Source organism: Onychomys torridus, chromosome 4, assembly GCF_903995425.1.
Source record: "Onychomys torridus chromosome 4, mOncTor1.1, whole genome shotgun sequence".
Classification (NCBI taxonomy): Eukaryota; Metazoa; Chordata; class Mammalia; order Rodentia; family Cricetidae; genus Onychomys; species Onychomys torridus.
In genome coordinates, this window is record NC_050446.1 from 78728437 (window position 1) to 78800356 (window position 71920).

At 42.2% G+C, this 71920-nt stretch overlaps 2 protein-coding genes and 1 non-coding gene across 3 annotated transcripts; all 3 read left to right on the forward strand.

Annotated features, from left to right (window-relative positions):
• Nucleotides 1-4709: 4709 nt before the first annotated feature.
• Nucleotides 4710-40432, forward strand: Fbxo3 (F-box protein 3). The gene is given in 12 exon segments (XM_036184109.1): nt 4710-4838; nt 7293-7338; nt 7340-7383; nt 11352-11515; nt 21778-21892; nt 25024-25228; nt 26402-26447; nt 29574-29658; nt 30667-30789; nt 32894-33009; nt 34448-34638; nt 39330-40432. Coding segments are annotated over 12 exon segments (1437 nt in total). The 5' UTR covers nt 4710-4734; the 3' UTR covers nt 39528-40432.
• LOC118583309 lies at nt 19120-19258 on the forward strand. The gene has a single exon (XR_004944893.1).
• A 6427-nt stretch (nt 40433-46859) lies between the features above and the next one.
• On the forward strand, nt 46860-62718 carry Cd59 (CD59 molecule (CD59 blood group)). The gene is made up of 4 exons (XM_036186511.1): nt 46860-46972; nt 52666-52744; nt 60781-60882; nt 62044-62718. Exons 2-4 carry the CDS (start codon nt 52684-52686, stop codon nt 62289-62291), a joined length of 411 nt encoding a protein of 136 aa, XP_036042404.1. The 5' UTR covers nt 46860-46972; nt 52666-52683; the 3' UTR covers nt 62292-62718.
• Nucleotides 62719-71920: the final 9202 nt, after the last annotated feature.

A 71920-nucleotide genomic window follows, 5' to 3' on the forward strand; every position in this document is an offset into this window, starting at 1 on the left:
CCTAATCATCTCTACTTCCCCCATATTATGTTGGGTAGGAAAACAGAGCCTTGGCCTGGTAGGAGGGGCTGGTAATCACATGGCACCTTCCATGAGACATGACAGAAGCTGGCAGCATGAAAAAAAGAGAGAGGTTGAAAGTCCATATTAGGATCTCTGAGTCTATGTATCTGGGAGAAGAAGTAAGTCCTTCATCAGAGTACCCACTTGGACTTTGGGGGCAGGAGAAATAAATCATTTAAAAGTAAAAAAAAAAAAAAAAAAAAAAAAAAAAAAAACAAACCAAACCAAACCAAAACCAAAAGACACATATTCAAGGGTGCAGCTTACCCTTTTCTGCCTGATGCATTGTGTGATCCTGCTTTGGCATTTTCTCCAGTATAGATTTTTGGCATTCATTTTCATTTCTAAATTATATTGCATAGAGTATTATTTCTCTTAGTTTTTCATCAAACTTTTTCACCAGATAGGACACAGACAAAAGAAATTATTCCATCTAGATATAGGTTAGTGAGCCAGTGAGTTTATTGGCTTTGCTAAGGAGTATGAATGAAGGTTATTTTTAGACACATGGAAGAAGGCAGCTGCACCACCAGAAAAGCCCGCCCTAGCCTCGTAAAAGCTGTATCCCTTGGAGCTCCTGGGGCTGTTTGCAGACAGCTCGGCAGTTTGGACAGTCTCTTCTCTTTCCAGAGCTAGCCTATATAACTTGGGGAAGTGGGCCTATATATCTTGTAGATTTCAGGAATTTCCTGGGCTTTGCATGTCCTTGGTCCAGCTAGTTTCCTCTCTCCCTCCCATTGGAAATGTTTCAACTGGAGAAAAGAGCTATGAAACAGGCAGCCCTCTTACATTTTGTGCTCCAAATAAATGCCCCCTTCTCAGTCCTGGTTCTGATGGTAGGATAACTTTGTGCTTTTGGACCTGCATGTGATTATAGCTCAGACTAAGTCCAAGTATAGGAGGACAACAGGAGCAGATGTGGTGCACCTGAAACCCCTCACCAGCTATTGTGTTTAAAACAAGCAGCTCATCCCAGAGAGGACTAGACACAAGCCCAAATTAGGAATAATGCTGTTGTAAGCATTTGCCTATCTAAATGGGCATAGTTCCGTTGTAACTAGAAGTGATTGTTTTGACCTGGGCACAGTGTCCGAACCTATAATTTCAGCACTCAGGAGGCTGAAACAGAAAGATGAATATGAGCTTGAGGCTAGCCTGGGCTACTTAGGGAGCTCTTGTCTTAAAAAAAAAAAAAAAAAAGAAAGAAAGAAAAAAAAAAGAGGAAGAAGAGGAAATGACTGTTATGTCTTCAATCAATCTGAAACTTCATTTGTTGAATGATATATCAGTGCCCCAAGTTACAAGGTTGAATAAGATCTAGAGTTTTCAGTTCAAAAACTATTTTATTTTATATGTAGGTCTGTGTGCCTGAGTATATGTAAGCATGCCACGTGAATACTAGAAGCCCATGGAGCCAGGAGGAAGGCATTAACCTCTGGAACTAGAAGTACAGGTAGGTGTGAGTCATTAGGTGAGTGCTGGAAACCTAACCCGAGTCTTCTGCAAAAGCAGAACCACTGAGAAATCTCTCCAGATCCAGACTTTACAGTTCTTAGAGAATCTGATGTAACACAAATCGCTAGACAGTGTTATTAATAAAAAACCGGGAGGCAGATATTGGGGTGAACACTGAAAGATCAGAGAAACAGAACCAGCCACAGCTAACCTCACCTCACCAACTTCTCAGCCAATCCTGTTTCCTCAAACTGGAAGCCTCTGAGTCCTCATCCTAATGATCTCAGCTGAACTGCTGCTGAAAGCCTAAAAACTTAAAAAGGCTAAAAGTCTCTAGTTCCTGGTCCTCACACCTTATATACTTTTCTGCTTCCTGTAATCACTTCTTGGGATTAAAGGCACGTGTCTTTCCCAAGCAAGACATGAGATCTCAAGTGCTGGGATTAAAGGCATGTGTCACCATGCCTGGCTGTTTCCAGTGTGGCCTTGAAGTCACAGAGATCTGGATGGATCTCTGCCTCTGGAGTGCTAAGATTAAAGGCATGTGCTACCACTGCCCGACCTCTATGTTTAATATAGTGGCTGTTCTGTTCCCTGACCCCCACATAAATTTATTGGGGTGCACAATATATCAACCACAATCCAAGGCAATAAACATTCAGATAAAGTTTGTACATTAAGAAACGTGGGAGCTGGGCAGTGGTGGTGCACACCTGTAATCCCAGCACTAGGGAGGCAGAGGCAGGTGGATCTCTGTGAGTTCAAGGCCAGCCTGGTCTACAGAGCTAGTCCAGGATAGACTCCAAAGCTACAGAGAAACCCTGTCTCGAAAAACCAAAAAAAAAAAAAAAAAGATAAAGAAAAAGTAAAAGAAACATGGAAATACAGAGATACAGGCAGTGGATGTTTTGCTTTTCTGGGCAGAGTGGGGTTATAAAAACATTATTGATATGGTGAATTGAGAAAATGCACTTTTGTAGAGGCGTGAGGGAGATCATATCCACTTTTCCAAGCACTTAAGAGAAACTTTCTCCAGGTGATGTTGCTTAGGGAGTAAAGGTACTTGCTACCAAGCCTGATGACCCCAGGTAGAAAATGGAAGGAGAGAATGGATTCCTGCAAGTTGTCCTTTGACCTCCATGGTGTGCTCACATCCATACCTTCCCACACTCAAAATACATACATACATACATATGTAAATGTGATTTTAAAAAAGGAAACTTTCTTTTGGAATTTATAATCATCAAGGAAATGTAGTGACTGTTACAATAACAAGCTTGGGAAATTAACATTTATTAACAAGGGTTATTATCTTTAACCCATGACAAGTGGGGTGGTTTTTGGAGATGAGGACCAATTCACAGAACTTAGATACAGATAACTAATGTACCATCTCATGACTAGTGAAGTAAGTGACTGGTATGTGAAGTCCAGGTCTTTGGATTTCCCAAGCCTCTCTATTGAACAGCCCCTGTGAAACCAACGGAAAAGAAGAATTTACTCCTTGGTCCGTGATCCCATCCATCACTCTTCTCCCACACCCACCTTAATATCATTTCTACAAAGCTGAAGAATCACATCTTCCCGTCCTCCAGTGGTCTCATTCAGTTCAGCCCCTCATGCTTGTAGTCCCAAATCTGAGTTTATAAAAGAAAAATTAAAAAATTCAATTTCCGTACATTTTACCCTTAAGCTGAAAATTTGCCATGCCAACCAAGTGAAGTGAAAGTAGCTGATAGAAACTCATCAGAGGGGTGGGAGAGACCGTATCCTCCGTCCTCCTAATGTTAGAACTAAGTTTGAGGTCTCAAAGACAGAGCCCACCACTCCAACTGTGTGTCTGGACAAGACATATATTGATGAAGAGGGTGTGCTCAAGCCAGGCGGTGGTGGCTCAGGCCTTTAATCCCAACACTCGGGAGGCAGAGGCAGCCGGAGCTCCATGAGTTTGAGGCCAACCTGGGCTACAGAGTGCCTTCCAGGAATGGAGCAAAGCTACACAGAGAAACCCTGTCTCGAAGAGGAAAAGACACTTCAAGTCAGGCAGTGCTTCTGGCTTTTATTCTAATTCTGGTAGTGACTGTGTCTTTCCCATTGGTGGGGTCCAACCTCAGTCTTAATTGGCTAGTCTGAAAACAAAATGGCACACAGGAAACAAAGAGGAAGGGGAAGGGGGTCACAACGGCAGGCTGTCAAATTACTGGAAAGTGTTGTTTGCTGTTGTGTTTTTGTTTTCAAGTCAGGTTTTCTCCGTGTAGCCCTGGCTATCCTGGAAGTCACTCTGTAGACCAGGCTGGCTCAAACCTCCAGCTCAGAGATCTGCCTGCCTCTGCCTCCCTAGTGCTGGGATTAAAGGAGTGCATCACCACCACCTGACTCAAATTACTGGAAGGTTTTTCTGGTGGAGGGGATTAAAACATTTGTATAAGAGTCTTACGAGATGGGGGGGGGGTATAAAAATAATTAAATTCCTTGTCCTAAATACAAGTCTTATTACTTGATGGAAAAGATTCATATTTGATTATTTCTTACACTAAGTAGTTGGGAGAAACTATCTCTGCGATGCGGGTAGGTTTAGAAACCTAGTGGTAAAAGCTTTGGAAATTAACATTTGTTGGTTATCTAGACAAGGAATTTACCCAGAGATTATTTTCATTTTTAGGACCATTTTGCTTTGTGGGCAGGGGTAGAATTATAGTCTCCCGATGATTTCGAAGTTGGAGTGCCTTTCCCTGTGTCTCTCCCTGCTATTCCTTCCCTACTAAGTGGAAAAGACAGCAAGGCAGCGAGCGGGTGGGGGTGGAGCGGGGAAATCTTGAGACCCGCAACAAAGTTCATGGATTGGAAATGCAGCCGTGGCTTTGGGACGCAAAGGCCCGGGATGATTAGCGTGAGGTTTAGGAAGAGGCTTTGAGAATACGACATAGAAAATGGCAGGAAGAAGAGAGAGAGAGAGAGAGCGAAGACTCGGGAATAGCCTGGCGGGGTTCAGGGCTGAGCTTAGGAGACCGGCTGCGGAGGGAAGTGCGCATCAGCAGAGAAGCAGACAGGGCGCCAGACAGCAGCACTCCGCAGGGCCGGCCGCGGGGGTGGGCGGGGCATCCGGGGGCGGGGCCGGCTGACAGTTACATAACTAACCTGTGCCAGCGGCCGCCGAGCGGTTCGGGCGGCGGGGGCGGGGCCGGGGTGGGGCCAGGCTGCAGCGGGCCGGGCAAGATGGCTGCCGTGGAGGCCGAGCTCGGGCCGTTCACCCTGGAGTCGCTGCCCACCGACCCCCTTCTGCTCATCTTATCCTTCGTGGACTACAGGGACCTAATCAAGTAATGGGGCGGTGCTCGTGGCAGGGGTGGGGACGTGGAAGGAAGCGGCGGAGGAGGCAGGGAAGGAGGCCCCGGGTCGCCGACGGGACGCGGGCTTCCTCTGCAGCAGAGGGTGACTGCAGGGCAGCCGTTATCCTGCAGAGCCACCGCGGGGGCTGCGGGAGACGCGGAGGAGGGGGCTGGGCATTCAGGCCTTACTCCTGCCCGGGTACTTAGCGCCCTCTGCCCCCAGCCTTGGCCGGTTTGCCCAGGAGAGCGGTGGCTCCTCGGTGCGGCACGCCGCGGACCCTCGCTGGCCCTTTGGGGCCTGGTCTGGCGCCGTGGAAAGGCCGCTGTCCCGGCCCACGCGCATCTCTGTCGGGCCTGGGGTCCAGGATGACCAGAGCCCGCGTGGGCAGGTAGAACGCGCGCCTGGAGGCCTGCGACCTTCTGATTCCCCCTGACGCCCCGGTGGTCACCGGCAGCATGCACTTTCTCTTGTGTTTGCGACTTTTTTGGCTGTCAGTCTTCCTCCTTGCGGGGGGGTGGTTGGATTTTGTGTTTTGTCACCGACTTCCGGTGAGGCCTTACAGGTGACTGCAGCTACCCCAGGCCTTCCCAAATCACCAACATTTGCTCCAAAAAAAATAAACAACCGGCCTGCTAGTAGGGGTGGCCAAAGCCCAAAGCCCAATTCTTTCAGAGAACCGGACTGTTTAGGTTGCAGAAAGAAATGGCGCTGCTGTTGCCCCCCCCCCCCCTCCGTGATAGGATTGTTTACATCCTTGACAGCATGGCCAGGGGGTCTTGTGCTTCCGTGTATGTTTGTAGAGGAGACAAAAAGGCCCTCTCATACGGGGGAGACACAGTTTTGGTTTTTGATTGATTACTGGATCCTGGCCGTTTGATGATTGTGTCCTCGGGTTTTAGGGGCCTTTTAGAGGTACAGGTTTCTTGGAGTACAGTTTGGTTGGCCTAGCTAAGTGGTGGCAGAGGTATTTCCTGGGTTTTCTGCTATGGCCTCCACTCGTACCTGCTAACACTTGTTTTTTCAGAAAACACATTTCCGCCTACTCAGCCTGTACTAAAGCAGAGAAAGTTTTTCTGTAGAAAAGGCTGTACAGCTCAAATTGATTTCATCTGGAATACTCTCTTGCTGTAACTTACCTTGACAGCCTAATATCTTTGATTGCTGCCACAGTTCCCTTCCGAAGACGAACCTGCCTGTCATTCTTCGTAAAAGCCCATAACAGCCCTGTTTACAGACTGTACCCTGAGCTTCTGCAGTATTTCAGGCCCTTATCTTCCAGCTTATTATCTAAGGCCTTTCAGGCCTTCCTCCACTATCGTGTTTGCACAGTCCATTCTAGCTAGAGCAGACATCAGGCGGCATACCACACACTTGCACACTGTTGTGTAAGCTCTGCTCCTTGTCTGGAATAGTTCACTCTCCTCAACTTGGCAACCTTACTCTCCCACCATCTTCCTTAGCTACAGTTTGTCCTAACAGTGTGCACTTCTAGAGTGTAAGGATTGTTTATTTTTGGATTCAGTTGTTCAATCAATTTTTTTTTTTTTTGGAGTGCCTGCCATGTGTTGGTTAAATGTAGGCATACAATAGTGAATTAGAGAGATAGGGTCTTTTTTGATGTAGCTGAAATACTGTAGTCAACATGGAAAGTCAAACAAGCGCATAATTACAAGAGCCACCGTGGTGTGTGTGTGTGTGTGTGTGTGTGTGTGTGTGTGTGTGTAAGGAATACACATGTTGCACTGCTGGAATGTGGAGGTCGGGATGACTAACTTGTGCAAGAGGAAAGTGTGGCAGAGTGCTGGTCTGTCCTAGTGAAGGGAATCGTGTTGAGAGGCTCACGGTCTGTTAATAGTAGTGTGGCCGGTTCAACTAGAAAAACTGGAAAGCTGTTTGTGCTAAAGGTAGTAATGACTAGCAGACCGACTGCATGGAGGGTGCCTGAGATCATGTAGCCTCTTGGAAGAATAGATTTTAGTTCAAAGCTTTAGGTAGTAATCAGAATTTTAAACTGGAGTGCCGTGACTCCTCCATCAATGTTTGTGGAAATGAGTGGAGTTGAATACTATTTTTGTCTACAGACTCATCCAGCATACTGCAGCGTCTTTCTTGCCCAGTACAGTCCAGCTTTGCCAAGTGTCTAACCTGTTGCCAGGGCCTAACAGTTTTGGTGCATATTTGCTCGAGTGTGGTGGGTTAAACTGTTTTAATCTACTGGGAATTGAGTTTGATTTGCGATAGTATGTTACTTTCTCCTTATTATTCACAGGGCAATTATATTAACTCACCCATTAAATGATTTGAAAAGATACTGCATTGCAGCTATATAGGTAGTAGTAAGTAGGGATGAGAACAAGGGCATCAAACAGAATGTAACCCTGCCTATTTTAATCTGCGTTTCTCATTGTTCTCCCTTTATACTGACTGAACCTGGTCCCTGCCAGTTGTGGTCACGTCAGTCGAAGACTCAGCCAGCTCTCAACTCATGATCCCACTGTGGAGAAGACACTGCAAAAAGTACTGGCTGATAACTGAGTGAGTGTTCTGTGAGCATTTGTTCTTTTGTGGGTGTAGGCTATAGGCTACGGTGTAGTTATTTATTTATTTATTTTTTTAAGAGTAAATTTTTCATTGTTGTTAGAGACAGCAACTCATTCTCTAGTCTGGGCTGGCCTCAACCTGTTGTTTGAATCTTAAATGGTCTTACTAATAGAAAACCCTGAGCCAGATATTGGGGTGAATGCTAAAAGATCAGAGAAGCAGAACAAGCCACAGCCACCTCACCTCACCAACTCCTCAGCAGATCCTGTTTCCTCAGACTGAAAGCCTCTGAGTCCTCACCTGAAAGGCCTCAGCCAAAAAGAGCTGTTAGTTCCTGTCTCCTCACACCTTATATACCTTTTTCCACCCTGCCATACTTCCTGGGATTCAAGGTGTGTGCCACCACTGCCTGACCTGTGTCCAATCTAGTGGCTTGTTCTGTCGTCTGCTCCTCAGGCGGGCTTTATTAGGGTACACGATGTATCACCATGTGGTGACCTTGTGGCAGCGCTTCCTCTTCAGCCTCTGCTGTGTTAGCGTTACAAGGGTGAGCTACCACACTTGGCCTAGGGCACTGGTTCTCAATCTTCCTAGTGCTGCGGCCTTTCACACACTTCCTCCATAGTGTGGTGACCCCAACCATACGATTATTTTCATTGCTAATTTATAACTGTAATTTTGCTACTGTTATGAGTTAAAATGTAAATATCTGATATGCAGGATGGTCTTAGGGGACCCCTGTGAAAGGGTCATTCAGCCCCCAAAGGGGTCATGACCCACAGGTTGAGAACTCCTGCACTAGAGTAATTTTTAATTGATATGCAATAATTGCTCATGTTTATGGGATAAAGTGTAATTCAGTACATATTTACAATGTTTAAGAAGTCAGGCTCATTAGTATTTCCAGCTCTTTAAGTTCATTGTACTTGGAGGTTTCCAGTACCACCTTCTTAGTTCTTTATAACGTGTTATAAAACATACAGTAAATTGTAGTAAACTGTAGCCATTGCCCACTAATACTTCTCCTTTCTAGTTAACTCTGTTTCCAGTGATGTTCTGAACCCCTTGCTGTCTTCCCTTTCCAGCCTGTAGTGCAGAATATATAATTTTGAATCCTTACCTTGAGTACCATAATACTACTATGTACTGGTTTTCCTTTCTAACACTAGTACTGGGTCCAGTCAAAGTTACCACATTGCCAGAATAAAAATGTAGATGACAGTGGGATTTAGGAGAAGTAGAAGAAAAGGCAGGGATACCTAACATGCCTCTTCAATTGTGGGAAGTCAGGACCACTAATGTTGGTGGAGAACTATAGGTTCTAAGTGTGTGTATGTAATACAGTTAATATATATTTAATATTTAATATGTTTTGGGTTTTTGAGACAGGGTTTCTCTGTGTAGCCCTGGCTATCCTGGAATTCGCTTTGTAGATCAGTCTGACTTCGAACTAAGTATATTATTTGAAGCTGAAAGCATTAGTTCTACCAAGGGAAAAGTTAATAATAGCTATCAAGCATTGGGTGGAGGAAGAATGAGGAAGGAAGAATTTTAAGTATTGATATATCCTCATCTTTCACTTAGGGACATGTAGATGGAAGTTTCTGTTCTACCAGCAGCTCCCAAATAAACACACTGAGGTTTATATTAATTATAAATGCTTGGCCAATAGCTCAGGCTTATTACTAACTAGCTCTTACATTTTAAGTTAACCCATATTCCTTATTTATGCTCTGCCACATGGTACCTTTATTAACATGGCTTGTTCATCTCCTGCTCCCCCTGCATCTGGCTGGTAACTCCAGACTCTGCCCTTTTTCCTCCCAGCATTCTCCTAGTCTGGCTCTCCTGCCTAACCTTATTCTGTTCACTATTGACCAGTCAGCTTCTTTATTAAACCAACCACAGGGACAAATTTTCACAGGATTATTCCACAGCAAAGGCATCACTCATACATGTAAAATTTGTAAATCAAGAACCAGAGTATAAGGATTTAGAAATATAGGAGCAATTTCCATAAATAACTTCTAAAGGCTTAGAACTAAAGACTTCTTTTTGGTTTGATTTTTGTTTGTTTTAAGACAGGGTTTCTCAAGACTTAAAAAAAAAAAAAATCAAAAGCTCAGTTTTTACAGTGCTGGATATTGTACCCAGTACCTCACTCATGCTAGGCAAGCATTCTGCAGTTGAGTTACAGCACCAGCCTTGTTGCTAGCTGTATGTATTTATGTTAATGATATATATTAATAAAATGATGTTTTATTCCCTCCTTATACCCCTTTGCCCAAACCAAACTGAAACTGAACAAAAACCACACCTGGAGTCCAGCACTTGGGGGACTGTAGTACAAGACCCTGAATATATGGCTAACCTGAACTACATATACTGTTCCAGAAAAACAAAATAACCTCTGCTCTGATGTGTTCTTTCGTTCACATCTAAACCTTGAATTTTGCAGCTCTTGTCTGCACTATAGCACCCATCATGACCCCAAGCCAGAGTTCGGGGTCACCCCAAGTCTTCTATCTCCCTGCATTTGCTGAGACCACTGGCCTTCCCAGTTAGTGCTTCCTTCTGGCTCCCATCCTCCTCGCTCTTTTCACCTGGTACCACAGCTGTCTGCAGTCTGTGGCCTCTCACCAGGTCTACTTCAGAGCTTTCCCAAGTCTTCTGTAACGTTTCTAGTTTTCACCCTTAAATCTACCCCTGCATCCCAAACCACAGCTTCAGCCCTCCCCTTTCAACTTCCCCTTAAGCCCTTCAGTGGGCTGCATTTTCTGTAGGGAGGAGCCCAAGCTCAGTTGACATACTCAAGTGTCTTTTGTGGTTGCTTCTCCTCTGTTAAGTTTGCACTGCATTCTTTGTTTATGATCAGACTGTCTACTTTCTGAACAGAAAAAAGTGCATTTTTTAATATTCTCAGTGGCCAAATGAACACTCAATAAATGTTTATATAATTAAAGCAAGGAAAGATGTTAAATTATGTATTTGTCTTGATTTACAATTCTCTGATCCAGTGTAGATGTGCTAGAGCAATATTATGCTATTCTAAATATTCTCAAAAATGGGACAACTACTTGTGCCATATATATGTGTGTGTGTGTGTGTGTGTGTGTGTGTGTGTGTGTGTGTATATATATATATATATATATATATATATATATATTAATTTTTAATTTTTTTCGAGACAAGGTTTCTCTGTGTAGTCCTGGCTGTCCTGGAACTCACTCTCTAGACCAGGCTGGTCTTGAACTCTCAGAGATCCGCCTGCCTCTGCCTCCCGAGTCCTGGGATTAAAGATGTGTACCACCACCCAGTGCCTTTTATATGTTTATAATTAAGGCCAGGTTCAGTAGCACACACCTGTAACCTCAGCACTTGGAAGGTAGAGGCAGGGGAATCATAGTTCATGCCAGCCAGAGCTACATGAGACTCTGTCTCAAAAAAAATTTTTTTTAACTGATTACGTCTTTAGGAGTAAGTTGAAATTTGTACTGACATACTATTCACATATTTTGTTAAGAACTGGGAAACTTGGGGAAAACTTGAGTAGAAAACCAGAAAGTGACTAATAAATAACCCCACCATGACAGTAGTAGCTATTAAAGTTTTTGATGCCTCACTTCTTGCTATCTAGTTCTCTTTGTAGCTAAAATAAGTTAGGAAAATAAAAAGGCCGAGTAACCACAAACTCCCAATAAAAGTGTGTTGGTAGGTATCAAAAATATGTGCTAAGCTGGGTTTGTGGTACACATTTCTAATCCTAGCATGTGACATCTAGAGGCATGAAGATCAGAAGTTTAGGGCTATCCTTAGCTGCATAGCTAGGTGAAGGCCAGCCTGTACTATATATGACCCTCTCTCAGAAAGCAAAGGAAAAGAAAAAGTACATGTTAAAATCATTTCAAAGGATTTTTTAATCTTGGTTTTATTTATTTATTTACTTTTTTACATCTATTTAGGGAGGAGAAATCCCGGAAGAAACAGTGCTGGAAATCTCTCTTCATAGCTGCTTACTCAGATGTAGGAAGATACATTGACCATTATGCTGCTATTAAAAAGGCCTGGGATGACCTCAAGAAGTACTTGGAGCCCAGGTGTCCTCGGATGGTTTTATCTCTGAAAGGTACTGGGAATACAGGGTCTCCCATCCATATTTTAGTTAGTATAGCCAGAGTAATTTAAATTACTTTGGATCTGTCATGTACCTGGGCTAATCCAACCTCTTCTAGTTCACCGTTCACATTTTGTTAATAGCCAAGGAAGTATAGTGCTGACATTGTTAAAAGGATCTTGCCCTTTTTCGGTTGGCCTGGAAACCCATACAATTATTAGATAAAAAGCTAAACTACTTTATATTTGTTTTATATAAAGAAACAATGCTAAGATTGCTTGAGAATAACCATTATAATTTATTTTTATTTTTGCAATGATGATGAATGAGCCTAGGGCCTCATGCATTTTAGGCAATATTCTACCATGGAACTGTAACCCCAGTCCTAAAAGATGATGATTGTTGTTGTTATTGTTTTGTGTATATGGATGTGGTGTCCATGTGTCATGTTCACATATGCGCTCACATCCATATTTGGAGGCCAGAGGGCATCACTGGCTTGCTCTCCACTTTATATACTGAGGTAGGGTCTCTTCCTGAGCTCGCTGCTAACTGTGCTAGTCTAGCTAGCCTGCTTACCCCAGGTATTCCTGCCTCTACCTCCCAAATGCTGGAGTACAGCTGGGCTGCCTCACCTGCTCAACTTCAGTGTGGTCTCTGGGGATCCAAACTCAAGTCCTCATGCTTAAGTGACAAGACATGCCTTCTGCGGCCCACAAGGTGAATTTTTAATTGAAAACTTGTATCAATACCATTTCTTGTTTGATGTCTGTCAAATGTTAGGAAAGAACCTGGGTCTTTACACATGTTAACACAGAGTAAGGACAACTCTTCATTTATTCTTTACAAAGGAGTAAAACTAAGAATTGAACTGGAGTCTCTTTGACCAAGAATCTGTGTTCTTTCTATTCACACGTTATTTCTGTTTGATTTGTTAATTAACCCCCATAAAAATACTTTTATAACTGTTTACCTTCTTTCCACTTGAAGTTTTTTCAGACTTCTTCACTAAGTGGAACCATGTGTATGCTGTGGTTTTGCTAAGCTAAAATTAGAATCCATTCTCTTTCACTCTTTCATTAGAAGCAGTCTTTTTGAAATATCATTCCCTTTTCTTTCAGATTTCCACTGTAATTTCTCATGAAGAGTGTTACTTTTAGACAAACCATGATTTCACGACAAGGTGCTTAAGTCTGGGTTTGTTAGAAGGCTGAGTAAATGGTCTTAGTAGATGGAGTAGGGTGGAACCCTGGGAGTCTCCCATTAATAATATCTTAACAGCTTATCCTCTAAGAAGAAATGAGTAATAGCTTTCACCTGCATGGGTAGCTACTTCAGGAGCACATAGTTTGAAAGTAAGTTTGCAGTGGTGATAAGTGAAATAGGCAATAGTTATAATAGCACAAAGATAGGCTTGGAACTAATTTCTTTTTTTTTTTTCAAGACATGTTTTTTTTGTGTAGCCCTGACAGTCCTGGAACTCATTCTGTGCACCAGTCTGGCCTTAAACTCACAGAGATCTGTCTGCTTCTGCCTCCTCAGTGCTGGGATCAAAGGCATGTGCCACCACTGCCTGGCAAAACTAAATTTTCATATTACCTCATTTACTTTGCAAAAATCTTGTAAGGAAGATGTTTATTCTCTTTTTGTAGGGATAGTACTTAGGACATAAAAGACCAGGTTTATCATCAGTAAGTAAAAAACAAAGTCAGGAATTGATTAGGGGGGCCTCACTTTGGAAGTGTAATCTTTAACTGTGGTAGAAGGAAGAGGACCCAGCCTATTTTGTTTAGAATTTCTGAGGTTCCTTAAAGGGTCACTCCATATTAGGGCACTAGTAGTGTGAGACTGTCATATGATTGTTCTTTTGGACAGACTTATAGCTCCTTTTTCTTTTGTCTGTTGTTATTCCTGGGCTCCTTGTGTCTGTTCTGTATCCAGCTGTCAGATTCCTTCGCCATGTCTGCTCTACTGCTAGTGCCAGTTCTCAGGGCTTGTCATGAGTTTGGAATAAGGTTAAAGCCTAGTATATCTACAGTGCTGGAAATGCTAGGGATTTCAGGCTTACGACTTTCACCGCTAAGAACCTAGCTGCTGGCTTCAAGTTCCACAGCCCTCATTCAGTTTGAAGGTTATAAAGGTGTCAAATAAAAAGGAAGATTAGCAGGCAAATAGGCATTGGACATGGGGTAATCTTTGTGGAGCATTTTGAGATTGTATTATATTGATGTTCTTAATTGTGTATTTTCAAATCATATTCTCCTTAGAATTGAGTTGGGAGTTTAATAAATAGTCCTTTAAAGGAACAAACAGTAAATATTTAGAGTTTGTGGGACCTATGGTCTCATTGAGACCTGTGTGTTGTGTTTAGTCCTGCTGTTAGGCTGTTGTTTCTGGAAAACAACCATAAATAATACAGAAACAAAAATGGAGTGGCTGGATTCCAATAAAAAGGATTTAGCCTCTCAGCTATAATTTACCAAACCCTGATTAATTACTAGTACCTTCATTTCATATCAGAGAAAGGATACAAAGAGCATTTAGGTGGCCTGTTTGACATCCAATAACTAGTGAGCAACAAAGATAAACTGATCTTGGCTTCTGGTAAATTGTCATGTTTCCTCTCTGACAGGTGAGTATTTATTGAAGCAGTAAGGCACTTTATAAATAATAAGAACATGACCTTTCTTGTAGTCCTTCCTGTAACTCTCTTAGTTGGGTGGTATTAGCTTCTTTTTTGGAGGAGAGACCAAGGTCAAATGGATCACTAACTTCCAGAAAGATCCACAGGAAGTAGTGGAGCCAAGATGAGGACCAGTCTGGCTTATCATAGTACAATGTCTTTTTCAATCTTGATTTTCTTGTATTGTAAACATGTATTTCCTTATCTCTTTTTGTTAATTACGGTGTTTTGTTTGTGTGATTGATTATTTTGGCTTTTGAGACAGGGTTTCTCTGTGTAAAAGCACTGGCTTTCCTGGAACTTATTTTATAGACCAGACTGTCCTTGAACTCACAGAGATCCACCTGCCTCTGCCTCCTGAGCACTGGGCTTAAAGGCCAGTTTTGCACTACCTTGCTTGGCTTCTAAATTCAGGGTTTTTTTTTTTTTTTTTTTTAGAGACAGTGTTTCTCTGTGTAGCCCTGGCTGTCCTGGAATTAGCTCTGTAGACTAGGCTGGCCTCAAACTCACAGAGATCCACCTGTCTCGGCCTCCCAAGCGCTGGGATTAAAGGTGTGCGTCACCACACCCAGCTAACTATTACTTCTAAATCTTATGTATTAAATAGTTTAACATGTAACACATAGAATAGAAACATTAGCTTCTTTCCTTACCCAACATACTACTTCTGGCTTCTATTCTGCTTGGTTTCTTTTCTATTAAACTTCTGGGTTTTTACATTTTCTTTTGTATGTGTATGCAGTGTGTGTGTGTGTGTGTGTGTGTGTGTGTGTGTGTATGTGTATGAACACATGTGCATGTGAAGATCAGAGGTTGATACCTAAGTTGTTTTCCACCTATTTTTTGACACATACTGAACCTGGACTCATGAACTTAACTAGATCGACTGGTCAGTGAGCTGTTGGGATATGCCTGCCTGTGTCTCTAATTTATGGGATTGCAGTGACTCAGCACAGTGCTTGCCTTATAAAGCTCGCTAGGGATCTGAACTCGAGTTCTTATTCTAGACTGAGGCATCTCCCTAACCCCTAGTGTATATATTAGTTTTATATATATATAGTTATATAGTTATTAAAAATTAATATATAAATTTTATAGAGTAATTTAGATTTTCAGAGAGTTCTGTATACTCAATTTCCCTAGTATATTACACTGGAGGACATTTATCAGAACTAAAAATTCATTAATATTTTGTTACTTTTACATTTGATTTAGATTTCATCAGACTTTCCATTAATGTCTTTAGTGTTCTTTCAGGATCCAGTCCAGAATACCACATCACATGTGGCTGTCATTTCTTATTACCTGGCAGTGGTACTTCCTGAGTCTTGTCTTTTATGACTTAGACAGTTTTGAGAAGCACTCATGAGGTATTTTGTAAAAAATATCTCAGATTGGTTTTGTCTGATACTTTCTTCATGGTTGGAGTTGTAGGTTTTTTGGGAAGATTCCTTCAAAGTTGAGATGCTTGCCATCATTAGTGATGTTAACAGATATGTGGCTATGTTCACAAATCATAATGCACAACTCACAGAGTTATCACAAAATGAATGAGTTCATTAAAACTTCCTCCAGATCAAGTAGTAGAGCATTATTTATACCCAGAAGCCCCTTGTGGCCTTCCCTCTTTCATAGAGACAACCCCTGTCCTGACTGCTAATCCATCTAGTGACCTTCTCTTGACTTTATAAATTATGTGGGTAAGTATGTATTTTGGATGAGTTAATTCTATTTTGGTTGTGAGGCTCAATAGTAGTTTCATTTTTGTTACAGACTAGTACTGTATATAAGTAGACTGAGTTTATGTTCATCCTACCATTTGGATATGTGTGTCGTTTCCAGTTCTGACTATTAGAAATAACAACTTGTTATTTTTATGTGTGGAGTGTCTTACTTGCATTATGTCTACATATGCATCTCTGGATAGGCCAGAAGAGGGCACTGGCCCCTGGAGCTGAAGTTAGGATAGTTATTAGCCACCATATGGGTGCTGGGAACTGAACCCACGTCCTCTATAAGAGCTGCAAACGTTCTTAATCGCTGAGCCATCTCTCTGGCCCCTCACTAGGAACTTTACATCTATGTTTGTGAGAGTTTGGCAGGTGATTTTCCTGTCTTGCAGTGTTCTTTGCAGGATTTTGTATCAAATGATGCAGACTTCAAGGGCAGGACTTACTTTAAAATAAGTGAGGGAGCACTGTCTCTTCTGTTCCCTGGGAGAGTTATGTAAACTTGGTCTGATGTATTGCTTAGATGATTAGTAGAACGTGTCAGCAAGCCATTCAGCCCTGGAATTCATTGTGGAAACTTTTCAATTAAGAACTCAATGTCTGTTTAAGTCTTGAGGCTTTCTGCGTTGATAGATTTTTGTTCAGGAAATTGTCTACTTTTGTCCATGTTTTCAGATGTATTTAACATCTTTTCATGCTTAGTAAGTTTTTAGTGATAAAATCTTTTCAATTTCTGATATTAGTTATTATCACTTTTGATGGGTAGGGACTAATCTAGTCCTTTTAAAGAACTGGTGTTTTAGTCCATCTCCTTTACTGTATGGTTTTTTTTTTTTGTAATTGTTGTTGTTAATTTTTTTTCTCTTTGAATTTGCTATGATTCCCTCCTCCCCTGACTTTAAAAATTAATTGTGTGTGTGTGTGTGTGTGTGTGTGTGTGTGTGTGTGTGAGAGAGAGAGAGAGAGAGAGAGAGAGAGAGAGAGAGAGAGAGAGAGAGAGATGTAGAAGCCAGAGGTAATGTTGGATGTCTTCCTTAATTGCTTTCTATCTCTTCTGGCCTTCCCAGGCACTGCACATATATGGGCATATATTTAGGCAAGACACTTAACACATAATTATAAAAATAAATATTTCTTTAAAAGTTAGGTTATTTCTATCAGCCAGAACCAGAAATAACCCAAATGTTCAAATATTTTTTGGTATTGGGTCTCTTACTGAACCTGAGGCTCATAGTTGGACTAGACTGTCTGGCCAGCAAACATCAAAAGATTTTCCTGTGTCTACCTCCCTAGTTCTTGGGTATCACTGCACCCAGCTTCTTGCTTGGGCAGTGGAGGTTCATATTCAGATACTCAAGCTTATGCAGTAAGTACTGTAGTAGGTAGCCATTCCAGCCTTGGCCTGGAAGTTCCAACTCCCATTGAGGCTAGTAATGGTCACGCCTACAAGGCGGGGTTGAGAGAGGATCCTGAAGCCCCAGGATCAAGAGAAGAGGCTTCTCTTGGTTCCAGGACGATGGAGGTAGACCGAACAGAGTTCTCCAGAGACACTGCCAGCCGCTGCCATGACAAGAAAGATGTTTTGTTTTGTTTTGTTTTTTGAGACAGGGTTTCTCTGTGTAGCTTTGCGCCTTTCCTGGAACTCACTCTGGTAGCCCAGTCTGGCCTTGAACTCACAGAGATCCACCTGCCTCTGCCTCCCGAGTGCTGGGATTAAAGGCATGCGCCACCAACGCCTGGCTCTGACAAGAAAGATGTGAGGTACTGGTAAGCCATGAGCCACGTGGCAAAGTATAGATGAATAGAAATGGGTTAATTTAAGATAGAAGAAGTAGATAACAAGAAGCCTGCCACGGCCATACAGTTTATAAGTAATATAGCGTTTGAGTGATTATTTTATACATGAGTTGTGGGAACCGCAGGGGCTTGGTTGTACCTGGAGAGAAGCTCTCAACTACAAAGTACTTTACCACCTTTTTAAAAACATTATGTTTTATTTAGGGTGTGTAGCATACATTCTGTGGCACTTGGATGGAGGTCAGAGGACAGCTTTCAGGAGTAAGTTCTCTCCTTCTGCTGTGAGTGCCACATGACTCATGTCACCAGGCTTGGTGGCAAGCACCTGTAAGCACTAGACATCTCACCTTTTCCTGATTTTTGTTTATTTATTTATTGTTTTTTTAAGACAGGGTTTGTTTTTGTGTAGTCCTGGCTATTTTGGAACTAGTTTTGTAAACCAGGCAGGCCTTGAACTCTCAGATCCATCTGCCTCCTGAGTGCTGGGATTAAAGGTGTGCACCACCATCGCCCAGCTCATTACCTATTTTTTAAAAGATGAAAAAATACTATATTTTATGTGTGTGGGCATTTTATCTATACGTACATTTGTGTACCATATGCTGTGCCTGGTATCCTTGGAGGCCAGAAGAGGGCATCAGATTCCTTGAATTACAAGTTACAGATGGCTGTGAGCTGCTGTGTGGGTTCTGGATGTTGAACTCAGGTCCTTGTAAGATGAGCCAGTGCTGTTAACCACTGAGCCTTCTCTCAGGCCTGTCTTTTTGTTTCTATTAGTTACTGAAAGGTTTGTTGACATTTCCTACTGTGGTAGGCACTGTTCTGAAGTAGCCCAAGATTTTCAGCCAGTGGTATACATGCATGGTACAGTTATTTCTCCTTGCATATAGCCAGTGATATAACAATTATTTTGATTCCCATTATTTAATATATTCCAATTATTTAAAATCACTATTCTCTGTTTTTTTTCTTTTTAAGAAATGTGAAGAGATTTTGCAGGTATAGTTAAGGTGCCAAATGAATTGAATTTGAATGTTAATTAAAAGGAAAATGATCATGAATGGGCCTCCCTTAATCAAGTACATTCTTAAAAGCATGTGGGCCTTTCAGAAGGCAGAGAGATTCATAATGTTTTTCCTGTTGACTTTGAGTAATCAAACTGCTATGTTGAGAAGGCTACATGATAGGGAATGTCAGGTGGCTGCTAGGCACTGAGGGCCTCACTGAAAAAACTGCAAGTTGCTGAATTCTGTAAATAACTAAGTGAGCTTAAAGAAGATCTGAAGCAAAAGATGGGTAAAATGAGCTAGCACCCCAGTTAACACCATGATTTCAACCTTGGGATCTACACAGAGGATCCAGTGGAGTTGTGCTTGAACTTTAGATCTGCAGAAACAATGAGTTCCTGGCTTGGTTTCCTGGGAGGTGGGCTCAGTGTACTCCACCTCCTCTCAGCTAAGCCTAGAGTAGAGGGGCAAGGTTTGCACCTACGTGGGAGAGGTGCTTAAGGAGGGATCCTTGCCCAGCTTTCCTAGCCTCACATTTACTTGCAAAATAGGCAAACAAATGAGTATTGTTTTAAGCTGCTAATACTTCATGCAGCAGTGGAAAATTAATCCACTGCTTGTAAGTGTTTTTTTGTCATTTTAGCTCTGACATTAAAGAAATACATTTGGGCTGGGTGGTGGTGGCGCACGCCTTTAATCCCAGCACTTGGGAGACAGAGGCAGGCAGATCTCTGTGAGTTTGAGGCCAGCCTGGTCTACAGAGTGAGTTCCAGGAAAGGCTCCAAAGTGACACAGAAACCCTGTCTCAAAAAAAAAAAAAAAAAAAAAAAGTGTGTGTGTGTGTGTGTATAAGTACCACCTATGGTATACACACACACATATATACATATATATACATACATATATATACATATACATACACACACCGAAGGTAGTACTTTCCTGCTTAACCTGCTGCCCCTTGCAGTGTACTCTAAATTTTAAGAGAAATAAATGTATATACATAATATGTGTTTGTGTGTGTGTGCATGTGTGCATGCTGTTTTACTGAGGTACATAAAATTGATTCCTACATAGTGAATTTAACCTTTTGCTGTTATTATTATTATGAAAGTTCTCCATTAGTTTTAATGAAGTTATTTACTTTAAAGGCTCTCTTGTGTGATCTGAATAGAGCCATGCCAGTTTTTTTTTTTCTCCCCTGTGTCTACTGAGTCTCTTGGGTAGAACTTTTTATTACTTCGGTGCTGAAATTGAAACTGAGGCCTAATATACCCCCTCCTATCCCCAGACAAAGTTTTTTTTTTGTGTGTGTGTGTAGCCCTAGCTGTCCTGAACTCGCTCTGTATACCTGGCTGGCCTTGAACTCAGAGATATGCCTCCTGAGTGCTGGGATTAAAGGTGTGCACCATCACCGCCTGGCAAGGCCTAACACATTCTAAGCCTTTGCTCTGTACCTCTGTACTGCATCTTTGAACCCTTTTTCTTTACCTAGTCTGTCTTTTTATTAGATTATTTGGCTTAGTGATATTTAATTTATTTACTAATATATTTGAACTTAACCATGTCATTTAAATATGTTCACCTTCTTGTGTTTAATTTCTTTGCTTTCCCTTTTATTTCCTTTTTAGTAATCACAGTATAGATTAAAATATGCATTTTTGATTTATTGAAGTCTAGTAGAATTTAATGTTTACCACTTCCTGGACAGTGGAAGAGCTTTAGTTCTAATATGGGAGGGTATTTGGGCTCCAGCTCAAGTCCCTGTGCATGTTAGTTCCTGGCCTCACTGAGTCCTTCACTCTGTGCCCGTCACTGAGCTCCCTGGTGTTAGTGTGGGATTTTAATTTTTAGCCTATTTCTTATCCTGAGAACTTGGGTCTAGGATCATATGGATGTGTCAACACTTAGCATGCTCTTTAGTCAGTTCTTGTTTTTATTGAAGACTAGTTCTTTTGAGTGATTGCACAGCAATATTTGGGTCTTAGGGTCATAATTTTTTTCTTCTAGAGATTTCCTTCTGCTTCTGCTGCAGATTGTCAGGGGGTTGATGTAACTGGAAAAACAAGGCTTTTTGTCTGTGAGGGCGGATTTGTTTCCAGTTCACTTTTTCTTAGGACTTGGCTTTCTGTAACTTAGCCCAAACCATGTTTGTTTATTTGAACAGGTCCTTTTCTCCTTTGTGGACTCTAGACCCTTTATTTATTTATTATTTTTTATTTTAAATCCATCAGTCCTATAGTATTGCCTAAAGCTGGGCTCCTCTCTTTGGCCACTTGTTTGAGAATTGGCAATTGCTTGAATCAAGAAGATTCTAGATGCCTGATTGACCTCTTGTGTTTTGTTGATTTTGTTGTGTTATCCTGTTTCTGAGCTCACTGTAACTCTCACTCCTGGGGTTAGTCATGTGCTACCTTGTAGGGTGTTTTGTTGGTGGGGTAGTTGGTTGTTTTATTTATTTTTTTATGTCTTCAATAGCCTTTCTGCCATAATCATTCAATAATGAGAGGTTTGGCCCAACAGCCTGAGGGGCTGTTGCTTGGAAGTGGATCTCTTCTCTTGGTATTTTTTTTTTTTTCCTGTTTGTGACAGCTAAAATGCAGGGCAAGTTTTCAAATGTGCTCTCGAGTTCCACTTAGTGGCTCCTCACAGCATGAACCTACATCTGTCTAAGGTCCCATATTTCCCATAAAGGGTCACATTAAAACTCTAGTTTTTTGTTTTTGTTTTTTCAGTATGAATATATTAGGTTTGGAAAAGTGAGGTTTTTTTTTTTTTTTTTGTTTTTTTTTAAATAATGTAAAAAAAAATAATTGTTAATTTCCTTGGAACCCCTCTCCATTTTACTTTGTGCCAGTATTTCCCCTGTCGAGAGGAAACTAAGGACTTCGTTCAGTGTTTAAAATCAATTTCCAGTTCATTGCCCTGTACTTTGACAGTATATGTTGAACAGAATTCACTTGCTATAAGATTGTTTCATGGGTTGTTTGGCAGCTGACCTACTAGATTGAAGTCTGATTGTGCATACACACTTCTGTCTTTGGTGTGTGTCTGCAGAAGGTGCACGTGAGGAAGACCTGGATGCTGTGGAAGCTCAGATTGGTTGCAAGCTCCCTGATGATTATCGCTGTTCATACCGGATTCACAATGGGCAGAAGTTAGTGGTTCCAGGGTAAGGTGTTTGATGTTTGAGTAATTCTCAGAAATGGACATTACATTCTAGAATGAAAGTACATTTTGTTTACATATTATATATACATGTGAATGTATGTATTATAAAGAGGGTGGATTCCCACTTCTTCCTTATAGCAATCTATAAGATGATATCTATAGGTTAAATTAAATTTTACTAAAATTGTCTCATAAAAGCATTATTCCTGCCAACACATTTTTATGATTAAATTGAGATCTGGTTGGGAGCTGTGGGATACAGGAGAGATATTTATATGTGTGTATTTGTGAGTATATTTAACCTGTTAAGCACTTGATGTGTTTACCCTGTTACAAGTTAGGCAAAAAAAAAAAAACAAAAAAAAAAAACCCTTGATACGAGTTCCGTCTATTATACTTGTAAAAAAGCATGACTTGTTCAGAACTGTATACACCAAACTAAGGAAAGTATAGAGTTTTGTCTTACTCAAATACAGCTTATAATTGAATGGCTTTTTTTTTTTTTTTTTTTTTTTGGTTTTTTGAGACAGGGTCTCCCTGTGTAGCTTTGTGCCTGGAACTCACTTGGTAGCCCAGGCTAGCCTCGAACTCACAGAGATCTGCCTGGCTCTGCCTCCCCAGTGCTGAGACTAAAGGTGTGTGCCACCACCACCCTGCTCTTGAATGGCCTTTTTAAAAATCTTTGCAAGTTGAGGTATTCATTGTAGTGTTTGTTTTTTGGTAAAAGAAAACCCTATAGTAGCCATCAAATTTGTTGACAGTTTTTAAATTGATAAACTTGGAATGTGTCTATTCCTTTTGTACTTTCATGCAATTAAGCTATTTCAAAGATACTGTGTTTGTAAATTACCAAGAGTGCAGGGAGACTGTTGCATTATCTTGATGGAATCTGTGTGTGAGGGATTATGGGAAACTGTTAATGATTTCAAGTCTGGGTTGAGTATGCCCTGGGATTCTCCAAGGGGATCCTACTGATAGCACAAAGCAGTACTCAGAAATGAAATATTAGGAATGGGTCATAAACAGGTCAGTTTAGGGGGCTGGAGAGATGGCTCATGGTTAAGACTGAGTGCTGCTCTTGCAGAGGTCTCCAGTTCCTAGCACCCACGGTGGGCAGCTCACAATGGCCAGTAATTCTAAATCCAGGGACTCCCAGTGCCTTTGGACTTGCATTAGTTTGTTTTCCTAGTTAATTGAAACCTGAAAAAGCTGAAAAAAATTGTATTATTTTAAGAGAAAACAGAACTGAACTTTGTTAAGAGTTGTCTGGAACTGACATGGTAGATAGCTCATGAATTTCAGTACAGGGTTATTTTTCTGTCTGTCTGCCTACCTAAGAAATGAGATTTGGAGAAGACTCTTTACCAGACCAGTATTGTTGGCATACACACACACACACACACACACACACACACACACACACACACACACAGATGTTAATGCATATATGTGGAGATTAGTTTCTACCATGTCTATTTCAAGTTTGTGACAATTTGGATAAGATTTAGACTTGGTTTACATTTGTTGCTGTCTGGTTTCATGAGATAAATTGAAAGTTGAATCAAGATAAAGATGTCAGAAAATGTACTCCTTTAATCATTAAATTAGCTATTAATATATATGTGTGCATATATGAGGATATGTGCATACATAAATAGCAAGTCACAAAAGCACTGGCCGTTCCATATATAATATAATTTTTTTTTTTTTTAAATTTTGGAGTGAAAGTCTTACATGTTGGCCTTGAGCTCATTAGCCTCCTTTCTCAGCCTTCTGAACAGCTGGGATTTTAGGTGTGTGGCATTTGCTGAATGTACTTTTAAGACAGGGTTATTCTAGCCCGTGGTGGCCAAGAACCCACTGTATAGTCCTAGTCCCATTCTTCCAGCCCTCTTTCTGCCTTATCTTAGTGTGGGGTTACGGGCATGAACCACCACACCAAGTTCCTTAAAAGCAGTAAAGTTATATTTCTTCTAAAAAGGCTGGCATCTAGATACTTTAGATATTTAATTTTTAAATCTAAATAAGGATATTCTGATTTGAAGAGTGAATTTAAGCCAGGTTTTAAATCCCAGCACTCAGGAGGCAGAGGCAGGCTGATCTCTGTGAGTTTGAGGCCAGCCTGGTCTACGGTGTTGTTATTGTTATTTATTCTTTGGGGGGCCTGCCACCCAACTTCCAAATAAATACACATGGAGGCTTATTCTTTCTTATATATGCTTGGCCTTAGCATGGCTTATTTCTGGTCAGCTTTTCTTAAATTAACCTGTCTACCTTTTGCCTTTGAGCTTTTATCTTTCTCTGTGTCTGCATATCTTCCTTTATACTTCTTTCTCCATGGCTTGCTGTATAGCTGGGTGCCTGGGTGGCTGGGTGGCTGGGTGGCTGGCCCTTGCAGTCCTCCCCTCCTTCTCTTTCTCAGTTCTCGATCCTTTCTTCCCAGATTATTTCACCTCCTATTTATTCTCTCTTCCTGCTAGCCCCGCCTGCCCTTTCTCCTGCCTTACCATTGGCCGTTCAGCTCTTTATTAGACCATCAGGTGTTTTAGACAGGCACAGTAACACAGCTTCACAGAGTTAAACAAATGCAACATAAAAGAAAGGAATGCTTCTTTGCATCATAAAACAAATGTTTCACAGCATAAATAAATGTAACACATCTTAAAATAATATTCTACAACATACAGAATGAGTTCTAGGACAGCCAGGACTACACACAGAGAAACCCTGTCTCAAAAAACCAAAAAAAGAAAGAAAAAAAAGTGAATTCAATATACAGAAATTTTAGTGGTTTTGATATTCTTGATTTAGAATTTGTATTCTAACCAGTGCTTAGAAAATTACCAATGTGTGGCTGGGCATGCTGATACATAATTCTAATGCCTAGAATCTCAGTGATCTGGAGCCTGAGGCAGGAGGATTACCTCAAATTTGAGGCCAGCATCACTACATAGCACATTCTAGGCCGGCTAGGGCTGCATAGCAAGACCCTGGTTTTGTTTGTTTTAAGCAAAACAAAAAAGAAAATGTCCTGTGTGAAATTATTCATCAGAAAAATGAAACAAAAGCCCTGTGGCACTGTGTGTCCGTGGTTCTGCTCAGGTTGACCGTTTGAGTCTGTTTTCTCCTCAGGTTGCTGGGAAGTATGGCACTGTCAAATCACTATCGCTCTGAAGATTTACTAGATGTCGACACTGCTGCCGGAGGATTTCAGCAGAGACAGGGACTGAAATACTGCCTCCCTTTAACCTTTTGCATTCACACGGGCTTGAGTCAGTACATAGCTGTGGAAGCTGCAGAGGGCCGGAATAAAAACGAAGTGTTCTACCAATGTCCAGTAAGTAGGAAATGGGTTTAATTACGGCTTTAACATGTGTTCTGACAGTACTGTAAATACATGCATTGGATACATTCAGGGATGTAAATAGGCTGGAGTATCATACATTTTATTAACTAGAGAACTAATATCCTCACTTGGTGATATGGAATACATTATTATTATTATTATTATTATTATTATTATTACTATTATTATTTTGGTTTTTCGAGACAGGGTTTCTCTGTGTAGTTTTGGAGCCTGTCCTGGAACTCACTCTGTAGCCCAGGCTGGCCTTGAACTCACAGAGATCCTCCTGCCTCTGCCTCCCGAGTGTTGGGATTAAAGGCGTGTGCCACCACTGCCTGGCGTAAAATTATTATTTTTTGAACATCCTAGAATTGTTCGAGTCTCTTAACTCTGAATCCAAAGTCCTTTCTTCTAGGATAACAAGCTATTTATTTTATCACTTCTACTTGCTAGTTATGTTCTTAAAGGATAGTTTCTTGTCTCAATAGTAATAGCATTCTATGTTTTCATTTTATTGAGAGGTGCCTCCAAACATTTTATAGAATAAATCTAAGCACAGAAATTATAATAGTAGGAACTGATAGGTGTTGCTAAAATTCCTTCTCAAGGAGAGACATAAGTACTCTCTACCCCTCCTCCTAAGGTCTCAATGGCAAACCGAGGCACGAGTCCCAAAAGTTCACTCTGGTGAACCAATGACTATGTTTCACAGGTGAGGGACTACTTATAGGTGTGTGGGTTTCCCTCCACGAACTGACTGCACCTCAGAAGCTTTAGCCAGCAGGTATGAGGACTTCCCCATAGCTGTATAGATGGAGCCCCAGCCTCACCTAGTCTTCCCCACCACTATATATCAGGTGGTAGGAGCAGCTGGAGACTGGTGGAAGAATTGTGAACCCTTCTGGGCTCTTCTATGGAGATGGGTAATAAACATCAACCAGAATAGCTGGAATGATCATGTGTGTGTGTGTGCATGGTAGGGGGCAGCGGTGGTGGTGGTGCAGCTGAACTCTCCAAGATGGTGATTGCTTGGCCTGGAAGACAGTTACTCACAACAACAAGGATTACATAAGTATTGTATCTATTTTGCTTTGTTCCCAGAGATCTAGTTAAGGAACAAGAGGAAATGTATTTGTATCAGTTTTGTTTTGTTTTTCCCTGTAGGACCAAATGGCTCGGAATCCTGCTGCTATTGACATGTTTATCATAGGTAAGAGAAACATAGAAAAGTCACCTTTCCCTTCTTCCTATTGGTTTAGAAAAGAAAATGAATTGGTGAGACTTAGTTCCTTGAGCAGCTGGCAACTTTATACTCGCATCTCTTAGTACTTCCTGGTTTATAAAATTCTGTGTCTCTGTTTTCTCTTGGGGCAGGCAGCCCTTGTGTTTTCTTAGCCGTATCTTGTACAGTCTTAAGTTTTTAAATAGTGGTGTAGGTCCTGTAACCTTACTGTTGCTGGACAGGGTACCTGACAGAGCGGCTCGGGGAGGAAGGGCTTTGTTTCAGCTTGCAGGTCAGTCTGCCATTGAGGGAAGGAAGCCAGAGCAGGAACCGAGGCGGGAACTGAAGCAGAGGCCATGGAGGAGTGCTGCTTGTTCTCTGGCTCGCCCACAGGCCTATGCTTAGCTCGCTTTCTTATGTTGCCCAGAACCATCTGCCCAGGCAGTGGTGCTATGCATGTGGGCCAGGCTCTACTACATCAGTTAATAATTAGGACAGTCCTTCACAGGCCAGTCTGATTTGGGCAGGCCCTCAATTGAGACTCCCTTCTCGGGTGAAACTAGGCCAGTGGTTCTCAACCTTTCTAATGCTGCAGCCCTTTAATACAGTTCCTCATGTTGGGGTGACCCCCAGCCATGAAATTATTTCATTGCTACTTTATAACTATAGTTTTTCTTCTGCCATTAACCATAATATAGATATCTGATGTGCAGGATGGACTTAGGCAACCCCTGTGAAAGGGTCCCTCAACCTCAGAGGGGTCATGACCCACAGGTTGAGAACTGCTCTAGTCTGTGTCAAGTTGATAGTTACAGTTCCTATAACATATCCATGGACTTTCCACTGAGCATATTAATACATAATTGAAGGTACTGTTATTTAAAGTGACTATTTTTTTTTTCTCATTTGCTGGTAATTAAACACGTCACAGTAGACCTAAGCAGTATCACTCTTTAAGATGAGTGGGTATTACAAACGACAGGCTTCACAGACTCCTTGGCACTTGTTCTCCTTGGCTGTGAAGGTGTTTCTTACTAATTTCGGGGCACTCTAGTTTGTATGTGAGTGCAGCTCACCCTTGGCTGTTCATGCAGTCTCGTCCTGCTGAGACTGCTCACTAGCACTAGCTTCCTACATCCTCAGTCTGCTTTTTAAGGCATTTCTGACATAAGCATCTTCCCTGTGCATTCATAGCACAGAAGATGCTAAGGGATAGCTCAGTGGTAGACTATGTGCCTGGCATGGGCAAGGCTCCAGTTTCAGTCACCAGCACTAAGTAAATAAATGAATATTGGCATTTAGTTTTATCTTCTAATTGGAACCTAGAACAGAAAACAAGTGTCTTTTTTTTTTTTTTTAAATACTGAGACATGATTTGGGTTTCTGATATACTTCACAGTATCTAAAAAGGGCTCATCCTTACCCAAGTTATGCAGGCTTTTAAATTTCGGCCCTAGCTTTTAGCTTACACTGACTTACATGGTGCCCTGTTTCTAAGCTAAACACCATCAGGACACTTGTGTTCATATCTTCCTTGGTATCCTGATATAGCATATTTTCAGAGATGACCATCACAGCTCCAGCCCAGCAGTGCTGATCAGTTTGTGAATTAAAGGCTTCTTGGTCAATAAGGAAAGTTGCTGTTAGTTTCTGAATTTCTTTCTTTCATTTTCATGTTTGCCTGCTGTAAGACAAAATAAATAACCATTGTAGCAAATATGAAAGTCTGGTAATTAAAAAAAACATAATCAGTGATATCAATTGAGCATCTGGAACTGGGTTAATTGAAACCAGATTACAAAAAAATTCAGTGAACAGCATTAACTAAGTACTATATATTGCTAAGCATTTAGCTATACTAACAAAAAAAGATGAGGTTTGATAATTATGTTGTATTACCTAGAATGTTTAAACTTAACTCATATAAATACTTGTTATGAATCCTTTTACTATAACATGGGCAAATAGTATGGACTGGGCTGATAGAATAATAAATGTTTTCTGCATTGAGTTGATCACTGAGAATATGGAGGACCACTGTGCAACCGAATCTGTACTAATGAGCATCTTGACCCCTTTGGTATTGACCTGAGAATTCTACAAAGTCATGTCTCTGGTGATGTTTAGACCGGGCCTGGCTTGTGCCAGTATTTTTTTTTTTTTTTTTGGTTTTTTGAGACAGGGTTTCCCTGTGTAGCTTTGTGCCTTTCCTGGAACTCACTTGGTAGTTCAGGCTGGCCTGGAACTCACAGAGATCCACCTGCCTCTGCCTCCCGAGTGCTGGGATTAAAGGCGTGCGCCACCACCGCCCAGCCTTTTGAGTGTATATCAAGATGTGTCTAAGGTGAACCCTCATCATTGAGAAGAGGTGCCTGATAACCTTTCTTAATGCTTTTTTTCCTAGATGTAACTATTTCCTTTGTTCTATATGCTTTAGAAATTAATAGACAAATAGTTTTATCACTGTACCAAAACTAATTATTTTGAGTATAAAACACAAAACAACATAAGTGGAAATAGCTGTAGAATTCCCTAAAAAGACTTGGGCAGGGACCAGGGATAGTGGTGGTAGAGAACAGAAAGGACATAATGTAAATAGAATTGAGAGCAGAAGGGCTGGAGAGATGGCTCATTTGGTTAAGAGTACTTAATGTGCAAGCATAAGGCTCTGAGTTCAAGTCCTAGTATCCAGGTAAAAGCTGGGTGTGCCCATGCTGTAATTTATGGGTATGCCCCATAAATTACTTATGTGTGCCCAGTATTTTATGGGGCAGAGACAGGAGGACTGCTGGGCCTTATTGGATGCCATTTTAGCTCCAGATTCAATGATAGTCCCTGTCTTGAAGGAATAAGGTAGAGAGTGATAGAGCAGGGGTGTGATGTCTTTTGGCTTCTGCATGTCTATGTACAAGTGCATACCAATGCACTTACTTGGCATACCCCAAGCTCACAATAAAGATGAACTGGGAAAAGAAATTGGACTAATAGAGTAATAGAATTGTACCTGTAAACATTTCTAGTTTGGGTAGCATACCTTAACTATAGTGAAATTATAGTTGGTTGTTTCCTCTGTGGATTTTCCCCATTTGCTCATTTCCCCCTTTTGGTTTATAGGTGCTACTTTTACTGACTGGTTTACATCCTATGTCAACAATGTTGTATCAGGTGGTTACCCCATCATCAGAGACCAGATTTTCAGGTACTTTAGTTGGGACTTTGGGGATTGAAATGACTATAAATCAGAAAAGGCTAACTATTGCACATATCTGAGATGAGATTTCTCTGAAAGGTTAAGAAATGAACTTCACTGTCCTAAATCTCACTATTGATTCTCACACTAACGCCAAAACATCCAAACATTTAATCAGCTCATATTTTTCTTGTCTTAAAAAATCAAGAGGAAAAACTACATGTGATATAGTAGCTTGGCGGTAACTACATAATTTCTCTTTGCAAAACAAGAAAGCTAGCCGATTAATAGGTTTATTATGAGTAGCAAATAAACAACTTACTCCTGGCAAACATTTATTATCTCTAATTGGAACATTCAAATGTTGGCAGTTAGTAGTAGAGGTGGTTCCAGGTGATACTAGTTCATAGTAGCCTTCATGTCAGAAACAGTAGGTTAAGTGTATTTCATGAACTTCTCCATTAGAGGCAGGAATTAGTAATTATGCCTAAGAGGCTCAAGATCTTTACGTTTGTACATATTTTCATTGCCCATGCTCACCATTTAACAAGGATGGTCAGGTGTCAGAAGTTTCCCAAGAGGAGTCCTTATTAATTTCTAAACTGATTACTGATCCATGGTTTGTATCACTACCATGGATCTTTGATTGCTGCCTATACTGAACCAGAGTCACCAATGTTTTCCAATAATTATGAAATTCAAGTTCAACAGGATTGTATCGATATGACTTCAAGTTTTAATTATAAAGTATAAGGAAAGTATTGTACATTGTATCTTTAAACCATTTAAGTGGTGGTGGTGCATGCCTTTAATCCCAGCACTTGGGAGGCAGAGGCAGGTGAAGTGCTGTGAGTTCAAGACAAACCTGGTCAACAAATTGAGTTCCAGGACAGGCTCCAAAAGCTACACAGAGAAACCAAAACAAAAAACAAAAACAAAACCCCCCCCCCCCAAAAAAACAGAGAGAGAGAATTGAAGCAAGTTGATTTAAACATGCTTAATTTCCTTCCTTGCTAGATATATTCACGACCCAGAGTGTGTAGCAACAACTGGAGATATTACAGTTTCAGTGTCCACATCATTTCTGCCAGAACTCAGCTCTGTCCACCCACCACACTATTTCTTCACATACCGAATCAGGTGAGCACTTGAAATGGGACTGTTGTAGTCAGCTCGTCTCTATGACAGAACATCAAGGGAATCAACTTGAAACGGTTTATTTGGCTCAGGGGTTTCAGTCCATGGCCATCTGGCTCTGTCATTTCTGGGTCAGAGTGTGATGAGGCAGAGTATCATAGAAGTGTAGAATAATGCCACAGAGCAAAGCTGTTCACTTCATAGTGGCCAGGAAGCAAAAAAGAAACCAAGCAAATCTTCATCATGTGAACCCTTGGAAGCATTTCATATCTGAACCATAGGACCCGCCTATGGTTAAAAAGTGCAGATATCCAATGGCTGTTTTGCTTTTGTCCTATTTAGATATGGTCTGTGAAATGAATTTTAGGGTTTGTTTTTTGGGGGGAAGGATGTTTCTGTTTTGTTGTTGTTCTATTTTATGGTCCTGTGGATCAAACCAAGAGCCCTGTACATGTTTGGCAAGTACCTCTATCTCTGAGCTACAATCCCCAGCCATAAATTGCATTTAAGAGTCATTTTTCAAAATTGTATTTATTTTTCAGTGTGTGTGTGTGTGTGTGTGTGTGTGTGTTTGCATTTGCATTGTGTGGGTTCTTGTGTATGGAGAAGCCTATGGTTGACATCAGGAGTCCTCTATCACCATCTCCTTAGTTTGGGAAGCAGTGCTCGCAGTTAGCCTAGAGCTGGACAATATGACTACACTAGCTGTCTATCTTGTTTTGAGGATCCTGTCTTGTCTCTGCTGCCTGCGCATTGGGATTGCAGGCAGGCAGCCATACCCACCCAGTATTTAAATCAGTTCTAGGATCCAAACCCCATTCCTTATGTCTGTGCCCACTGAGCCATCTCCCTAGCTTGAAAGTACACTTCAGTTTTTAAAATTCCACCTTTAATTTATTGTGTATGCATTTTGTATATTGTATGTAGTCTCTAGAGGTCAGCTTGTGGGAATTGGTTCTTTGCTATCCTGTGATCCTGAGGATGCTGTTCAGGTTGTTAGGCTTGACAGGAAATGCCTTTATCCACTAAGCCATCTTACCTTTCTGCTAAGGCACATTTTGAAAAATAATTCCTTGCTGAAGTTTGCAGAAAAGTTAGTAAATTTTCAACAAAAGAAGTTCACAAAGAAATTTGACAAGTTGTGGTTTTTTGTTGTTGTTGTTTTGTTTTGTTTTTTTTTTTTGCATGTGTCCTGAGTATAAATCATTGTTTCAGATACTGCAGGAATTGGAACAATAAGTTGTAATTGTCAAAGCTCTATTTTAGATTTACAATGTAATCTAGAAGCTATCACATTGCCAAACAGGAAACCATTCATTAAAATCTCACGTGGCCTGTCTGTATTCAGTTTTAAAATGCAATAAATATTTATGGCATACTTCGTGTGTGTCATACATAGTATTATGTGTTTGATTTGATTAAATATAAAAACAAATGCTTTAAATTCCCCCTACTTACAATATTCTGTACTTAGGCAGAAAGATAACCCGTTGCTACAAGTATAGTTTAGATGTTTGTTTTTATTTAGATCCTGCTTAATATTAAGACTTGTTTAAAATAGAAACACCACCTGCACTTACAGGGGACTCAACGTGAAGATTAGAGGCACAGATTCCTAGAGAAAGAGGAAATGAAACGGAGTTAGATTATAAGCCCAGTAACTGGAGATACTGTACTTTGAGCTTTTTAGAAGCTAATGGAAAAAGAATTGTGTGGCAAAGGTTTGCATGAGTGAATGTCTGAATTCTTCAGAAGTTTTTCATGGCACTGTATCTAGAAAGTGTCGGCTAAATGGGTATTTATTTGAGCAGCCAAAGATAGTTGCTACCAGAGTGTTTGCATGTATTTTTGTAGCCTCTTTTCTTGTTGGTTCTTACTGAATCATAGATGAATAAATTGAGTGAAAGCCATTTCCATGGGGAGAATTAGCCTAGTTAAAGCAGTGTCTTTGAGAACTTATGGCTAACATGGACTTTGGGTTAGATTTATTAATTTCCCTTGGAAGTCTTTCATAGTGTTAACTTAAATGCTGTAGTACTTAAAAAAAAAAAAAAAGAAAGAAAGAAAGAAAGTAAACAAATGCATCTATGCCTCCTCTTTTCTCCAGGATTGAAATGTCAAGGGAAGCACTTCCGGAGAAGGCCTGCCAGTTGGACAGTCGCTACTGGAGGATAACAAACGCTAAAGGGGATGTGGAAGAAGTTCAAGGACCTGGAGTAGTTGGTATGTCACCAAGATTGATAGTTCTCTGTCAGTTGCTTCAAAGAAAGTTTAGACTATGTACCCATAAATGTCATTTGTGGAGGTCATTAGCCTATCATTTTAGTCCCTGAAATGTCAGCTTTTCTAAAACTGTAGCAATCTTAATTATACAGGGATTGATTTCCCTTTCTGTGGATCACCTAGGGTTCCTTGATTGTTAGTCTTGTGTTCTTTATTTAAAAAAAAAAAAAAAAAAATATATATATATATATATATATATATATATATATATATATTATTATTATTATATTATATTCTGTGAGTTAGGTGGCATAGGACAGTAAGAAAATAAATTTCATATTGGTAATCTTTATAAAATTTGGAGGTAGATGTTGAAATTAGCAGCACAGACTGTTTTCCTTTATTATTGATGCTGTTCTTCCAGAAGACCCACATTCACTTCCTAGCACCCACAGGTGGCTCACAATCACCTGTAATTCCAGCTCCAGGGGATCCAATATCTTCTGGTCTTTGTGAGCAACTTATACTCATGTGCACATATGCACACACATATACATAAATACATAATTAAAATATACAGCTTTATTATTTTTATTTATGTGTTTTTGGAGACAGCGTTTCATTGTAGCTCTTTCTGGCATGGAACTCTGTAGACTAGGCTGGACTTGAACTCACAGACATCCAGCTGCATCTGCCTCTTGAATGCTGGCATTAAAGGTGTATGTCACCACATCTGGCTGAAATATAAAATAGATCTTAGAGAGTCTAGTGCTAAGGAATTGCATTATAGCTGTTATTTATTTTTGCCATTTGTTGGTGTGAAGACCCTGCTCAGTAACTGCCATTTGTGCAGACTGAACATTAGGATGCACCTTGAACCTTATGTGTTAGTCTCTTGCTGCTATAGGAATTAGATTGCCTTTATGTTTGTTTGAGCTTCTCTCTCACCTGGGACACTTTTCTATTGTTTGTGTTTTAAAGATTAGGTCAACCTTGGAAAATAATGTTGACCTTTACAATTTTGTTTTCCTAGATATTCCCCACTGTTGCCTTGTAGAGAATTTGGGGAATAATAAAATGTTAGGGCTGGTGACATGACTCCGCAGACAAAGGGGAGTTCCAGCAAGCCTGATGACCTGAGTTCTGTTCCTGGGACCCACATAATGGAAGGGAAACAGTTCCCACAAATTGTCCTCTACCCTCCACATGCAAAAAGTCCTCAGCCCCCAAAATCCGATTCAAATGTAAATATCAAGAGGAATTAAACCCTCATGATCTCATCACTGCCAATACTTTGTTGTATATCCTTTTAGAATTTTGTTTTTTCCTAATTGTGCAGTTTACTTTCAAACCACTTATATAGCATCTTGAGAACATATTTACTTTAAGGAAGAAATCAGTTTTATACTTTGGTTTATTGTTACTATTTTCTCTGCAGGTGAATTTCCAATTATTAGCCCAGGTCGGATATATGAATACACAAGCTGCACCACATTTTCTACAACATCAGGCTATATGGAAGGGTATTATACCTTCCATTTTCTATACTTTAAGGACAAGGTCTTTAATGTTGCCATCCCCCGATTCCACATGGCATGTCCAACATTCAGGGTGTCTATAGCCCGATTGGTAAGTTAAATTTTTTTCTAGTGCTGGATTACATGACTGTATTCTAAGGACCATCTTTGTTTAGATAGATGAGTGGTATAAATGATGTTCAAAAACAGTGGACATTTTGAGGAAGTATCTTAGGGTTGTAATAAAATGTGAAGGGAGATGAACAATACGTTTATTTTAGCTCCTCCCACTTTTCCGCCAGAGGAACTATTGCTTGTTTCTCAGATTAAACTTTTCCACTGTCCCCAACAACAGCTGTGTGGCCTGCGTGTACTAGAAGATGTGAAAGGACCAAAAGAGACCAATTAAAATTGACTTTTGTGATTAAGAATTGGAAATCAATTGTCTACAGTATTTTTGCTAAGATTCCCACCTTAATAAAATACACAAGTATCCTAAAGAGATCTTTACAGAGGATTTATTGGGTAGAAATGTACTTGTAACAGTCTTCTGTGATTGTTTTACAAGTCAACCAGGCATAGTTTACAAATCTCATTCTTAAGGTTACTTTGTGATAGGTACAACAGTAGCCCTAATTTATGGACTGTAAAGTGATTCAGCAAAGTGTGTGAAGTCCTGTGTTACATATTGGGAATAGTATATTCAGAATACACCTGAGTTGTAGGCATCAGGTGCTTAGAAAGAGCCCTCCTAGTCCTGGAATATGGGTGGGTTTGAGATCATTCTAGAAGAGTGGACAAGCCACTAACCTTACTGAAAGAGGATCCATTCTCTTTCAGTATAAAGGACCTATAGTCCAGATTTATAAGTAAAGTTCTAGCTCTCTTCCCAATGGGAGAATGCTCAAAACTGTGTTCCCAGTATGGAGAATTTGCTACTCCCTGTAATAGACTTCCATTTTTCTTGGGTGAAGGGGATGAGAAGGAAGGCTTGAGATAGGGCATCATTATGTATCCCAGGGCTTGAGATAGGGTATCATTATGTATCCCAGACTGGCCTCAAACTCACTGTTTTCTTGCCTCAGCCTCCCAAGTGCTAGATGTGTGCCACCATGCCTACACCAGACCAGACTTCCATTTTGGTTAGCCCAGAATCTGTATGAGCTTGGTATCATCTTATCCTTAAATGGTTGATATTCATCAGTGAAGCTGTCTGGGACTGGAATTTGCTTTGTGGGGAAATTTTAAAACATGGACTTAATTTCTTTAATATGTATATTTTCTATTTCTTCTTGTTTCAGTTTTGGTAATTTGTGCCTTTCAAAGAATTTGTTCATTTCATCTAAATGTTGAATTTATTGGTATAAGATTATTCACAATATTACCTTGATATCCTTTTAATGGCTACAAGAGCTGTAGTCAAATACCCTCTTTTATTATTAATATTGGTGATTTATATTGATTGTTCAAAATGGAACAACTTTTAGTTTTGATGGGTTTTCTGTACTGTTTGCTTTTTTCTGTCTCAGTGATTGGTGCAGTTGTCTTTTTTTCTCTTCTGCTTACTTTGGTTTTAATTCACTTTTATTGCCGCTTTTAAAGGTAGAAGTTTAGATAATTGATTGTAGACCTTTCCTGTTTCTAAGCACAGTTTTAGTTGTATTGCACAAATTTTGATGTTATATTTTGGTTACTATTTAGTTCAAAATATTCTCAGATTTTCCTTGTAACTGACTTATGACTGCATAGAAATACGTTAATTTTCAAGTATTTGGAAAATTTTCATTTGTCTTTTGCTTATTGATTTCTAATATTACTGTGGTTAGAGAACTTACTGTGTATCACTAATTTTTTAATGTTTTATGGCCCAAAATTATGTGAAGAATTTCTGTGTCTTGGTAAATGACCTTTGTCTATTTGAAAAGAATGTATATTGTGCCATGTGAGAATTTACTCTCTAAATGACAGGCCAAACTGGCTGGATGACTGACAGTGTCCGTCAGTCATCTGTATACTCTTTGCTCTTTTCCTGTTTGTTGCTTTCAGCCATTGAAGAGATTGTTGAAACACTCAGTTGATGTTATGGCTTTGTCCATTGCTTCATTCTTGTCCGATTCGCTCCTGCCTTTTGAAGTTATGTAATTGTGTGCCAGTGCTTAGGATTGTTGTCTGTTTATGGAAGTGGTTCTTTGATTATCATCTCCGGTAACTTCCTGTCCTAAAGAGCATTGAGGTATGTTTGGACAGGCAGTCAAGTTGAGTCAGCTTGATTCTTCTGTTGCTTGTTTTTAATATTTGTTTCAGTGAATGTAAAGTATGAGCTTTACTTAAGGACAGTGGTTCTCAAGCCTTTGGGCCTCATCACCTCCTTAGATGTATAAAAATCATTGACGACTCCTAAGAAATTGTTTACATGGTTGTGTCAGTGTTTACCATATTAGAAATTAAAACAACATTTATAATATCAGTTTCTTTCAAAATTATAATAAATAAACCCTTTACATGTTCAACCCTCTCAACTGTATTTATTTAGAGTTTTAGTTTCTGCTTACCTACAAGAAAAAGTAATCAACCTGCCTTATGGAAAATGTTTTTTCTCAAAGGTGGAGAGTCAATAGAAAAAACGAGAATTGTGACTTATTTTAATCAACATTAAAAGATAGTGGGGTTGTATTATTTGACCTTATTTCTGTTATCTTCCTTGATATGGAAGTTGAACTGTGTTTTGCTTTTTTTTGTCCTCCAGCAGTCTGATGAATTACTAGGCTTTATAATTTTTCCTTTATATTTGCCACTGTAAACATACTGATGGCTAATTATGTCCATTCTCCTCTGTTCCTCTCTTATCTGCTGTTTGTATAGTACACTTTCATCTGAGTATTTCTCTAACCACATTTAATTCCTACAGCAGTTCTTGTTTTCTTCATTAATATAATAATTATACTACCTGATGATCATGTTTTAGAGTTTCCAAAGCCTTTCCCATCCCTCCTTTTGTACCTCCTAGCGAATTTTGAAGTCTTCATTCCTTAGATTTAAAAAATAAACTAAGAAATAGTGAAATACCATCTAAGTCACATTTGTGTATATTTTCTGATTGTTACTGTTGTGTTATAATAAATCCTGAATGGCACAATTCTCTCTCCTACATTTTCATTTGCTTGTTCATGTGTCTGAATACTGTGGTAAACAATATAATCAAAACCCCTGCCTTGGATTTTATATTCTAATTGGAAGAAACTAACATGTGCTCTTGTGTCAAGTAACAAGTGTGGTGGAGAAAAAGATCAAGGAATAAAAGGAGTGCCTGGTTGGGTTCTAGTGTGACAGATGTGTCAGGAAAGGCCGTGGGGACATGTAAGTGGAGGTGTATAGATATATGGATAGAAAAGGAGTGAAGGGGGACCAAGTGATTGTGGAAGAATATTCAGCCAGGAGTACTCAGTGTGAGGGTTCTTAGACAACTGTGGGCTTAGCGGGTTTGACCCAAGGAGGCTTGAGTTCAGAGAACAGGGGAGATAGTAATTAGAAACAAGATTAGAGTAGCTAGTTTAGGCTACATTAGAGCTTGTCTGAAAAAAGAAAAATTAATAAAAAGAGGGGCCAGAACAGTGCTAAGATATTAATGCCATAAAAGTCACAGTGGAAGGTTTTTGCTGACATCTTGTGCTAAGTTTTTCAATATTCAGATTACCAGCTGAGCCTGGCTGTTCGAATTCTGGCCAAATTACAACAATTGAGTCTTCAGATGTGTGTAAGAGAAAATTGGCAGCCAAGTTAAAGCCACAGCTTGATTAGGGATGCCTGCTTACACAAAATGGCATTCCCCGAGATGTTCTGACACTGCATTTCATCCTCACTGCTATCCCAGAGCCTCCAAGTCTCCCTTTTCCTTCAGTGCTGACTGATCTTAGGACTGCACCTCTCTAGGGGATCAGCAAGGTGACACTGGCTGAGGCTGAGTTAGAAAAAGGCAATGCCTTCAGCTTAGTCTCTCTCCCGGAACACGTACGTGGCTTTGGTGTCATGAGACCTAGTGTGTGAGAAGTCGGGTTCCATGAAGCAGCCATGCTGGCGACAGCAGGGAGAGATCCAGCTTCAAGGTGGAAGGAGGTGCCCACTTCAGGCTCCGGATATTTGGACCATCCCAGTCCAGGTACCAGACATGTGAGTGAAGAAGTCCTTGAGGTGAAGCTTGATTCTAGTCACCATTCAGCTGTAGCATCATAGAGACTTGAAAGCAGAAGTATTCCATTGAGTGCTTCCCACATACCCAACCACAGGAACTAGGAGATAATGAGTGACTGCTGTTGTTATAAGCAACTGAAACAATGAAAAGGTTTCTTTTTCAATAGTAAAGGCTACTGATCTTTAAGATAATGTGTTTTGGAACTCAAAACTATTTTAAGAACAGTGCATAAAAATTAGCAGTAGAGGTCATATCTGGTTAATATTTTCACATCTTTTTTCTGTAAGCAAATTTCTAAAGAATAAACACTATAAGTTCATTAAAACTTTATTATGGGTTATTAGGAATCGCATGCCTACCTCTGTGTATGAATTATCAACTACTCTGTGAAGAACGAGTACTGTCTTTGTGAATTGTATTTACCATTCAAACCATATTGAGCATTATTTCACATGTGGTACAGTGTACAGTCTAGGATCCTGCATTAGGAGATTGTATTTTTCAGGTTTGTAAAAACTTGCGCCTAGCATGTTTAGTTACTTGTATTCTAGGCTATAGAATTATTATAAGAAATGATAGACACTCTTCTCATCAAAAGATTTTTCTCTTTTAAGGAAATGGGTCCTGATGAATATGAAGAGATGGAAGAGGAAGCTGAGGAGGAGGAAGAAGAAAATGACTCAGCAGACATGGACGAATCAGAAGAATCAGATGAGGATGAGAATGAATCAGATGAGGCTCAAGGGGAGGAGAGACGGAGGAGGGTCTTTGATGTGCCCATTCGCAGACGCCGCTGCTCTCGTCTCTTTTAGTTGCTGCTGAAGGAAGCTCTGGGATGGCTATTCTGTTAAATAGATCTGTCAATAATGTAAATAATTGTGCTCAAGCATATAGCAGAATTAGCATGACATATTGTTCCAGACCTAGGTTCTCCATGACACTACATTAGGAGTTGGATCGCTTTGGCTTGTTTTGTGGTTATAGGTAGAGGAAGAAATGGGAATCTTTTATTTTCTCTCCCAGAAGTCAGCATAAGAGCAGTTCTATAACTACAGAACAGATGTTTCTGTGTTTAAAATATTTTCTACTTTCAAAACAAAACAAGACACAGAAGTGAAGGAAGAATTGTTTTGGCTGGGGATTTTACAAGTAGCAGAAATCCACAGACAAGGGTAGAAGGAAACCGTGTGACTGACTGAAAAGACCCCTCTTTGTTGTTTAGAAACTAAGACAGTTTGTAGTTAGCTAACTACTTCATGGTTGTTAACATTTTATACTCACAGGGAACTAATTGACTAACTTGAGTGGGAATAGTTGGCCCTCTCAGACAATCTGTCCTCTAATTTAGTCTTTGTCACACAAATTTTCATCATTAATTTTTTGTCTTCAACATGATAACTTTGGACTTTAAAGTTAAAGTTCTCACGCTATGACCTTTCTCACGTTATTTACAAACTCATCATTTTAAATGTAGTTTGTTTGTAAAAGTATGTAGTGTTGTTAAAGATTCTTCACAACGTTTCATTGAGTCTAAATTTGTAAATACGCTTTCTGTTTTGTTTCTTTCTATACATTTGTCTAACTTCGTGGTAAATGATCTGAATTTTATGTTAGGGCTCAGGATATTTTCCTGAAACATGAATTTTTTTTGTAATTATATAATTGAGAGTTTGGAATGAAATCCGTCAAGTGTCAAAAACTCATATTTTAAAAATGATGTTGTGTAAGTGCCTATTTCCCAAAACACGAGTCTTAAGCCTTTGTTCTTACGATAGAAGATGGCAGTGGTACTCGCTGGCCTGCGGCCAGGCTGGAGCGGGTCCATTGTGAGCTGTCTGCTGGCTTTGATTATGCTCTCTTGCTCTCCTCAATTCTCCTCTAGAACAGTTCTCTCATGGAGAACACTCAGGAAGGAAGAGCTCTCCCTATTCAAGGCTAAGTGTCCACTCTCGGGGACCATGAGCAAACTTGCTATTTTATGATGACAGATCAGAATCTTCTGAGTCATTTTCCTACTTACTTTTCATAAAACAGTACAATCATATGGTGTTTCAAGAACAGAAGCCAACAGTAGTCTCATTTTGTGTACACCACATCTGTTGAATGTGTCATTTTCTCTTGTGCTTGATTAAATCTCATGTTTTATTTGTTATGGATCCCAAACATACAAGATGTTGACAGTAAGTTGTCATCAGGTGACTGATCCAGAAATGAAACTAAAAGTGATCAAAGATAATGAAGTAGGGCGGAGTCACTAATGGCCATTGCTTATGAAGCCGACCATTCCAGCATAGCTCTACCCTCAAAGAACAAGAACAAATGTGACCTAAGCTGTTGGAGCATCTGCTTCACTCAAGTCAGTAAGTTAGACCAAGTCAAGAAAGGTCAGCATCAGATCTGGAGAACCTTGTTATGACCTGACTTGACACAAAAGTGTCCTCAACACCAGAATGACCACTGCCAAAACAGGGTTTGTCTGCAACACTGAAAGAGAAGACTTGACCTGACCAGGGTATCGAAGTTACTGAGAGCTCTGGGTGGTCTAAAATGACTCAGTAATTGTTAGCAAGTGCACAAGTGAGTGATGAGCCTGCAATGCAAACTCGAGTGAGAAGGTAGCCGACTACGTTTTTAAAAAGCTGGAAAAGCCGATTGTGCAGGGCAGTTACTGCCAGAGCAAACCCTCCTCTTCCATCCAGGTTTGTGGAAAATACATTCTCCGATATTTGCACAGTGATGAAGTCACCTGGCAGTACGGTCACCTGATGACTCATTTCTTGGACTATATCCCAGTTGTTAAGTGATAAGCATAACTATTATCAGACTGCCAAATACTGTTCAGGCTGTCCCTTTTTAAAAGTGGACAGTTGTTTTCATTTAGGCCTTGATAACAAAATACCTTATTTGTTTTATTTTTCAAGACAGGGTTTCTCTGTGTAGCCCTAGCTGTCCTGGAACTTGCTCTGTAGACCTGACTGGCCTTGAACTCATAGAGATCCACCAATGTTAGGGTTAAGGGCATGTGCAACAAAATACCTTTGATTGTAATTTACAATAGGAAAAGTAGCCAGGCAATGATGACTCATATCTGTAACTCCAATTTGAAAGGCTGATTGAAGCAGGAGGATCATATGAGTTTGAGATCAGCCTGGGCTATGAGTAAAACTGTCTTTTAAAAAAGAAAAAAAAAAAAAAAGCCAGGCGGTGGTGGCACACGCCTTTAATCCCAGCACTCAGGAGGCAGAGGCAGGCAGATCTCTGTGAGTTCGAGGCCAGCCTGGACTACAGAGTGAGTTCCAGGAAAGGCGCAAAGCTACACAGGGAAACCCTGTCTCGAAACCCCCCCCCCCCCCAAAAAAAAAAATCTAGCTCTGTAAGCTGAGAAGTCTTTAAGTCCTTTTAAGGGCACTAGTCTCATTCATGGAGACATTCATAACTGAATCAACCTAACGTCACATTTTCATAAAGCTGCTTTGTGCACAGGAAGGGGACATAGACATGAACATTCAGACCCCAGCATCAACCCACTTTAAAAGGACATTCCCAATAAAGCAGTAATGTCAGAGCTGGCCCCATACTCCCTTGCCATTCTCTGTACCCCCTTTTCCCCTAGAGTACTGATGATGTCCTCATTGCCTTGAACCCTGTCTATAGTGCTTGTGTGTCACAGTGCCCCAAGATTGCTTAGCCACCCTTCAGAATTTGCTGCCTTGGTATATTATACAGACTTTGTTGCATTATTTTTCTTGGAGACAGGACAATAATAGACCAAAGAGTCCATCGAAGCCCAGCTTGATGGGCCCATAAGTTTATTAGGATTACTGACAGGAGCAGGGATGATTGACAGCTACAGCTGAGGGACAACAGCCTAGGCGAGGACTCACGAAAGCACCTCTGCATGTTTGAAGAGTTTCTTCTAGCAAGTGTGTACTGCGTATGTACCTCTGGCAGGGGTCCTCGGTCATAAATTTCAGAGTTGTCTACCTCCTCATGAAATAAGATGTTGACAATAAGTTATCATCAAGTGACTGACCCAGACACAAAATGAAAAGTGATCAAGGACTGAAGGGGGAGAAAAGCCACTGATGGGCCGTTGCTTAAGAAGTCGGCCATTCCACCATAGCTCCACAAAGAACAAGAACAAATGTGACAGGCCATTGGAGCATCCGCTTCATTGAAGGCAATATGTTTCATGAGCCTCCCTGGTCCCTCCCGGAGACTGTTTCTATGAATAGGAATTAGCTGTACAATAAACATCCAACTCACACTCAAGTGTGATTAGTTGATAAGCCTCTGTTAACTACATTGCAAAAATTCTTAGAAAAAAATTTTAATGTGTGTGGGTGTTTTGCCATCTGTGTATATCTGTGCACCACCTGTGTTCCTGGTGTCCATGGAGGCCACAAGAGGTCATTGGGGGTCCCCTGGGTTCTGAGAATTGAAACTGGGTCTTTCTGGAAGTGCTATTAACTGCCAAGCCATCCTTCCAAACTCACGGAAAAGAATTTAACCATTGACATCAGTGTTACCCTAACCAGATTCTAATGGAGCAAAGTCCACTTGCTGGCCTCTTGAGAACACATTTATTCACATATTTGTCTGAACCTCAGGATGAGACATACCTAAATTAACAATAGCTTAAATAGTTCGGTTCTTAAAGAAAACTCAGAAGTAACTAGTTCAGGACTGACATGGCACAAGGTCATCAGTGTCCCAGATCCAGATGTGTTCCAGCTTTCTCTTTATATCCTTAGCACAAGACCTTTAAAAACAAATCTCACGTAGCCCAGTCTGGCCTGAAACTTGTGACCTTTCCTCTATCTCACATGTACGTAGCTGTATGCTACGTGCCTGGCTAGAACTTTAAAGTCACTTCATAGTTGCACATTGGCAACCAGCCATGTGTATTCAAGGAAGAACGATGAAAACAAAAGTCAAGATGTTAAAGAGGTAAATAAACTGAGTTTCTAACTGATGTGGAGAAGGGTCTACAATACAGGAATTACTAACGAGGTCTGTATGAAGGAGTCAATGACTCAGGCAAGCTACAGACCAGAATTTAGGGCAGTGGCAATAGGAGCATAATGAATTGGGTGAAATTGCAATACCTAAATGGTAAGTAGGCCTGATTAGTTTGTGTTGTGGGTTTTTACTATTTTGGGGGGCCCACCGCACAGCTCCCAAATAAATCACACATGGAGCTTGTTCTTAATTATATATGTCTGTCCTTAGTTTGGCTTGTTTCTTGCCTGCTTTTCTTTACTTTAACCTGTCTTTTGCCTCTGGACTTTTACCTTTCTCTATTTCTGTATACCTTTCTTCCTTACTCTGTTGTTGGTTGTATAGCTGGGTGGCTGGCACATGATGTCCTCCTCCTTCTCTGGCTACTTCTTTCTCTTCTCCAAGATTTCTCCTCCTATATCTTCTCTGCCTGCCAGCCCCACCTGTCCTTTCTCCTGCCTTGCTATTGATTGTTCAGTTCTTTATTAGATCATCAGGTGTTTTAGACAGGCACAGTAACACAGCTTCACAGAGTTAAACAAATGCAACATATAGTAACACACCTTAAAATAATATCCCCCAAGAATTTTGTAGATATGCGGGAGTAGAATAAAAGAGTTGATTTCCAGGTTTCTGGCTTTATTAAAAAAATTGAAATGGCAGAAAAGCAGTTGTAGAGAGATTTGTACACTTTTGAGTTCAGGGACATAGAGATATCCAGCAGTAGACTAGATTTGAATATGAAGATGAGGTTGGATATGCAAATCTTTTGTGAACATATACTCCCAAGGTAATAATAATAAAGTAGCATGGATATACTAGTCTTCAAGGGCAACAACTAAGTCTACCTGATGTCTTAGGGATATTATTGCTGTGATGAAACACAAATGCAAATTGGGGAGGAAAGGGTTTATTTGGCTTACACTACCATATATTCTCATTGAAGGAAGTCAGGACAAGAACTCAAAACAGGGCAAGGGACCTGGAGGCAGGAGCTGAGGCAGAGACCATGGAGGAGTGCTGCTTACTGGCTTGTTCCTCATGCCTTGCTCAGCCTGCTTTCTTATAGAACCCAGGGCCACCAGCCCAGGGATGCTCCCCCACCAATCTAATTAAAAAAAAATTCTCTACAGGCCTGCCTGCAGCCCGGTCTATGGAGGCATTTTATCAATTGGGGTGGGTTCCCTCTCAGATGACTCTAGCCTGTGTCAAGTTAATGTAAAATTAGCCAGCACACCGGGGAACATTCAATTGTTAGGGGGTAGGCAAAAAGAATCTCAAAACTGAAGTTAAGAGATTGGTAGCAAAATACTTGGGATTTCAGAATTTAGGAGCATTGAATTCTAAAAGGAGAGAATATAGATATATACATATATATCTATATCCATATATATCTATATCTATCTATCTCTATCCATATATATAGATATATATGGATAGAGATAGATAGATATAATATACTGGGCAATGCATACAAGACAACGAAAGGGCTTTGGATGCAGGCACACTTTAACTATCAAAGCACTCCTGACTCAAAGTAATGCTTGCATAGAGGAAAACCAGGATCTGGGTCCTGGCGATCCTGGAACTCGGCAGAGGATCATGATAAAAGGCACATGTCAAAGGCTTTCTGATTATCCCTTCAGGACGCTATCTATGGTTTCACTCCCTGCTGGTGACACTGGCTAGCAGGTGTTCGTTCCCCTCCCCCTTAGTTGTACAGGACTATACTCCAAGTCAAACTGCTTCCATCTGTAGTTCAGTTGTACTTACCAAAGATCAACCAGTTGGCCCCCTGTTGACTGTTTACAGCTCCTCATAGAGGGGTGGGGGAGGGTCACAGAGCTTCACCTGACTATCCAGCCTGCCATTTCACCTGTTAGGCAATGGCTCCCTAACAGCACGTGGCTTCAGGGAGGGGCTGGACTATTGAAACTTGGGAAGACCAGGGCAAGGGGCCCTCTATATGTCTGAGGAAAAGACATTATCTCTGCTAGGGAATGACTTTCCAGTGTGAAGGGGGGCGGGGAGCATCCACATTCTCATAGAAAACCTGTGCTCTGTAAGATAACTGAATGAACTCATAGGTTCATCAGAGTCAACTTTGGTGAAATTGCGCCTAGGTTTGTAGTCGAGACTTTAGGAGGTGCATAGATGTTGCTCAAGATCACCCCACCCTCGAAACCTGGAAGGATTTATTTATTGGTAAACCTTTCTAATTTCCAGAGTAGAGAAAGGGCCCGGGAGATGACCTACTTTAAGAGGGATTGGGTTTGTGGGATGTCCTACCTGGTGATTCACCCACTCTTCCTGTTTCTTTTGGTCAAAAGGTGTCCATATGCTTCTACAGCAGAGTCTGAAGCTCAGTCTCTGTTATTGCTGATAGGCTAGGGGAAGAGTGGATGTCCCAACCTCCTTTGTTCTTTAGGATATGGCAGGTACAGAGAGACCTGCCACATGCCAGGGGCCATGTTTTGGAGGCATAGATACTACTGGGGGTGGGGGGAAACCAACAAAGAAATAAGAATTTACATCCTATTGCTGAGGACAGAAAGCCTTAAAAAACAAACTCCCTAACTGGATCATTGTTTCCTTTCTCCCATTCGGACTGAAGGTCTAACTTGGATTTAATCCCATGTATGCTTCCCCTTCCAACTCAGGAAAAAGCAGGCCTGAGATGCTACAGCTTCCCAGACCGATGCTCAAAGAGTACCTTCTGTTCCTCTAGGCGGCCAGGCTCTTGGAATGTTCACGCTTTTTAAAATTATTGTTCCTGTTGCTTCTTTACTGGATGTGATTCTTCCCAAATGATAAATGGCAACTTCATATTACAGCTTCACGTGAAAGGCCTAAGCGGTAGTTTTGGAGTTTTGGTCCCTGACTAGTCCACAAAAACTTTCAAACGCACGACAGAATTTTGTTTTGATTCCAAAGAAAACACTCGGCAGCTGTGTCTAAAGAGTATTTGGGGTAAGGAATCAGAGGGAGACGCACGCCTTTTCTGTTCCCTGGGTTTTGAGAGTCTATCCCTGGCCGCCAAGCTCTGTGCGACCGCAGAGGCTGTGACCTTGAGAAGCTGCGGGGGGGGGGGGGGAGGAGAGGAGGGGGCGTGGTCATCCGTTCCTGGGCGTGGCCTGAGGAGCTTGGTAGCTGTCCAGCAGTGGGGTGGAGCCCGAGCGCTGACGCCTACTACGTAGAAAAGCCTCGGCCGCTGAGGAACCGCTGTAGCAGGTCCTAGCGGATAGCGAGGTGGCAGGTAAGCAAGGGTGCAGAGTCGGCTGTAACCCAGACTCGGGTGGGAGGTGGGGATGGGAGGAGGGGGTTGCTTCGGGAGCGCATGCGCCCTCGTTCCTTCTCCCTCGGGAGTCCTCTCTCCGGCTTGGAGAGAGGGATACCTCTTCCCCAGCTTGTAGCTCCGCCGGCCTTCTTTATTATAGTGGAGATAATCCTGCCGCAGGCCGGCTCCCCAAAGCCCGCACTCTGCTTCCCACGCACGGTCCAGGAGCTCGGCATTCCCTCGGCATCTGCGTCCGGGGACGCCTCCCCGCCGCTCAGAGAAGGCAGCCGCAGGGGAGCCGAGGGGTAACCTCCGCCTCGATTACTTACTGCCTTTCTTTCTTATGGCCGAGGTCCAAATTTGAACTTGCTTTAGCAGGTATTTTTGGTGCATGGGCCGGCGCCACCCTTCAGTCTGAGGGCGGACTTTAAAAAGAACCTTAGGCAGTGGAGTGTCCTTTGTTTTTGTTCGTAGGTAGTCGAAGCAAGCTATTTAATCTTGTTTTCTCATCCGTAAAGGGGAAAGCGTTACTTCCCAGGGAGGTAGTGAGCACTAAGGTCGCTTACGGAAAAGCTCAGGTTGGCCTCCGGGAATGTGGAAAACAGCAACTGTTAAGGAGACCCCAACCCCCTTTTCGCCACTTCTCCAGAGCAGACACACGGACAGAATGTCAGTCAAGTGCACTCAAAACATTTGCTGTCAACAGTCTGGGGAGGCTAAGAGAGAGTTACCTCGTTATGCACCACACATGTACTTTTTTGGTATGTACTTTGCTGTACATGGAAACCCTTCCATTTCATTGGGCGGGTTGAAAGTGAAAAACCCAAATCAAACGGATTTTAGAGTGAGAATACCGGGAAGAGCCAGGGACTTGGGGTCCTGGAACAAATTGCAAAGAGAAGGGAGGCCATTGTAGGTGAAACTGAAGTTCTGTGCGATTTTAAGAGCACCGGGATGCTTATCCGGGGCCACTAGGTGGCTGGGAGGGGCTTTTCCATTGTGATGGTGGTTTGGTCTTTGTCCCTACCTGCTGATGTAATCCCTGCTTTGAACAGAGTGAAGGATCTTTGGGTATTTGTTGCATGCTTAGCTACTGCATGTCCAGGCTTGTGAGGACATAAAGTCGGCAGGCCCATGAGACTAACACTGGAGTATATTAAACCACTTAGTTCCCAGGCCTTGATAAGTACAAGCAAGATTCATCCAAAGTGACTTTGTGACTTTGTCTTGAACAGGTAATTCCATCCCTCTGGCTCTCTATGAACTTTCTATAAAATGATAATGTTGCAGCTTTATTTTTTATGACATACTTAGCCTTAAAGTGCACCAGCCCCAAGCTCCAAGGAGTTGCAACTACACCCAGGGCTGGAGATGTCTGTGGATGCTATGGAAACTGCTGCTGTTAAAAATCTCTAATCTGGCTGGGGGATGTGGCCCAGTGGTGATGTCCTGTCTGTGTTCCATTCTCGGTATTGTAAAAGTAAGCGAAAGAAAAGGAAAGAGGGAGGGAGAGAGAATCTTATGCAGATTTTTCCTTCTCTCTCTCTCTCTCTCTCTCTCTCTCTCTCTCTCTCTCTCTCTCTGTTGTTGTTAGCTGCATTTATTTTGGAAGCCAAAGTACAATCTCCATCTGTGTTCATGGTTCCAAGCTCAAATCTATGCTTGAAATGCTGTCTCACCATTTTCCAGGAATGAGGCTGCTGGTTATAGCAGCATTGGGGGTTTTGTTCTTTTTTGTTGGTTTGGATTCAGGGTCTAGCCTTATTGACCAAATGGGTACTTGGGTTCCTGTGATCTTCCATCCTCAGCCACCCAAGTAGCTGGGACTATAGGTACATGACATCATGCTTGGCTTTATATTCTTTTTGTTTGTTTGTTTGTTGTTTTTTTTTTGCTGCCAAGTAGATTTTGGAAAAAAGCTTAAGACAACACAAACCTTACAGTTCCTTCATCTTCCTGGAGTCTGATTGGGGTCAACACTGAGCTACAAGGTGGCAGGCTTCATGCCCTCCTGGAAGCCCCAAGGGTTCTGTGCCCTTATTCATGCAAGTATTGGCAGAGTGAAGCCTTTGTGACTGGAGAACCCAGATCTGATTTCCTTGAGAGGTGTCAGTTAAGAGCATTCCATGAGTATGCCGTGGCCAATGGAGCTCTTCCTGTTCTCAAAGTTAGCAGTGGTAAGAAGAGTTTATCATGTTCTTCATGTCCCGCCCCTGGTTCTGCTCTCCAGTGTCCCACCCTCTCCCTTCTGAGGATCCCGTGATTATACTAGGACAACTGAGTCAGCGACACTAATGTGCACAACCTTAGGGTCATTGAAGGTCCCCACCAGAGCATGCCTGTAGTCACAGGTTTTAGAGGTAGGGGCTGGATAGTTTTATGGGAAAGAGGGGTCACTTCGGCTGCCTGCACCTGCTGCGGTGTGAACTAGCTCTCCTTCACTCTCAGTTGCTTAAGTGCAGGAAGTGATTACATTTACCTCATATTATTGTTGTAAGGATTAACTACATGTTAAGTCAGGGGCACTAACACTAGCACTGGCCTGTAATATTACCCCCCCCCCAAACAGCAGTTAAGTAGCAATCAAGCTTAATGGCTTGTGTTTGGTAACAAGTTGCATCAAGCGGTGTAATCATGGGCCCTGCAGGACAAAAAGACACTTCTAATTATTTAATTAACACTAAGCTCATTTTACAGCCCTGGTGAGAGAGTCTCTTTCAACCCTTGGGCTAGGTCACTGCTATCTACTACTGGTCCTCAGTGTGGTCTCTAGGGACATCTGCAGCACTTGGGAACTGGAGATGGGATTACTAAAATGTAGATGATGATCTATGACTATTAAAAAGGAAATGTACAATGTGCAAATTTTCCTGTGGTTTCACATTCTAAAAACAATACTTGGCTAATTAGAGAATGCACCTGGGGGGATGGCAGAGAGTAAAGAATCAGGAAGAATAAAGGATTTATATCTCATTTAACTGTTACTGTCAACATTTTAAGGCATTTACAATGCAGCTTCAGGCCAATGGCCATTCTCCTTTCTGACTCATCATGCAGAAGCATTCTGTTCTTGGAAATAGTGGCCTATCTTGGCATCACAAGGCCACTTCCTTCCTCAACTGCCTTCCTCAACTGCCTTCCTCAACTTCCGTCAACCTTGTTGTAGAAACTGCCAGTGATCATGTGCATATGGGCAGCACTAATTGGACTTAGGGTGTTATTAATACAATTTAAGAAGAGGATATGAGCTGCCTATGGTGGTGTGCACCTTTAGTCCCAGCACTCAGGAGGCAGAGGCAGGCGGATCTCTGTGAGTTTGAGGCCGGCCAGCCTGGACTACATAGTAAGGTGTTTTTTTAGACATGTTTTCTCTGTGCAGCTCTAGCTGTACCTCAAATTCAAGAGATCTACTTGCCTCTGCCTCCTGAATGCTGGGACTACAGGTGTGTGCCACCACTGCTTGGCTGCATACTAAGTTCTAGGTCATCCCAGGCTACATCGTGGAACTCTTGTTGGCGGGGGAGGGAGACACAAAGATGAGAGGAAACTCAGGGGAGTTGGATAGAGGTAGTGGTGGAAAATACATTGAATAAATGGATGAAATTATCAAAGAATAAATTAAATTATTATTATTTTTTTAAGAACTACTGGTGGCCACCAGCCAGGCATAGGAAGCAAACTAAGAATCTGAGGGCTACCTTGGATTAGAGCTGGGGTGTTCTCATCTGCTCCCAACGCTAGAGTGGCTGGTCTCTCTCTTCCCTATTGATGCTAGGGTGGCTGTTCCACTCTTCCCTATTGCCCCCTCTCTGCCCGCTTTCCTCCTCTTGGGGACCGTGACTTCCTAGTCTCAGTGGCGGTGGCAGCTCCTCTTCCCCCCCTTCTTTAGGGGCCATCTTTGGCTATGCAGTCACTACACCAGGTCTCACATTTACTAGATAATGGAGGTCCGAGGGAGCACACGGCAAATAAGTGGCCAGAACAACGTGACAACTATTCAAGACTTTGTTCAGAGACCTCTAAGCTGGACTCAGAAGCCCCGATATTTACCAGATCTCGGTTTCATTCTTTCCAATGCTCTTTGTCAGCTCCTCATCACAGAGCAGATGTGGGGAAGGAATTACGTATATTCCCACAGTGGTGTTTATGTTGGGTACCTTTCCGCAGGAAGTTTCCTAACCCGATACCTTCTCAGTGTCTTTGGGATGCAGGACCACCTCCCGTCCTCCCCTAATGCCAAGGCCTGACCCAGCTAGCCCTCACTTTCAGAAGGCGCCTGAGGCTCTCCTGTCCTTGCAGTAGTTTTCCATATCCAAGTCCTGCCTAACCTGAGTCTGTAAACCATCCTCTGGACTCAGAATCCTCCTCGCATGAGTAACAGAGCAGGAAGCTGGCAGAACACCGAGGAAAGAGGTCCCCCATTTGTAAGGAAAGGGCCGGGCCCTCTTTGTCCTTGAAATACACACACCCCTTAGTGACTCAGACTGATTTCTACAATGAAGGAATCGCCTGTTTTAGTTTTTTGATCTTCCCCTGACCTTGGTCAACAGACCGCCTTCAAAGACATGAGGCTGATGACATAGTCCGCACCCCCAGAACTTCACATTTCTAACACTGAAGACCCAGGTAGTTTACCCCACCACAAACCCCTTTGGTCTGCCAGGCCTGAGCCTTGGCCTGTGGTTTCTGGAGAAAGGCATCCAGAACCCCGTGGTTTAAATGAGGGTGTACAGGAGGGTGGAGACACTTCTTAAATCTACTCCCCAAACTTGGCATGTAGGAAGGTTTGAGACCTGTGCTTTGGTTCCTTTATCAGATGAAAGGAATGTTCCAGGCATTTCCACACTTGCTCTTTCACCTGTTGCTTGTCACTGATGTAGTGAGGACTAATCACCAAGGTTACCCGGGAGCTGCCTCCTTCCCTAAAGTGAAGAGACACTAAGCCTAGACTGTAGTTAGAGTTTTCCTGATATCCACAGCACTAGACAACTGAGCCTCCATATATACACAGGCTTTGCTGTTCCTGCTTTCTGGCACCTTCCAGAGGTTTGCTTAGGCTCTCCACTTAGTGGCCTGGCCTAGGGAAGGGGCACTCCAGCTCAGTCAGTCAGCAGCATGGGCAGGGCCGGGAAGGGTACTCCAGCTCAGTCAGCAGCATAGGCAGGGCCTTGAGAACTGAAGCTGAAGTTACCATGTCAGTCAGAAGTCTCACATTTTCATTGGCCTAAACACCCCAAATGGGGAAGCTAGTATTGTCTCCCTTTTACAGCACTGAGTGTCAAACTCAGGGCTTATATGCATCCCGGGCCCAGGAGAGGATAGATTTATTCCCTGTGTGTCCGTGAACCCTGGCTTACATGAACTAAGTTAAACCTTACAGGTCAGAGGTGGGGGAGGTGGGGTTCCTGCCCAAGCCTTTGACTCCTGCCTAGCTGCCCTTCTCCCCAAGATGGACATTTTCCTCCCTAGCCAAGGTCTTGAAGCAAGAAGAGAGGACCGTGACAGCCCTTACTCAGAACTGCCCTGAGTTAATGCACCCCACCCCAGTGGAAGTTTCATGCCTGTTCTGTTAGCCTTCTGTGCCTTTCCAGGACCTCTCTGGACTCTAGCGTGTGGTTTTGGAACTAGCCGGAAGGTATCTGCCCATCCGTGACAACTCTTGTTTGTTCCAGATTTGGTGGACAGGCACAATGGGAATTCAAAGGCGACTCCTGTCATTGCTGCTGCTTCTGGCTGTCCTCTGCTCCACGGGTGAGTGATCTAGACCCCTAGACCGCCCTTGGCCACAATGCTCCTTTCTCTTGGGTCTCTGGGAGTGTGAGCTGCTGCCACTGGCCTCAAGTCCTTCATCAAGGCCTAGCTTTGGTTCCTTTGCTTTGAGTATCCCAGATCCTGCCTGTGTGACAACTCTGATGCTTTGGGGCGCCTGCCATGGGGTGTCTGCCTGAGTTAAAGCCCGCCCTAGGTTACAGAGCTGCTGTTTGTTTTCTTTTTAAACAGGGGTGGAGATCAGGTTTCTCCCTTGTCCTACCACATACTACTTTGGGATTTGAGCAGATATCATCTTTATAATGCTACACAAGTCCTTTTTGAAAGATCTCAGGTGTGGGATATAAGGGGGACACAGGGTAAGTTGTCCTTGTGGGCAAGAGTTTATTAGAATTATTAATGCCATGGATATTCAGACAGACAGCAAGTAGTAGGTGCTCCGATGAAGTAGGTAGAGTGGAGGCACCTTACAGGTCTCAAAGCGGGAACATTTCACAGCAGGAGTCTGCAGCCAGGCTGCCTCTCATGTGGAGAATGTGGCTTTTGTCACTCCTGAGTCTGGCCACTTCCTTGGGGAAGTGAAAATGGAGCCTGCCATCTTATTGGAATAGATGCACCTGGGGTTAGGGGCTCTCAGGAGGGACATGGCTATTTCCTTTACAGAGGAAAGCAGCAGCAGCAGCAGTCTAGCCTGGATGCTAACACCTTTGGACCCACAATTGTGGGGATTCCCCTGCAGGCTTTACAGCAGGCAGGAAAAACCAACTGATCCATGAAGGGACAAGAATGGAACTCGGCTCAGCCAGATTTCATTACCAGTGCTGGGCCAAGACTTCTAGAGTCTGGCCCAGATCATTTTACTTTAGTCATATTTAAGCACAGCATAGTTTAGGGGAGAAAAGTATTCAGATAACAATTAACTCAGTCCCAAATGCACAATTTAAGGCATGTTTACATTGAGATCCCTTACCAAATATATCAGCTTCTTTTGAAAGAATGGATACTGTCGACTCAGAGATAGTGCCCAAGATTTAGGGTCTGGGGAATTTGACTGAGGTGGACACATCACCTGTGGGTGTCAGGATTGGCTTGGCCCTAAGATAATGTAGAAGTCACTTAGGTTGTTGTAAGGCACATGTGAGATCACTCAGAAGAGTAGGTTTTATGATCTAAAAGCAATGCTTGAGATTTAGGGGGAAAAGTCTTCTTATATAAGGAACAACATAAATTCTGGGAGATTCGGACAGAGCTTGCCTCATCAGACAGTGGGGATCACCAGGTTTAAAAACTACATCATCCCTGGCATTCCGGGAAGAGCAGCTACGCACCTCCTTCCATTGAGGAGGTGAGTTGTGGGTTTACCTTTCCTGGCTTCTCCAGTGCTTGTCTGTGTGCACAAGGCCTTTTTGCCCTCTACATGCTACGAGGACAGTCTTCTGAGCTCTGTCCTTCCAACCTACCACTTTCCTGTGCCACCGAGATAGTAGTGGTCATGATGGTTGCAGCAACGGCTTAAATAAACTTTATCTTCTACTGTGCACAAGCCTGTCTTTAGTCATGCATTTCTCATATTGACTTACCTAACCCTCTTGCCAATTTAGCAGATTATGTACTTATCTCCCTTGTTACAAATGACAAAATTGAGGCCCCAAAAGGTTACGAACTTACAAAATAATGCTCACAAGAGACTTTGAATTGTGTGAAATAATACCTAGAAGTAGCATGTCAAAATGTGACCCCAATCTGCCACCGGAGTTTCTGATTTTCACTCACTGTAGGCCACTCCTAGGCTTCTGAAGAAAGCTGTTCTTACACTTCTGGGACGATGGGAACACCCACTTTGTGTCCTTATAAAGGGCAAGTGTTATCTTCTGCCCATCTCATACTCTTCTAACATCCTAGCCATGCTGCCTTTGGCAGTGGGGGAGGAGGCTGGGGGTGGGGTGGGGAAACCAGCAAGAGATGAGCACAGAAAACGGAAGGTTCCTGCAGTGTGGGATGTTCAAGCAGACACACTCTGACTGCTAATAGATGAGGAACTCTGCAGATCACCCACCGCCTTTGTCTCCACCCAAACGGTCAGAGGGGCCAGTGAGACTGCTGACTGCACAGTGGAGAGAATGGAAGCATGGTCCGTATTCCAGACTCCTTCCTTGCCCACCTCTCTCAATGGCTTTTGGTAACCCTAGCTGTGGTGTGCTGTAATGTGGTCCACCTCTGTCACGTCACATTTCATTCTTAATCCTTCCTGCTGCATTTCCTGTCATTACAGTCACCCTCTGTAGCTGCCCAAATTTGGGATATACCTAGTCCCCTTCCTCAGAGAATTTGGGCGTAAAGCTAAAGGCAGAGGAGAAAGGAATAGAAAGATAAAAAGACAGAAAGCTTTTTGTTTTCGTTTGTTTGTTTGTTTTTTCAAGACAGGGTTTCTCTGTGTAGCCCTGGCTGTTCTGGAACTCGCTCTGTAGACCAGGCTGGCCTCGAACTCACAGAGATCCACCTGTTTCTGGGATTAAAGGCATGTACGGCCACCTTTCCCAGCTGGGAAAGTTGTTTTTAAATGCTATTGTCTAAGACCTAGGAATCCCTCAGGAGAATTTTCCTGGTAATCAGCAGGAAAATTTTGATCTTTTGTAATGAAGAAAGTCAATAGTACAGATTTTTCTATCCTTACAGCAGTTAGAGCAGAATAACTCACTCCTGAAACAGGACAAGAAGTGGCCCAGAGGGTCAAGTCCCCCTCTGTCCTGGCTCAGCAGCAACCATCCCCTGACTTATGACCTGTCTTCCCTTGCGGTCTACATTGTTTACTTTTCCCAACTCAGTGAAGTTAGAAAATATCTTGGCTAAACCAGGCTTGAGTTTCAGAACTGATGGCCTGTTACTGAGACCTTTATCATGTGACGTTTCGTCATGTCTGTTAATATCTTCACCTTAATTTTCTCTTCTGAAATGGGGATGACGCCGCTTGAGCCTGCTATTCCTAACAGTGCTATGAAGGGCCCAGCATACAGGTGTGCAGACATGGGAACAATGATTGAATATGCTAGCTAGGGATACGCTTGCCCCATGGGAGTTCCCAACGTGGTGTTGGCCCTGGCCTTTCCATCTAAAGGCTTGTCACTAAGCCACGCGAACTCTGGCTCTGGCCAGGAGACCAGTTCCGTTCTGTGGCTGAGTTTATAAACTGGCCCTCCAATAACCAGGCTAGTACAGTGCCCTTCCTCCCCCATTCTTTGCTTCTCCCATGTGTGTGTCTGTATCTAGCATAAGGAAGGGACTGTAGAGTGGCATCCTTGGGTTTCTCATGCTGACCTGGGCAGGGAGCAAGCAGAAATGTTTGCCGGGGTCCTGCCTGCAGCCCGCAGCCCCACTTTGACTCTGTCACTCTGTGTATGGCTGTCTGTCCCGCAGCGGTCGATTCACCTCTCCAGGCAAAGTAGAGAGGGGAGAAGTTACTGATGCTTCAGCGGGTTGAATTAGAACCTCACCAAATCAAAATACTGCCTTTGAGTGAGATGTCACGCCGGTGACGGCTTAGGTACAGAGAGCTTACTTCCTTGCAAGACTCAGAAGTGAAGACCTCAACTTCCAGAAATGTTTCCTTGTCTCCTGGTGATAAACAGAGGTGTTGGCCTTAGAACTAAAGGTCCTCACTCAGAACTAAAGGTCAACCACACCGGGTTTAATCGTGACACAACCACAGCATCCTTCTGTGAGATTGTACATGTTTCATCCTTGAAAATGTCTTTCTGTGGGTGGGTGCTACAAAATACTGATGTCATGGTAGAAGGCACGTGACAGGAAGACCATTCTCTCTGGCACAGGGGAAGGACATACCTCCACACCCACATGAATTGGGAAGATTCCTCTCTGATTCTTGCCTCAGCCTCTTTTCACATGTGCTGACTACTATCTCTTCCTTGTCATCATGCCATAAAACTGAAGAAGGAAAAAGAGGTCAGTAAAGCCTGACTCTTACCTCTCAACACTAAGTTAAAACCAGAGGGTAGCAGTTGCTTCTCTGTTTTTGAATTAGGGAACTGGGGCTTAATGTCTCTGCTCTGGTTGCCCTGTCTACAAGAGTTTAGTGTATACCTGTTGTCTTGTGTTGTGGGTAGGTACTTCTGACCCTGGGTCTGTCCTAACAGGAAGCAGTTCAGTGATGATATCCTATTCCAGAGGTCATTAAACTTTTCTCTAAAGGGCCAGATTGCAAATACTTGAGGCTTTATATACCAGGAGGCAAAGAATCCAATACATTGTACAAGCTCAATAAAAGAGAGGAAACAAATTTCTACAAAATTTTGATTGACAAAAATCTACAATGTAATAACTGCCTATCAATGTATAATGTATATCTGCTAATGAGTGGAATGACATTTTTTTTTTGTTTTGTTTTTAAGGAGGATAATATTTTGCTTATGGTTTCAGGATTAGTGTGCCCTATCACCAAATCAGTTGTAAATGTTCAACTGAAAGTACTAATCTGAAGAGATTTTTACCTTTGAAAATGTCTTTTCACACCAACAAGTACTGATTATCGACCCATAAAGGTGTGATGTAGTTGAGTATATTTTTCCTTGTGAAATCCTCATGGGATTGTTAGGTCATTCTCTTGGTACTTTCCATCATTGCAGATTATTGCCTTCCAGTGGAAGGTTAGGAGGAAACTTCCCAGTTGTACAGCTAGATTTGTGTTTTTGTTTGATTTTTTTGAAGGGGGTACCAGCAGTCCTTGGAACCACCATCTATCCAATGCTAGCCTTAACCTCCCAACTCTTTTTCCATTTCCCAAGCACTGGAATTGCATGTTGTATGTCAGCATATCCACCTCAGTTGGGTGGATTTGGAAGTATAGGTATTCTCTTTGCACTTAGACCTGGGACCATCCTATTTTGTTTGTTTGTTTGTTTGTTTGAGACAGGATTTCTCTGTGTAGTTTTGGTGCCTGTCCTGGATCTTACTCTGTAGACCAGGCTGGCCTTGAACTTACAGAGATCCACCTGGCTCTGTCTCCCAAGTGCTAGGATTAAAGGCGTGCGCCACTTCACCCAGCTGGTCCATCCTATTTTTAAAACTATTTTACAGCTTATTAATCTTTGCAACACAGATTGCTAAATGGTCTTATTAATAAAAAAAAAAAAAATCCAGAGCCAGATATTGGGATAAAAACCTAAGAGATCAGAGGAATAGGAAAAGTCATAGACAATCTCAACTCACCAATATCTCAGTCTCCAAAGAGACCTACTTCCTGTACACTCATGCGTATATGCCTTTCTGTTCTGCCATCTCATTTCCTCTCTGACCAGCTACATCACTTCCTGTCTGTCTGTACAGACCCCCAGACCTCTATGGTTAACCCTGGGATTAAAGGCGTGTGTCATCATGCCTGGCTCTGTTCCCCAGTGTGGCCTTGAACTCACAAAGATCCAGATGGATCTCTGCCTCCCGAATGCTAGGATTAAAGGCATGTACTACAATTGCCTGACTTCTATGTTTAATATAGTGGCTGGCTTTTCCCTCTGATCCTCAGATAAACTTTACTAGGGTACACAATATTGGGGAACACAATACATTACCACAAATCTTCTCATTAAAAATCTACCTGCTGGCCAGGCAGTGGTGGTGCACTGCTTTTAATCCCAGCACTTGGGAGGCAGGGGCAGGCAGAGCTCTGTGAGTTCAAGTCCAGCCTGGTCTACATAGTGAGTTCCAGAGTAGCCAGCAGCACTATATAGAAAGATCCTGTCTCAAAAAACAAATATACAAAACAAAAAGCATACATGCTCACCACTGGTAAAGTCACTGAAGAACCTTCACAACTGCTCTTTGTGAGTGCCAATACAGGCCTGTGTAGTCCTGACTTTACCCTTTTGTCATTTTTAGGAAGATTTTTTTTTTTTTTTTAATCATGCAGGCTATGTCTTATAAGTCTGTGTTTGGGCTCATTTTCCTGTGACTAATTCAATAATCATAGCAACATCAATTGTCTTCCTACCACTGAAATGGATTCTCAATCTGAATGCAAAGATACTAGCCCATTGTTTTTGAACACTTAAGCTAGCTTTCCCTGGAATTTCTGTCTTAGGTACCCATTAAGCAAAAACAGAACTCTCATCTCAAAGGGGATAAGAGATAGTTTATTCTGGAGCCAAACATGAGTGATCGTGGCCCAAGAAGACAGACTTAAGTTACCCCAAATTCCATGTTCCAACATGGAAGCAGTTTGATGAGATTTTGTAGGAACAGAACCAAGAAAGTCATAAATTGGGATGCTATTGGAATGCACTGGTGGAAACATGAGGTAGATGGATTAAAGCAAAGTGGGGGCCTCTGTTGTAGATCTTAGATGCTCTCTGGCTGTACCCCTAGCCTTCTGCTTAGTTAGAAATGAGTGCTCAGTCTGTACATTCCAAACAGTCTTCCCTAATGGTCACAAAACTGGTTGGTCAAGTGCAGAGGGAGCCATAAATGACTAAGAGGGTAAAGATGGCTCAAAGGAATTTGGTTTTGGAATTCACATTCCAAACTCACCACAGTCCTTGAAACTCTAACCAGTTAATCCGCTTCAAAGAAGACTCAGGTAAAGTTCCAGCTTTTTGGGGGAACTTTGGTTCACAGTATTGAAAAGTCTCAAATGTGATTTATTCAACGTCAGAAGTGTGGTGGGGTCTGAAGGGAGAGGGGGATCTTCAGAAGGCTTGGAAAAGCAAGGACTTTTTTTTTTTTAATTTGGGGAAGGAGATGAGGCAGGGAGTGAGGGAGGAGTATCTTGTACTGTGGAGAAATGAGAGGGAAGAATCCAGAAGATGAATGTCAGGTATGGAGGAAATGAACCTCAGGTGCATTCACTAGATGCATGAGAAATGTGCCCTTTGCCTCTGAGGTCTCCAAGCTCCTTGGCTATTGTCATGCTCCTGGAATCCAGACACCTAGGGAGTAGGCTTCAGGAACTCTGACAAGCTCTATGCTGCTCCCTGGAACATCGGTGACCCCAGAATCAACTCTGAGAACTGAGAACTGGGCTGTTGGAGATGGAAAGGCCGTTTTGGCTCCTCCTGGATTTAGATTTCTTCCCCTGAAGTCTGGAGATGGGGAGCATGCCTAGGGAACCTGTCACAGAGTCACAGACATCCTCCTGGTGGGGTGCCTGCTAGTATCTGTTAAGACTAGAGGGAAGCATGGTCTGGTTAGCCCCTGGTTCAAACCTAACAGGCATTTCCTCCTGCAGGCGGAGGGCACCGGTGACCTCCTGCTTCCTCTGAAGTAGGTGGCTGGTTGCTACAAGGAATGCATTTTGTTTTGTCGTTTTCCTGTTAGCTAACAAGGGACTATATTCCTCCGATCTCCCTCTTGCCCTTTTGTGCTGGGTTAACCAATTGCATCACATTGTGAAGTCTAGTTCCCACCAATGCGGTGAAAGGCAGTCACCACGTACAGTGGGGCAACAGATGGAAGTGATTTTGTTGAAGAAGAAGAAAAAAGAAATGGATTTGCTGAGTTAATTTTGCTTTTTTCCTTTTCCAGGTCATGAACTTCCCAGTTTAGATGGTTACTGTGTCAATCAATCCAAGGGTGGCTGAGAATTCAGGCAGCCCTGTAGGAAAAGAACCTCCCACCCCAACCCCCCCCCCCCCCCACCCCCCACAGTGACAGTCAGTCACAGCGGAAGTAGGAAGGGGGCTATTGAGGAAAGGAAAGAGTTTACAATATATTGTATTCATGTATGAAATTGTCAAAATTTTAATTAAAAATAAAGCCAGGTGGTAGTGGCACACACCCTTAGTCCCAGTTCTCAGGAGGCAGAGGCACATGGATCTCTGTGAGTTCAAGGCCAGCCTTGTCTACAGAATGAGATCTAGGTTGACCAGGGCTACAGAGAGAGACCCTATCTTGAAAAGCAAAAAAAAAAAAAAAAAAAAAAAAAAAAAAACAACCACCAAACAAAAGATTAAAAAAAGCTGACCCAGACCTGTGGTTTCACAGAAGCCAACAGTCTTTCTTCCTGTCTCTAGGGGTTAGCCTCAGGTGCTACAACTGTTTGGACCCAGTTTCCTCATGCAAAATGAATACAACGTGTTCACCTAACCTGGATTCCTGCCTCATCGCTGTGTCCGGTAAGGGCCCTGGGTTTCTGGTCTAGGGATGAGCTCAGAGGAAAATAAATGCCATATGACTAATAAGGAAGATGGTTCATTTGAGAAGCCCGTGCTCAGAGGAGTGGCCTAAGAGATCAGGGCACATATGAGCGAGGGAGGAGCATAATGCCCATAAGCCCATATCATCTGCTTTTCCACAATGGCTGAACTGTGGAACCTCCACTCCAGAATTCAGGGAACAGTTGACTGGGAGGAAGCCAGCAGCTGTTCTCTGTTTTTAGTGGCTGGAGCTCTAAGCTAGGTAAATGTATATGACTAATGATAATAGGGGCAGTGGCCATTTCAGTATGGCTTGGTGTATGAGATAAAGCCCTTTCTTTCTAAGAGATAAGAATAAAAACTGCCTTCAAGGGTGTTTTCCCCCAGGAAGGAAAAACCGTTCAGTTAAGTGAGGACCAACCAAAGGTAGCTTGTTTTCAAAACAGGAGTACCTGCTAATTGTTATGTAAATTCTTGGAGTGTAGCAAGGTGTTTTCATGGGGTAGGGGAGGAAGACAATCCTGAACACCTTTACTGCTTAGGTGAAAGTGTGGAAATCCCCTCATGAGTACTAAGATCATTCATTCCGTTTTTTCTTTTCTGTTGAATTTTTTTTTTTCATCCAATATGTTTTGGTTCATTCCATTTTCTGGATCTTAGCCCTCCTTCTAGGTATGAAGTAATATTTGTCTCTCTCTCCATCACTATGTAGTAAACAGATTCATGAAAAGATTTTTTTTTTTAAGTGCTTGCTTTCCAATTAAAATAGTATTATGTCTCTTTTCCTTCTCTGTAAAAGTAGAATTGATTGATCAGAGGCAACATGTGTTTAAAATCTTAGTAGGTATCACCAAGATTCCCTCTTAAGTAGAAATATAACTGCCTATAACTTTCCCCCTCCACTCACACTCACACACTCACACACTTATACACTTACACACTGGCTCTGACAAGAGTAAATTTATGGGAAATTCTCCATTTGGAGGTGTGCAATCACTTGCTTGTTTATCTTTACACCCAAGTTGGAATGCCTATTTCTGCCCAAACCTCTCTCTTCCCATAGGCTAAGCTTGGAGCCACAGAATGGCAGGTTCAGAACTGCACTGGCCGGCTTCTTAGCATATGTGTGTCTCTCCACAGGAAGGCAAGTCTACCAACAGTGTTGGAAGTTTTCCGATTGCAGTTCCTTGACCATTTTGAGCAAATTAGAACTGGCAACTGTACAGTACAGATGCTGCCAAGTGGACATGTGTAACAAAAAGCTCAAAGAAGAAAGTGATGGCATAAAAGGAAATAACTGGTCAAAAGACGAGGCAACCTCCTTGTCGGGGAAGACGGTATTGCTGGGGACCTCAGTGCTGGCAGCCATCTGGAAGCTGTGTTTCTAGGTCATCACGGAGCTCCGGAGCACCTCTGTTCTTACCTTGTTTGCTGCAGCACTCCAAAGCTATTATTATTTTCTGTTATATCCTTTTGGAAAAGAATAAAGTCTCTCTGAACATTGTGGACAAGGAAAAGGGATCTAAGCAGTGTGGAGGACCGCCCTGCACACAGGGAAGGCCCACTTGAAGTTTAAGGGTGAAGTTCATGGATCCGACTCCAATAGGTTATATGACTCTTCCTTTGCCCTTGGGAGCACTGGCTTTCTGTTTCAGCTTAAGTGGGCTTTTGGCAACCCTCAGGGATCTCTCTCTGGTTCCTAGAATGTAGCTGAGAGGTTCAGTCAGTACCTTTAGGAGTGAGTGAACCAGGGGGATTCTTTTCATCCTTTTGCCACACTCAAAATGCTTGCATAGTCCATGCAAATCCAAAAAAGAAAAAAAAAAAAAAAAGCGTGTGAGTATTCCAGATGTGAACTGTCAGGAGCAGGGATGTTTTGCTTTGTTTTATAATGCTGGGAATGAAACCCAGATCCTTGAGCATAGAGGCAAGTGCAGTACCTTTAAGGCATACTCCCAGCTCAAGCCTAGTATCTCAGCACTCATGAGGCCTAGGCAGGAGAATTGCCATGAGTTCAAGGCTAGCTTGACCACAAAGTGAGTTCCAGGTCATCCAGAACTATAGTAAGACTTTCCTCCAAAAAAGAAAGAAAAGGAAAAGAAAAAGAAAAATCAAAATAATAACAACAACAAAAAGGAAGAAGGAAACACAAAAAGTCCATCTGTTCTTTGTTGAAGTACCAGTGACTACGATTTGACTTTTCCCGCATTTCGAAATTTCGATTTCCTGCGTCTCTAAATTTTGCATAGGTTTTCCTAGCTTTTTTTAGAAAAATGTAATTGCTAACAATAATGTTGTATTTAAGCTATTCTCTCTCATTTCTTAGAAAAGCAGATTATCTTGACTTTGTTCCACATAACGAAGTAATAAACAGCCAGTGCTATATGACAGAGGGGCTTGAGTGTGTTTATTTTAAATGTCACCTAGCAGGAAGACCCTTCACGTGTTCATGCATGAAGAATGAATGCAGTGGGAACAGACTGTGGGGCTGTCATTTGAGATGGCCAGATGTTTGCAGGAATGGCAGCAGCAGGCAGTGAGTATGTTCAACTTGCCTATCTCCAGCCTGTTGGCTTCACAGTGATTTGGCACAGTTCATACACAGCACATTCACCGTGGCTGTTAGCACAGAGTTTGGAAGCCTCCTTCCTAAAAAAGGAGAAGACTGTTCCCTGTAAATGCTGAAGCCTGACTTTTGCAGAAGGAGGACTTTATTAACCTCACAAACTGTTTCTTATGAAAAGGGTGTTAAATTAAAAAAAGAAAACTCTCTTGATTATATAATCCATTAGACAAATCATGTATATTATTTTAGACAGCTATGCAGAAATGATGCTTTTCTGAAAACAAAATCTCAGCCAGTGGATGAGTGTAGCTAGAGTTTTTCTCTCTGGGTCCCGCCGTAGCCCACTTATAAAATAAACACACAGACACTTACATTATTTAAACTGCTCGGCCATTAGCTCAGGCCTACCATTGTCTAGCTCTTACTCTTATACTCATCCCATTTCTGTTAATCTATATGTCGCCACATGTTCTGTGGCTTTACCTGCTGCCTTTACATGATGCTTCCTAGACGGCAGGCTGGCGTCTCCTCCTCTCCACCTTCCTGTTCTCTCAATTCTCCTCTCTGCTAGTCCCGGGCTACTGGCCAATCAGTGTTTTATTTATCAGTCAGTCATCCACAGCAGATGAGCATGGTGGGTGCAGCAGAAAGATAACAAACAGCTCATACAACGTCTAGTTCAAGGGTAGCAACAGGAAGAACGCACTTTGGGGCACTTTCACTTCCTGTTGCCTTGGTTGTCAGTGTCCTCTGCTGGCTTAGTGTTTTTCTTTTTGTTTTGTTTGGTTTTGGTTTGTTTGTTTGTTTTACAACATCTTTATTTCATTTTCTCTGCCAAGTCAAATTACCAGGTATGACTCTTTCCTCTAAAGAATTTTTCTCCCTTAGCAACTGGCTGAGCAGAGTAACCTATTCCATATGAGTTCTGAGGAATGATAACTGAAATTGACTCATTTAAACAAAAAAATAGATATTTGAAATTTTGTGGGTTTGTATTTTGTGAGCAAGATGCATCAAAGATGATAAAAAGCTGAGAATTGTGCTGTTCTGGAAGTCTTATCTCAAGATTCCAGTTTCCAGTATAAGACAGTCTGTCAGGCATCTTGGGCCATGTATCTCCAGTTAATAGAAAGAGTTCATTGGGGGAAATGGGAAAAGGTAGTTGGTTTTTGTTGTTGTTGTTGTTTTGTTTGTTTGTTTTTTAATTTTAAAAAGTTACTTTGTAAGCCCAGAGTAGTGGCACATACCTGTAGTGGGTAGCCGTTCCAGCTTTGACCTGGAAGTTCCAACCCCCATTGAGGCTTCGGTAATGGTCACGCCCACAAGGCGGGGCTGAGGGAGGACGCTGAAGACCCAGGATCAAAAGGAGAGGCTTCTCTTGGTTCCAGGACCCTGGATGCTGGAGGTAGACCGAGCAGAGTTTTCCAGAGAACACCGTCAGACTGCGCCATGCCTTTCACAGACTCTGTAAACTATCCATTCATTTGTAAGTTACGCCCCTAAGTAAACCTCCCTTTTAACTACGTGGAGTGGCCTTAATAATTTCACCAATACACACCTTTAATCCCAGCACTCAGGAGGCAAAGACTGGCAGATTTCTGAGTTTGAGGTTAGCCTGGCCTACATACTGAGTTCCAGGACAGCCAGGGCTATACAGAAAAACCCTGTCCCAATTAAAAAAAAAAAAAAAAAAAAAAGTTATATTTGTGTTTCTCTCCCCCTCCCACCCCACACCAGTGTGTGTCTGTGTGTGTAATACACATGTGCAGGTGAGGGGTCAGAGTCACTTGTAGCCTATTATGTGAGAGCTGGGGGCTTTACCTGCTAAGCCATCTCACTGGCCCCAAAAGGCAGTTTTTTGAAAGTAGAATCTGGGTCCTGCTGGATAAGGAGGAGGGCTACTATTTCTTTCTTCACAAAGTTGTGCTTATGGGTTGGTGCCTGGATCCACAGACGGGACTGCTGAGCCCACATAAGTAGAGAGCAGGTCATCATTGAGTTTCACAGAAACTATCATACTGTTCAGTGCTGGGCAGAAACAACTGGGCTGTCTTTAGGAGGTGAGCTGTGGGTTCAAAGGTATACCAAGTGAGTTTGTAAATAGAGTTCATATATGTCCTGGAGGATGCTGACCTAATCAACTTAATTTTAGAAGCACTAAGCATTAAGGTATGGGGAAATGCCTCTTCTATCCTGGCAGTTAGCCCCATGATTTAAGATGGTGTGTGCATCCTGACAAAATAAGAGCCTGCCTGCTGTGGGATGTCTTTCTGTACGCTGTGAATATGTGCTGCTACCATTAGTTAATAAAGGAGCTGCTCAGGCCTGTGGCAAGACAGGTTATAGCCAGGTAGGAAATCCAAGAGACACAGGGAGAAGAAAGGCGGAGTCGAGCAGACTCCATCCAGCCGCCCAAGGAACAAGATGCCAGCAGACCGGTAATGACATGACCACGTGGCAAAATATGTATTAATAGAAATTGGTTAATTTGAGATGGAAGAGCTATCTAGCAATAAGCCTGAGCCATAGACCAAAGAGTTTGTAATTAATATCAAGCCTCTGAGTGATTATTTTATAAACTGCTGTGGGGCCAGGTGGGATACAGAAAAGCTTCTATTTACACCTGCCTGACTTGGTTCTGTATTTTTTGGATTTGAGACTTCCTGAGAGAATGAACCAGACATATACATCTTCATTCTTAGTAGAACCAGGTGATTTATGTTGCTCAAAGTAAGTCTTTTATCGGTGTTCAAAGCATTTAGCACATACTGGTTTCTGTTGCTTGCAAACCCATCTGAACTTATGCTGGATGGCTCTCTCACTAAGAGCTGCTTGTGCTGAGAAGGCAGTGTTGTCTAAAGGTGGCATTCCCCTGGCATGTGATGAGGGCAATTCCAGGTGCAGGGCTTGTCAGCTCTGGACCTTGAGTCTGTCTTCATCAGCATCATCTCGTCTTGCATAAGAGTTGGAATTACAGGGGCTGGAGAGATGGCTCAGTGGTTAAGAACACTGGATGCTCTTCCAGAGAACCCAGATTCAACTCCCAGAACTCACATGGCAGCTCATAACTGTACCTCCAGTTCTCAGGGATCTGATGCACTCCCCTCGCCTTCATACGCACCAGGTGCTTAGACACATAAAATAATGAAATGGAATCGGAACTGCATTTGGAGAAATGAGCTGAATTGCTCAAGGCCACCAAAGGCAATAAAGTGACACATTCACATTGAGCTCTGCAGTCATCATCTATCCTTGTGTGCACAATCTTTGATGTACTTTAGGGTGACTTAGGAAAGAAATCTGGGATAAGGACCCTGTCTAAGGGTTTCTATGAAGAGACACCATGACATAGCAACTCTTATAAAGAAAACATTTAATTGAGGTGGCAGTCCATTATCATCATGGTGGGGAGCATGGTGTGTGCATGAAGACATGGTGCTGGTTACATCTTAATCAGAAGACAACAAGAAGTGAACTGTGACACTGCAGTATCTTGACCATGTATGAGACCTCAAAGCCTGCCTTCACAGTGACACACTTCCTCCAACAAGACCATACCTCCTAAGAGTGCCCTTTCTCTGTGAGCTTATGGTAGCCAATACATTCAGATTATCACAGACCCTGACACTTTCATGCTTTGAAGAAATCAATTCCTGCCTTTGTTGACAAAAGAAAACTCAAGCACCTGTTTTGTCACTGAAAAGTCCCCCAATGGTGTAAGCCTTACAGAAATCAGCAGGCCTTTCTAGAAACATCATTTCCAAATACCAACAACATACCATATTCTGTTTGTAAATGCCCACTGTAGATATTTTAACATAGCAGCAATTAAGTATGTGGGTTTAGTATTTGGAAGACACATGTATCCCAGACTGTCCTTGGTATCACTATATCTATATCTACATCTATCTAATCTATATCTATATCCATATATATATATATTTATATATCTGAGGATGACCTTGAACTTGTTGAACCTTATCAACTAGTCTGACTGTTAGTTTAAAGGAAAAACAAACACAACAACCTAGCTTGAGCTTTCTTTCCAATATTATTAAAGGACCAGCCTTAATAATATTCTTCTCAGGGGCCCAGAAGAGAAACTACGAATTGCGAGAATTATTTTTGGGAAATGAATCTAAATATAACAAGTGTCGGAGCCTGCTGACAGTCATCTGGGTAGCTGGGTAGAGGGATGAGGATTAAAGAGACAATGAAGAAGACAGAAAAGAGTCGAGCGGTCTGCCAGTCAATGCTGGACAGCCCCGAGTTAATTTCAGAGCCAACATATATACAGTCTTGAAGGACAGAGGTAGAACAATGCACAGCCCAGGCAGGCATCAACCACTGTCTATGCTGTCCTGAGTCAAGGAGCAGGCAGTTTCATTTTCTGCCTTGATGTACCTCTGGCTGGTGTTAGCAGCCTGCATCTAGCTAGATGGTGTGTTCCTTCATGTGGGCTAATCAGAACTTTCTCACAGCCCTTCAAGGAGACTCTACGGGCTAATCAAGACTTTCTCACAGATTAAACAAGTCTGAACTCTATTGACTCAGAATAGACTTCAGATTCAAACTGGGAAACTGAGTCAGTTGTGGGCTCCCACAACCAAGCTCTTTGTCCATCTACTTTATTCCTCAGAGAGAAAATCCTATCTACACAGCTTCAGTTCTGTTCTCGTGCCTAGCTCCTTTCTTGCCTGATTTCTCTCTTCCTTTATCTGCTGTCCCCCTAAGTTCAATCTTAATTCTCTCATCTTAATTCTGCCTCATCAAGGTTCTTCTCATCTTGTTCTTACCCATCTAGTACTTCCTCTCCCATCTGGCTCTTCCTCATCTTCCATCTCGTCCTCAAGTTCTCTCTGGGCAAAATCCTCCTTATCCCTCTCACTTCTCCTCCTCAGGTTCTCTAGGGTATTCAGTTATAAATCCAAGCAATAGCAATCCTCCCTGTCCAGCCAGGTCACCAGGCTTGAGTTCCTACAGGGTCATAAAGGCAGGTAAGAAATTTCCTCAGGCAGTGACGTCAGGCTTTCTTTTACAATCCAAAAAGGGAATGGTTAAAGGAGGAGGTCAACTGAGAGCTAATATTAGTTAGTATATCAAAAAAGGAACTTATGTGCTCACTCTACATTTCTAGAAATGGATAGGTAAGTTAGGAGTCTATAATGTTAGTAAGGCTGTACAAGAAAGGAGGGTCTCTCCTTAAATTGCACAAGAAATAAAGCTATCTGCCTGACCTAGGAGACAGGTGTTGTTTGCATAAGGGTGTTGTTACCTTAGTTCAGGAGATGACTTGGCTTTGAATGCTTGATAGGTATTTTAGATAAATGCACTGTTAGGAGTTCTTGACACACAAGAAAATCATTTTAGGAACCAGCCAATATATATACAAAAGCTAAAATATCACCAATAGTTCTTAAGTCATGGCTTGACCTTCAGAAAAGTCCTTGACCTTTCCAAGTAGTAGCTTTGTGATGGTAGCTGGGTTCCATTACATTTTCCTGCCGCTTACAGCAGCTTTCTGCACGCACCTGGGTCTGAAGGGGAATGCATTTGTGAAGTGTCTGATAAGCAGCATGTAGGCTATAATAGATGTTAAATTATTGGGGTGCTATGGTTTGGAGTACTACCCCAAACCACATGTCTCAACGTTTTAGTCCCCAGCTGGTGGTGCTATGGATTGGGAGGTGACAGACTCTTCAGGAGGCGGAATGTGGGAGGAGGAAACGAGGTCACTGGGGGAATGCGCCTGGAGGGGAAACTGGGTCCTCATCTCCCTCCTTGCTCTGCTTCCTGGATTCCATGAGGTAAACTGCTTTGCTCTGCCACGTACTTGGTGCCCTGATGGTTTGCTTTGTCATAGATGGAAGAGCAAGGGAGCCAGCCAGCCGTGGAGCCTGTGGCACTGGAGGCCACAGTAAACCTCCCTCTTTGCTACAGTAAACCTCCCTCTTTGTAACTTGTTCCTCTCAGGCACTTCATCACAGCCCCAAAAGCTGCCTAACATGCCAGAGAACAGGGTTGTTAGAGCTACAGAGGCCTCCAGCTTACAGCAAACCACACCATATTTATCCCACTGACTCATGTAAAGAGGAACTGACCAGAGGTCTCCTTTCTTACATTATTGAGAGAAAATTCTTTGATGAATAATCTTCTTTATCTCATCTAAGGCCCCTGTTCATAATCACTTATTTCACAAGGAAATAAGAAGAATCACCACACTGAGAGCCTTAATTTCTAGACAGGTGCCTACAATGATCCATTAGAAACACTATTACTTCCTCCCTAGCCACTGTGTAGAGCCTCTGGCAAAGGGAAGGAAGGATAGCTTATATCCTGCAGGAGCCCATTTTGAACCAGGAGCCCAAGTTTCCTAGTCTGTGGTGTGGTCATTTACTCTCTGTGATTAGCTTCCTTGGCAGTGAGTGGAGGCATTGTTCTCTCTCAGCTTTGCTATTCTTGGCTCAGTAAATCCCTGCTAATCTGGCTGTCTGGAAAACATAGGTGTGGGTATGATGGATGGTAGTGATTTATGTTGGGACAGATCTGGAATTTTGTGTTGTAATTTGTAAACTCTACTACTATGAACCAAATAAGACCTGGCACAGAATGACCTTTCAGTGGAGAGTACAGTGATTTTTTTTGGACCTCCAGCTCCTGAATAATGATACTGAGATTTTTTTTTGAGATTTGTTATTAATTATGAAAGCTTAGCCTTAGTTTAGGCTTGTACCCAACTAGCTCTTTTGTTTTGTTTTGTTTTGTTTTTTTGTTTTTCGAGACAGGGTTTCTCTGTAGCTTTTGGAGGCTGTCCCGGAACTCACTTTGGAGACTATGCTGGTCTCGAACTCACAGAGATCCGCCTGGCTCTGCCTCCCGAGTGCTGGGATTACAGGCATGCGCCACCACTGCCCGGCGCCAACTAGCTCTTAAAACTTAAATTAACCTGTTTATATTTAGTTATGTTCTGCCACATGGCTTGCTACCTCTCCTCAGTACTGTATGTCTGTCTGACTTCCTCCTTCTGGCTGGCAATTCTCCCACCTCAGATTCTTTCCCAGAGTTCCTATCTGTGCCTGGAAGCCAAATGTAGCTGTAACCGTTTTGTTAAATAAGAAACACAGAGCCAATTGCAGAGTTAAAAGCCAAGAGGTCAGAGCAATAGCTGAGAGCTGAAAACCTTGCCCTTCACTGCTGCTCTGTCTTTCCTCTCCACAAGAGAGCTACTTCCTGTGTCCTGTCTTTTATATAGACTTTCTGTTCTGCCTTCTCATTGGTTGTAAACCCAGCCACATGACCTCCTTGTCACTGCCTGTCTGTACAGACCTCCAGGTCTTCTATGGTTGGTATTGAGATTAAAGGTGTGTGTTGCCCTGCTGGCTGTATCCTTGAACACACAGAGATCTGCCTAGCTCTGCTTCCCAAGTGCTGGGATTAAAGGCGTGTACCACCACCATCCAGCTTCTGCTATGGCTTGCTCTGACCCCAAGGCAACTTTATTAATATACAAATAAAATCACATTTCAGTACAAATAAAATATCACTATATTTCCCCTTTTCTATTTTAATAAAAAGAAAAAGTTATAACTAATATAAGAAAAACTATATACAAAAGTACAATAACTATATACCATATATACAAGCAATAAAAACCTAAATGTCTAGTCCATCTGCATTTGACAAATTCAGAGAAAAAAATTGGCTTATCCCCTCCTGTCTAGCTATTGGCTCTTTATCAAACCAATCAGAAGGTGCCTTACTTAGGCAGGTGAGGTTAAACAGAGACATATCTGTACACAGTGTACAAAAAGATTATCCCAACAGTAGTTACATGAGAGTCTCTCTATTTTCACAGTATGAGGGATTGAACCCAGGGCCTTGTGCATGCCTTCAAGTGCTCTACAATCAGCTACAACTCCAGCCCTTTTTATTTTTTTATTTATTTTTATTTTTTATTTTTTTGGTTTTTCAAGACAGGGTTTCTCTGTGTAGCTTTGTGCCTTTCCTGGAACTCACTTGGTAGCCCAGGCTGGCCTCAAACTCACAAAGATCCACCTGCCTCTGCCTCCCGAGTGCTGGGATTAAAGGCGTGCACCACCAACGCCCGGCAGCCCTTTTTATTTTGAGATAGGTTTTTGTCAGATTGCCCAGGCAGGCCTCGAACTATTCCTGCTTTGGCCTCAGGAGTAAATTTGACTTTCAGGCCTATGCCACAGCCCTGGCTATAACCTAAGAGTTTCTTTTGTGATGGGCATTACTCTGAGCTTGACCAGTATAGTTGTTCACATCATTCTTCTCAGTTTTCAATATGAATAGTATTGTCTACACCCAAACCCATCAAGTGTTTACAGATACACATAGATCACAGATGGCACCCATATCCCTGGCTAGGCTCTGGAGTTTAAGCAGCTCCGTCTTGGGATTCAGTGAGCCCTTCTTTATTAATTTCAT

Bases quoted from the DNA above. Each gene is read 5' to 3' on its own strand.
- Cd59 (XM_036186511.1), top strand. From the start codon at position 52,684: ATGGGAATTCAAAGGCGACTCCTGTCATTGCTGCTGCTTCTGGCTGTC. The intron at 52,745-60,780 runs GTGAGTGATCTA...TCCTGTCTCTAG, and splicing joins GGCTGTCCTCTGCTCCACGG to GGGTTAGCCTCAGGTGCTAC. The intron at 60,883-62,043 runs GTAAGGGCCCTG...GTCTCTCCACAG, and splicing joins CTGCCTCATCGCTGTGTCCG to GAAGGCAAGTCTACCAACAG.